Raw genomic sequence first — 72,089 nt, 5'->3', positions numbered from 1 at the left:
TATGTAAGAATCTAAGAGTGATGATACCGGTTATAACTTGAATTGAATTCGGCGATTTCAAAATCAGAATATGTAATTAGATTTTTGAATGAGTATGGTTGTTTTGATTTCTATAAAAGAATGTATATTGTTGTGAAAGTAGGGAGTATAATGGATGATTTGCTTAATCAGATTCGAAGAATGTAACATATAAATTGTGAATTTATATATCTCTCGGGTATTACCTACCCGTTAGAAAAAATGTCACAATTAATATTTTGTACAAAAGAATTTTATTACAGTCTTTATGGAAATATATGTGTATATTTCTTCAGATGTAATATAGATTTAATGAGTTAATATTAAATTAAACTCACTTGATTTATGGTTAAGGCTAGGATAGATAATTTCTAAACTTTAGAAATTACATAATCGTCGTAGAATGTTTTCCCAATGAAGTTATGAATCAATACTTCATCGTTGTGGTATTCCTTAGTATCTACAGGGCGTATGACGTCGATGCTCATGGGATAGATTGTGAAGTTGAGGTTTGCGATGCGGTTGTTGTTGGTGGTGGTAATGGTACTGCTGATGTTGTTGATGGTGGTACTGGTTATGTTGCTGGTGCTGCTGCTGGTGTTTGTAACCTTTGCACCATATTCTCCAAAGCCACTACCCGAGCGCGAAGCTCGTTGACTTCTTCTATTACACCGGGGTGATTGTCTGTTCGGACGAGCGGATAAATAAGATCTAGAATTTGGTGTAGTATATAATCATGACTAGATACTCTGGAAATGAGAGAGAAAATGGTGTTTCGAATAGGTTCGCCGGTAAGTACTTCAGGTTCATTGCCAAGAGGGCAATGTGGTGGATGGAAAGGATCGTCTTCTTCTTATCTCCAATGATTAAGGAGGCTACGAACCCATCCCCAATTCATCCAGAATAGATGATGGCTGATTGGTTGATCCATTCCAGTCACACTGCTTTCGGAACTTGAGTGGGATTCCATTTCAGAATCCGAGGAACTTGAACTGATGACGAATTCCATTTCGTACGATTTGATAAAGGATTTTTCGATACGAAATGATTTTTCGGCTATCGGGTGGTATTCTAACTACATAGAATATCTATATATAGATCAAAAGATTTCATAGATTACGGAGGAATTTACGGAATATGTCAGGCAAAGTTTACGGCAATAGATACGATAAGATATGATTTAGCAGATACGCTAAGATATGAATTTTGTCTATACACTATTCATGAAATTAATGCAGCAAGATGTGTCTAGACTAAGAATGATAAGCAGGTAATTTTCTAAGGATGGTAAGTAAATGATTTCCGACTAAAAATGATAAACTAAACTTTTGACATGCAGACACGGTCAAAGTCCAGACTCACTAATGCATCTTAACAACTATCAGTTAGACACACTAATGCAAGACCTGGTTCGCTAAGACCACCGCTCTGATACCAACTGAAAGTTAGGGACGCATCCCACTCAGTGCCTTCTCAGCTAACCGCCTGTGACCACTGAGCGTACCTCAGACACTGATTTTACGGCCCGCCTCTCGGCAGTACAGCTAATCCTAATAGGGACCGCGAGGAGTAAGAGCCAATGCTTCGTCACAGGTAACACTGTGAGAACCCCCTCTACGATTAACCCGCTAATAAACGGCATTAAACCATCTCTGATACCAACTGAAAGGACCCGTTCATATACATTATAAACGATTCACAATAGTTGATTACATCGCGAGGTATTTGACCTCTATATGATACGTTTTACAAACATTGCATTCATTTTTAAAAGACAAACTTTCTTTACATCAAAAATTGACGGCATGCATACCATTTCATATTACATCCAACTATAATTGACTTAATATTAATTTTGATGAACTCAACGACTCGAACGCAACGTCTTTCAAAGTATGTCATGAATGACTCCAGGTAATATCCTTAAAATGAGCTAATGCACAGCGGAAGATTTCTTTAATACCTGAGAATAAACATGCTTTAAAGTGTCAACCAAAAGGTTGGTGAGTTCATTAGTTTATCATAATCAATCATTTTCGTAATAGTAATAGACCACAAGATTTCAGTTTCCATAAATATCCGTACACTCGCAAGTGTTTAAAAGTATTCTATAAGTTGTAGGCACCCGGTAACAAGCCTTAACGTTCATGTTTTACCCTCTGAAGTACACCAGATCAGGTGTGTTTAAAATAACCTCGAAGTACTAAAGCATCCCATAGTCAGGATGGGGTTTGTCAGGCCCAATAGATCTATCTTTAGGATTCGCGCCTACTGTACATAGACAAGTAGTTTAATGTTATCAAGCTAAGGGTATATTTCTGGTTTAAACCCACATAGAATTAGTTTTAGTACTTGTGCCTATTTCGTAAAACATTTATAAAACAGCGCATGTATTCTCAGCCCAAAAATATATATAGAAAGGGAGTAATGAAACTCACGCATATAAATATTGTAAAACAGTTAATAAAGCATTTGCATGTATTCTCAGCCCAAAATGTATATAAAAAGGGAATAATGAAACTCACAATACTGTATTTCGTAGCAATTATGTATATGACGGCACTGAACAAGTGCAGGGTTTGTCTCGGATTCACGAACGTATCAATATTGTGATTCAATATTGCAGGAAAGTACGTAGACGTAACGAAAATGATAAACGTTAGGTTGACCTCACGAGCAATACCCTCGATCAATACCCATAACCTCCATAGCTATAACCCATAATTTCCTTAGCTCTATCCCGTTTGAAAACTTATTTTGAAATCGTCTGAGTATAACTCCGTCGTTGTATTTTATGTATACTAATAATATCTTGAAATAATACAAAGAAAATATATATATGTAATTCGATTGAGAGAGTTTAGAGAAATATATTTTCAAGTTTCTATGAAATAATGAAACCTATTGAATTCTATTTATAATAGATTTTTGAATTATTAAAGTGAATTATTAAAGTATGAATTATTAAAGTGAATTATTAAAGTATGAATTATTAAAGTAAATTATTAAAGTATGAATTATTAAAGTGAATTATTAAAGTGAATTATTAAAGTATGAATTATTAAAATGAATTATTAAAGTAAATTATTAAAGTATGAATTATTAAAGTGAATTATTAAAGTATGAATTATTAAAGTGAATTATTAAAGTATGAATTATTAGAGTTAAAGTAAAATAAAAGTAAAGTAAAGGTAAAGTTAAAGTATAGTAAAAGTATAAAACTATATACGTATAATACGCGTATAAATATATATAATATTATTTTAAATCGTTATATATATTTAATAAAATAAAATATAAATATCGTTATCTTTATCATACTGGTTAAGTAATGAGTTGTCAAAAGTAGTTCTAGATATTTATAAAAGATATATATGTTTTAATAATAAAGTTCTTTTTAAACTGAAAACGTTTTTTGTACTTTTGAAACTAAATCAAATAAATATGATAATTTTGTTTTCCAAAACTAAATATATTTAAGAATCATTTTGTTAAAAGGTTAAAATAATGGAAATCGTTATATCATAAAATATTTTAGAAAAGTAGAATTATATGTATTCATAATAGGTTTCAAGTTTTTAAATTAAAGTCTGTTGGTGAAGCATGGGATAAAGTCCAAAGGTTAAATAAACGTATGAAATCATCTTAATGAAAAATGTCGAGTTACTTAACTTGTCGATATCCAACATCTAAGTTATTTACACTCCACGTTCTTATTTTCATATTAAATAAAATGAAAGTTAACATAGTTATCTTATCAAGGTCACGAGGAAAATATTATAAAACATGCCTTGGAAATTAAACAGGAATTTCCACTAACCCTTGTCTAGTTCCCGTTAATTGACACATTTGTTCTTATTTATAAATCACTTTACCATTTTTCGAATGTTGTCAAAAAGAATAGATTTCTTAAATTACAGTGGACCTCATAACATAGGCCCGTAATCATATCATAATGTATCTGATAATTCAATCATTTGATATTATCTCTTAATTCTGTCGATAAATATATAGAAACAAATACGTTCATGTAAAGTATCATATATCTAATACTTTGTTAATGTTTTCAGTTAATATTATATATTATATATACATATCTATATACTCATAATTGTTCTTGAATCGTCGAACACGGTCAAAGGGTAATTGATTACATGAATGTAGTTCCAAACTTTTTGAGATTCAATATTACAAATTCTGCTTATCGTGTCAGAAACATATAAAGGTTAAGTTTAAATTTGGTCGAAAATTTCCGGGTCGTCAATATTACAAAAAGCTATCATTCTACAAGTTTTGAACATCAAGGTTGCCTCTTTATTGCATAAACCCAATAAAGCTTCAACTTTTGTTCTTTTTACACAAGTTTATTGTGACACAGCTTATTTTTTTTAAATACGTGGCGGAAGCATTAATATTAATTAAACCATTTCAATAACATAATCATATTTAATTACATATCCAGTGTCACGTAACATTACAACCAAATTTAGTTTTAACAGAAAAGACACATCAGAGTTTCTTCATTGACAAACATAACATCACCATGTCCTTCTGCTCCCCAAAACACGATATCTACAAAAGCTAATAACCTACAGGGAGGAGATGGAGGGGAATTAGCACGAAGCTAAGTGAGTACGACTAACTATAGGCCATAGCATACAGAAGTGTTATACTAATCATGTCACAAAGTCTAACACATAAACATCACCCAAGTGCCGTCTACAGAGACTCTGGTGGCTTGGCCAAACCATTAACCACCAGTTGATCGGACTGGGGCTTACCAGAAGTTCCTCCACCACCATGTTGTATATATATAATCCACACGCGACGGACGCGTCATTCACATATATATACAACACGATTGTCTAGGCTACCATATGAGGAACCCAACCCGCAGGTTGATCTCTCCTACCGAGGCTACCACACAATAGGGACACACTGGGCTCCAGAAGACAAGCATCAACTAACATGCAGTCATTACAACATACTAACTAACCGTAGTAGCAAGTATATCTAACAAGCATGGCAATCATAATATAACATGCTACTCTATACTATATACTCCAGTTAGTCCCACTCACCAAATACCAGCAAACGAGAAGGTATTCAACTATCTAATCACTGAACCTTCTCTTTCTCCTTTTCTCCTGAGAAAAATATATACACAAGTTAGTTTCTGACCATTAACCCCAAAACAGGACAATACAGAAATTTTGTATCAAAAAGCGTCCGCTAAAAATTTTTGCTTAACACTTATGCACTTTCAAAATTTACATCCTGAACATCAAAATACAAACGGGCAGCATAACGACTAAAAATCAACACTTTGGTAAAATATTCTGCCCTGGACACTCAGTCGGTCGACTGTATCTTACAGTCGGTCGACTGACCTTCCCAGTCGGTTGACTGACCTTCCCAGTCGGTCGACTCATTTGGTATTACATCAATCGGCCAAAGGTAAATCTCAGTCGGTCGGTTCACTCAACAGTCGGTCAGTTGTCTTCGTCAATCGGCCGGTTCAACCCTCAGTCGGTCGACTGTCGACTGACAGTCGGCCGACTGTGTTCATCTTCATCAGAAACTGAACGAAGGCTACGGACTTCACGATGAAATCCTCAAATCTCGATCTAGAGTTCGTTTTAAACACCAAAATTGACCACAACTTGTTCACTACATGTTATAGACTCAAAACCCACAACAATTTGACCATAACAACACTTAAATCACTTGTTTTGACACAAATTCAAGCTTTTTACAAAACTCACACGAAACTATGAATTTAACAACGAATTGAACACAAAACACATGTTACTTACCTTGATAGACTCAGTAAACGATAAAAAACACGATTCTAATACCAATTTGAGCTCAAAATCAATGTTTAAGGATTATGGTTTGATTGTAGGTGAAAGGGAAGGTACGGGAGTGTTTGGTGAATTTTCTAGAAATGGCAAGAACACAGCCCACTAGTCACTTAATTGTGGATAATTCCCACACTGTGTGACACACAGGTATTTATCAGTTATCTGATATCTTTCGTACATCATTTGGAGACCCAAACGAAGTTCAAATTAAATAAACAAATCTGTTCTGTGACCCTTATCACAAACTGGTCCTAACCACATCATTATTTAATAATAAATATTAAATAAAAATAAAAGCATATAATAACGCAATACAAACTTAAGGGCAAAATAGTAATCTTACAACTAGGCCCGATTGAGGATGTTACAAATCTACCCCCTTAAGAAGATTCCGTCCTCGGAATCTGATCAAGGTCAAACAAATGGGGATAGCGCACCCTCATTAACTCCTCGATTTCCCACGTCAAGTTAGAACCTAAATTGTGCCGCCACTCCACTAATACCATTGAAATCTGTTTCTTCCTTAACTTGGTGACTTTCCTGTCCACTATCCTAACCAGTTCTTCTACTAGTTTCTTATTTAAATCTACTTTCAAGTCTTTCAATGGAAGAATCTGACTTTCATCGTCTACTTTGCACTTTCTCAGATAGCACACGTTGAACGTGTTGTGAATTCCTGCTAACTCTGATGGAAGATCTAAAACAACAGTGTGATCATTCAGAATTTCTATGATTGGAAATGGCCCAATAAACCTCGGAGCTAGTTTACCACGTTTGCCAAATCTGATCACCCCTTTCCACGGTGATACCTTCAAGTATACATGATCACCTACATTAAAAATTACCGGACGCCTACGTGGATCAGCATACATCTTTTGTCGATCTCTAGCTGCTTTTAACTTCTCACGTGCAATTTCGACTTTTTCTGCAGTTATCTGAACAATTTCGGGACCTGCAAATTGTTTCTCACCTACTTCTAACCAACACGTAGGAGTTCTGCATTTTTGACCATACAACATTTCATACGGTGGCATTTCGATACTCGAATGATATGAATTGTTGTAAGCAAACTCTATCAATGGAAGATGCGAATCCCAAGAACCACCATATTCTAAGACACACACTCTCAACATGTCTTCTAACGTTTGAATCGTTCGTTCACTCTGACCGTCTATTTGTGGATGATATGTTGTATTTAAATTCACACACATACCCAGATTCTGTTGTAAACTGTTCCAAAAGTTTGATACAAACCTCGAATCTCTATCGAAAACTATTGACAACGGTACACCATGACGACTAACGATTTCTTTCAAGTACAACTCTGCCAAATCACTCAAGAAGCTGTTTCACGAGTAGCTAAAAAGTGAGCACTCTTTGTTAAACGATCCACAATCACCCAGATCATGTCGTGTCCTTTCCGGGTTCGGGGTAACTTGGTTACAAAATCCATCGTTATATGATCCCATTTCCACTGAGGAATTTCTAACTGTCTTAGAGATCCATACGGTTTCTGATGTTCTGCCTTAACTTGCGTACAAATATGACATTTTTTAACAAAATTTGCAACATCTGTCTTCATTGTCTGCCACCAATACAATGTTTTCAAGTCTCTATACATCTTTGTACTACCTGGATGCACTGATAATCTCGATTTATGCGCTTCAGTGAGGATTAAATCCCTCAAATATCCAAGCATAGGCACCCAAATTCGATCTTTATAGGTCTTTAATCCTCTAGAATCATTGCATAGGTCAAATTTTCTTTTAGTCATTTGTTTAGTCTTTAGGTTTTCGTCATTCAAAGCTACTAACTGAACGGTTTTCAATCGATCAATCAAGTCTGAAACTATTTAAATTCTCATAAATCTAATATTTTCGATGGTTTTCTTGCGACTCAGAGCATCTGCGACCACAATTGCTTTCCCCCAATGGTACTTAATCTCACAATCGTAGTCTTTAATCAATTCTAAACATCGACGTTGACGCATATTTAATTCTTTCTGCGAAAAGATATATTGAAGACTCTTATGATCTGTATAGATTTCACAATGTGTACCATACAAATAATGTCTCCAAAGCTTCAAAGCAAACACAACTGCAGTTAACTCTAAATCGTGAGTAGGGTAGTTTCGTTCATGATTCTTCAACTGTCGTGAAGCATACGCTATAACTTTATTTCTCTGCATCAAAACACAACCCAGACCTGCATGTGACGCATCACAATAAACCATAAAATCTTCTGTTCCCTCTGGTAAAGCTAAAACCGGTGCTTGACATAACAACTGTTTGAGAATCTGAAAAGCCTTTTCTTGTTCATCAGTCCATCGAAAGGCTACATCTTTTCTAGTTAACTTATTCAACGGACCTGCTATTTTAGAGAAGTCTTTGATAAATCGGCGGTAATAACCTGCTAAACCCAGAAAACTCTTAATTTCTGTCGGCGTTTTCGGTGAGTTCCAATTCATTACGGCCTCTATCTTAGACTGATCTACTTTAATACCCTGTTCACAAATCACATGACCTATAAACTGTACTTCCCGCAACCAAAATTCACACTTAGAAAACTTGGCGTACAACTACTCCTGTTTCAGAAGCTCTAACACCAACCTCAGATGCGTATCATGATCTTTCTCGGTTTTCGAATATATCAAGATATCATCTATGAAGACAATCACAAACTTATCAAGATACTGACGACACACCCTGTTCATTAAATCCATAAATACTGCTGGCGTGTTCGTTAACCCGAATGGCATAACTAAAAACTCATAATGACCATATCTTGTTCTAAACGCTATTTTCGGTATGTAGGTCTCTGCAACACGTACCTGATGATACCCTGAACGTAAATCAATCTTTGAAAAGTAAGAAGCACCCTGTAACTGATCGAATAAATCATCTATTCTCGGTAAGGGATACTTATTCTTTATTGTTCTCTTATTCAAATCACGGTAATCTATACACATACGAAGCAACCCATCTTTCTTTTTCACAAACAACACAGGAGCACCCTATGGTGAAGAACTTGGTCGAATAAACCCCTTTCTAACAATTCTTGAATCCGAGACATCATTTCTCGGATTTCTGATGGAGCTAATCTGTAAGGAGCTTTTGCAACTGTGTAGCACCCGGAACTAAATCGATTTTATACTCTACTTCACGCACTGGAGGTAACCCTGGTAAATCATCTGGAGACACTTCGGGAAATTCTGACACCAAGGGAATATCGATCACCTGCTTCTTTTCTTTCTTAACATCGATCACGTAGGCTAAGAACGAATCACACCCTTTCGATATCGCCTTCTGAGCTTTCATTAGGGAAACCATAGGAAAGTTAAATCCACTGCACTCTCCCCTAGCTATCACTCGGGATCCATCGGCTAAACGAAAAGAAATCATATTCTTATCACACTTAATATTAGCCCTATTAGCTCTTAACCAATTCATGCCTATGACTACATCAAAGCTAGGTATAGGCATCAACAAACAGGTTAAAGGAAAGGAATGGCAATCGATTTCGATGGTAATTCCAGACACAGACGATGTGCATGGAATCATTTTACCATCAGCTACTTCTATCCCCAAAGGCGCATCTAACATCCTAACAGGCAACTTCAACTTATCACAGAAGCCTAAGGATATAAAAGAACGATTTGCTCCAGAATCAAATAACACACGAGCTGGCAAGTAATTAACCAAGAACATACCGGTAATGACATCATCGGTAGCGGTTGTAGCGTCTACCGTCATCTGAAACACTCTTGCCTCTGCTGTTGGAGGATTCTTTCTCTTTTGCCCGGCAGTAGAAGCAGAAGATCCCCCAGAAGTAACTGGCCTCGCCCCAGCCCCAGCCCCAGAACCGGCTCTCGACGCAGATGGACAATTCACTGATCAATGCCCCTCTTGATGGCAACTCCAACAAACATTAGACTTAAAAGAACAAGCTGTTGATTCATGACCTAACACTCCACATTTTAAACACCTTCTGGTCATTGGAGAACACGGACCGAGATGGGTCGACTTGCAAACATTACACCACCCAGACTGACTTGAACCCGATCCACTAATACCTGTAACACCGTACTTTTTTTATAACACAGTGGTAGTCTTATTTACAAAACGTGCCCTTACGTACAAACATAAACATAATTATTACACTTCATACATAAATACATTGTTATCAAAAACTGGTGTTACGTTTAATATTCGATTTCATATAGACAACATCAGAGTTCTAGACTTGTCGAACACAACTCAACACGCCCATCTTCTCCCATGTCCATAAAAGCAAAAGACCTACAATCTGCAAGGGGGAAGGTGGAGGGGTTAGCACGAAGCTAAGTGAATGGACTAATCTAACAGCTAAAACACATAGGTATAATCACTAGAACATGCAGCAACAAATTAATCAGACAGTTAATCACATAACTACTAGAACATGCAGAAACATAGCAATCTACCATTAACATACAACATAAAAGCAATACAAATACAATATCCAACAATTAATTAAATCCAAAGACCACTAAGGCATAAACACATCTTCAGCAACGGTCAATCCAAAGCAACCGTGATAACTACAAGCAATGGTCAATCAGAAGCAACCATCTGGGTAATCCGAAGCAACCCATTGAGAGACTCGGCGGCCTGGCCGGGCCAACGACCCCAGTTGATCAGTCTAGTGTCTACCGAAAACTCATAACTCTGTATCACTAGTATAAGTCTTCCACACGCGACGGATGCGTGATTTCGACTTATATTAATCATACAACATCAATGAGCCCAACCTGATCAGAAGCAAGGTTGATCTCTCCTGACCTCATCAGAAGCAAGGTCGGTCCAATAAACGCGAGTGGTCATAGTCCACATCACACAACAACAAAGGTTCTAAGCATAGCAACTAGGTCAACGGTCTAGGTCATGTCACTATGACTTAACGGCTAGATTAACCCACTCACCGAAAACCAGCACGAGAAGTACTCAGAGGTCTTATATTTCTGAGTCTTCACTTCTCCTGATCACCTGGAAACATCAGAAACAAAGTCAGTATAGTGTTCTAATCAATAATATAATTGATAAATACTATAAACTAGGTCATATTATCATATATTCATCATATTATAAGTCTACAACAAAAACTCAGTCAATAACGACACCAAACGAATACAGAACAAGACATACACAATAAAATCCATTTTTTTGACCAAAATAAAATTTGATTTAGTTTCTTAAAACCTTATCATTGGATATTAAATTTTAAGACGAGTCCAACGATAGTTTATTCATCAAAAACGGAGTTACGGTTAGAAAGTTACCGCCTTTTCAAGTTTACCAAACACTGACCAGTGCTCACTCGCGCGGACGAGGCCTCACTCGTGCGAGTGAGTCCTCAACCGCGTGGTTGAGCCTCAAATGTGTGGTCACACATACGGGTGACCTGTCAGAAGTGTGGGAGCTGTTAGAACATTTCAACTCGCTGATTTTTGTTATTTTGGCCCAAAAACTCGATTTTTGCAAGATCTAACACCAAAACCACTCCCAAAACATCATATAAACTATATAAAACATATTTCTAACAACAATAGAACATATCAAACACTTTAGATCCAGAATCAAGAATCAAGCATCAAAACCTAACTTTTACTCAAGAACACAAAAACCCAATTTGAGCAAGAATCACTACATGAATCTAAGAGATGCTTACCTTAAAATGATCACAAAATCACAGAGAATAAGAAGATGTGAATAATTTAAGCTCTAGATCAAAGATTAGATTTTAGGGTTTTGATTAGATGAAGATGAAGGTATGGGTGTGTGTTTGGGAATAATCTGAAAAGTGAGAGAAATGGCCAGCTCTAGACACTTAATTGTGGATAATTTCCACACTGTGCAACACACGGGTATTTATCAGTTATCTGATATCTTTCGTACATCATTTGGTAATCCAAACGAAGTCCAAATTAAATAAACAAACATGTTCTGTGACCTTTGCCATGAACTGGTCTCAACCAAATAGTCAAATGACTATAAACATTCAACTAATAAAATAACAATATAAACGCACACAAGGGCAAAATGGTCATTTCATCTAGGCCCAATTATCAGGTGTTACAAATCTACCCTCCTTAAAGAGATTTCGTCCTTGGAATCTGGTCAAAGTCGTAGGTCACGACAAAAATACTATCAACTACCAGTCACACAACACATAACAACATCTAATCAAGTAGTCACCTAACCTAATTCTCGTCTTATCTTATTGAAACTTCCGCATGATCTACCAAAATGTGCTTACGTTGGCCAGACATAATACATTATCATAGATCACGTCTCCATTTCAGTTAAGAAAATCCGAGAAACCTAAATCCATCTCTATCACTACAGCTAACACTGCCTCAAATCACGTATCACTAAACAGATTACATCATCTACATAACATACTAAACACGCATTCCTAAAATCAAAAGCAACAACAAAGTTAGTCTGAACATACCAGTGTTTAAGTCTTCTGACACAACATAAGTATCTGCTACCATCTGATAAGCTCTAGCTATAGCCGTGAGAGGACCTTTTCTCTTCTGTCCTACTGATGCGGTAGATCCACCAACAGACGCCGACTGCACCCCGGACCCTGCCCCAGAACTCCCTCTACCCGCTGTCGGACACTGCGCTGACCTATGACCTTCCTTATGACAATTCCAGCATACATTGCTTCCGAAAGAACATTGTTGAACATCATGTCCCACTATACCACACCTTAGACACCTTTTCGTACCTGGAGAACACTGCCCACTGTGGTAAGATCTGCACGAGTTACACCACTCTTTCTGTACGAAACCTGACCCACTCGTACTCGAAACTTCCCTCGTACTGGACCCGGTTGACTTTCTTGATTTCGGACTGGACTGATAACTGGATTGACCTTCCGACCTCTTCCCATAAGAACCACTCCCCACTGCCGTATTCCTTGCGGCTTTAACATCACCCTCTATCACTTTAGCCATCTCAAAAGCTTGTGATAAAGAAGAATCAAATCTAACCATTGATCGATACTCTGGCTTAATAACTCTAATAAAATGCTGAATTTTATCTTTCTCATGCGGTACCCACTGTTGACAAAACCTTAACTTAGAGGTAAAGTCCAAAATAACATCATCAATCGTCATATCATCAATCATTCTCATACCCAAAAACTCAGTTTTCAATTTCTCCAGATCATATTCTGAACAATACTGCTCACGAACCTTGGCATGAAACTGCTCCCATGACACTTGACTTAGTTGTTCCTTTGATAAATGACCTATGATAGAGTCCCACCACTCCATAGCTCGCCCCTTGAACAATCGACTGGCATATAACACTCTCAACTCTGGCTCGCACTGACAAGCATCTAATGCTCTTTCCACTTCCCTGAGCCAATTTAGAGTCTCAGTTGGGTCAGTTTTACCAGTATACTCTGAAGGTTGACAATTAAGAAAGTCCTTATACTAGCACTTCTTGTTTTCAAATATCGGTGGTTGGAAGAATGGTGTCTGAAACGGGTACATCACTTGATTCGAAAGTAGTGGATTGAACTGAGATGGTATCTGGTACTGAGGTGACACATACTGTTGTTGAGAAATGTTTCCAAACTGTGGGTAAACACTTGGAGGAAAGCATTGATTTATTGTTGTGGTGTTAGAATGCGATATCACTTGTTGTTCAAGCTCTTTGATCCTATCTTGAGCATCTTTCAACTGACTCTAAAGCTCTAACACTTCTTCTGATACTTCTTCTTCTGATACATGACTGTCTTCATCAGGAGCTCTAAAGGTTCCGGAGGCATTGGGGGCAGCGTCATGATTACCTGACATATCTGCACTACCACAACATCTCACACAAATGCTTAGTAGATAACCGGTTAGTGCCTATCAACTAACACATAAAAGCTACTACATTCACTTAACCCGTCCCCTTTGTGTTATGTTCGACAAGATCCTCTCAAGGTTTGGGAACATGACATTCAAGTACAATGTTGATGCGGCCAAACCTATACTCTGATACCAAATTGTAACATCGTACTTTTTTTTATAACACAGTGGTAGTCTTATTTACAAAATGTGCCCTTACGTACAAACATAAACATAATTATTACACTTCATACATAAATACATTGTTATCAAAAATCGGTGTTCCGTTAATATTCGATTTCATATAGACAACATCAGAGTTCTAGACTTGTTGAACACAACTCAACACGCCTATCTTCTCCCATGTCCATAGAAGCAAAAGACCTACAATCTGCAAGGGGAAAGGTGGAGGGGTTAGCACGAAGCTAAGTGAATGGACTAATCTAACAGCTAAAACACATAGGTACAATCACTAGAACATGCAGCAACAAATTAATTAGACAGTTAATCACATAACTACTAGAACATGCAGAAACATAGCAATCTACCATTAACGTACAACATAAAAGCAATACAAATAAAATATCCAACAATCAATTAAATCCAAAGACCACTAAGGCATAAACACATCTTCAGCAATGGTTAATCCAAAGCAACCGTGATAACTACAAGCAATGGTCAATCAGAAGCAACCATTTGGGTAATCCGAAGCAACCCATTGAGAGACTCGACGGCCTGGCCGGGCCAACGACCCCAGTTGATCAGTCTAGTGTCTACCAAAAACTCATAACTCTGTATCACCAGTATAAGTCTTCCACATGCGACGGATGCATGATTCCGACTTATATTAATCATACAACATCAATGAACCCAACCTGATCAGAAGCAAGGTTGATCTCTCCTAACCTGATCAGAAGCAAGGTCGGTCCAATAAACGCGCGAGGTCATAGTCCACATCACACAACAACAAAGGTTCTAAGCATAACAACTAGGTCAACGGTCTAGGTCATGTCACTATGCCTTAACGGCTAGATTAACCCACTCACCGAAAACCAGCACAAGAAGTACTCAGAGGTCTTATATTTCTGAGTCTTCACTTCTCCTGATCACCTGGAAACATCAGAAACAAAGTCAGTATAGTGTTCTAATCAATAATATAATTGATAAATACTATAAACTAGGTCATATTATCATATATTCATCATATTATAAGTCTACAACAAAAACTCAGTCAATAACGACACCAAACGAATACAGAACAAGACATACACAATAAAATCCCTTTTTCTGACCAAAATAAAGTTTGATTTAGTTTCTTAAAACCTTATCATTGGATAGTAAATTTCAAGATGAGTCTAACGATACTTTATTCATCAAAAACGGAGTTATGGTTAGAAAGTTACAGCCTTTTCAAGTTTACCAAAAACTGACCAGTGCTCACTCGCGCGGACGAGGCCTCACTTGTGCGAGTGAGTCCTCAACTGCGTGGTTGAGCCTCAAATGCGTGGTCACATGTACGGGTGACCTGTCAGACATGTGGGAGCTGTTAGAACATTCCAGCTCGCTGATTTTTGCCATTTTGGCCCAAAAACTCGATTTTTGCAAGATCTAACACCAAAACCACTCTCAAAACATCATATAAACTATATAAAACATATTTCTAACAACAATAGAACATATCAAACACTTTAGATCAAGAATCAAGCATCAAAATCTAACTTTTACTCAAGAACACAGAAACCCAATTTGAGCAAGAATCACTACATGAATCTAAGAGATGCTTACCTTAAAATGATCACAAAATCACAGAGAACAAGAAGATGTGAATAATTTAAGCTCTAGATCAAAGATTAGATTTTAGGGTTTTGATTAGATGAAGATGAAGGTACGGGTGTGTGTTTGGGAATAATCTGGAAAGTGAGAGAAATGGCCAGCTCTAGACACTTAATTGTGGATAATTTCCACACTGTGCAACACACGGGTATTTATCAGTTATCTGATATCTTTCGTACATCCTTTGGCAATCCAAACGAAGTCCAAATTAAATAAACAAACCTCTTCTATGACCCTTGTCACGAACTGGTCTCAACCAAATAGTCAAATGACTATAAACATTCAACTAATAAAATAACAATATAAACGCACACAAGGGCAAAATGATCATTTCATCTAGGCCCAATTATCAGGTGTTACAATACCAGACTTACTTTTCTATTTAAACCCACCTGACTTCTTACCACGAAAACCAGATTGCTTACTCGACTGCTGATTTGATTGTCCACCCGATTGACCTTCTGTTTTACCCCCAAAAGATCCACTTCTCTAACTTTCTCTTTTTGCTGCCATTATATCACCTTCTGTTACTTTAGCCATCTCATGAGCCTGCGCCAAGGTTGTTGCAAATCTCGCAACGGTTCTGTACTCCGGCTTAATCACTCGCATAAAATGCTGAATCTTATCTTTCTCAGTTGGTACCCACTGTTGAACGAACCTTAGCTTAGATGTGAAATCTATGAAAACCTCATCAATCGTCATACTTTATGTCATCTTCATACTCAGAAACTCGATTTTCAATCTTTCCATCTCATACTCAGAACAATACTGCTCACGAACTTTAGCAGCAAATTATTCCCAGGTAATTTGACTGATCTGTTCTTTAGGTAAATATGCAGTGATAGAGTCTCACCATTCCATTGCTTCACGTTTGAGAAGCCTACTAGCAAATAACACCATGGATTCTGGCTCACAAAAACATGCTTCTAACGCCATCTCCACTTCTCTTAGCTAATTGAGGGTCATCGTAGGGTTTGTGTATCCACTGTACTCAGGAGGTTTGCAGTCCATAAACTGTTTATAGGTACACTTCCTTCTTGTATCATGGACTTGAAATGGGTACATCATTTGATTAGGAAAAGTCTGGTTAAACGGAAATGGCATTTGATAGTTTCGATAGGTATTTTGTGGAAACTGTGATTGGGAATTGCCACCGGCTTGATTATAAAAGTTAGGAGGAAAGGTTGTGTTCAACGCAGTGGTATTTGGGTTCCATTGCGCCCGTTCTTGTTCCAATTCCTTAATTTTCTCCTGAGCTTCTAGTAACCGACTTTGAAGTTCTATTACTTCTTGAGAAGTTTCTTCTTCTGAAGACACATGTCCATCTTCGTCAGGGGCTCTAAAAGTACCAGTTCCAGGGACAGTAGGGCCAGTAGCGGTTGTTTCATTATCTGCCATTACTGCACTACCACAACACTTACACCAAAGCTTAGTATAAATTCAGTTAGTACTAACAACTAACACATATCCTGTCCTAATACTCACTTAACCCATCCCCAGCATGTTATGTTTGACATGACTCTTCTAAGTTTGAGAACACGACATGTAGATCACAATGCACATGCTGCCAAACTCGGCTCTGATACCAACTTGTGACACCGCTTAATTTTTTTTAATATGTGGCAGAAGCATTAATATTAATTAAACCGTTTCAATAACATAATCATATTTAATTACTTATCCAGTGTCACGTAACATTACAACCAAATTTAGTTTTAACAGAAAAGACACATCAGAGTTTCTTCATTGTCAAACATAACATCACCATGTCCTTCTGCTCCCCAAAACACGATATCTACAAAAGCTAATAACCTGCAGGGAGGAGATGGAGGGGAATTAGCACGAAGCTAAGTGAGTACGACTAACTACAGGCCATAGCATACAGAAGTGTTATACTATTCATGTCACAAAGTCTAACACATAAACATCACCCAAGTTCCGTCTACAGAGACTCTGGCGGCTCGACCAAACCATTAACCACCAGTTGATCGGACTGGGGCTTACCAGAAGTTCCTCCAAAACCATGTTGTATATATATAATCCACACGCGACGGACGCGTCATTCACATATATATACAACACGATTGTCTAGGCTACCATATAAGGAACCCAACCCGCAGATTGATCTCTCCTACCGAGGCTACCACACAATAGGGACACACTGGGCTCCAGCAGACAAGCATCAACTAACATGCAGTCATTACAACATACTAACTAACCGTAGTAGCAAGTATATCTAACAAGCATGGAAATCATAATATAACATGCTACTCTATACTATATACTCCAGTTAGTCCCACTCACCAAATACCAGCAAACGAGAAGGTATTTAGCTATCTAATCACTGAACCTTCTTTTTCTCCTTTTCTCCTAAGAAAAACATATACACAAGTTAGTTTCTGACCATTAACCCCAAAACAGCACAATACAGAAATTTTGTATCAAAAAGCGTCCGCTAAAATATTTTGCTTAACACTTATGCACTTTCAAAATTTACATCATGAACATCAAAATACAAACGGGCAGCATAACGGCTAAAATCAACACTTTGGTAAAATATTCTGCCCTGGACACTCAGTCGGTCGACTGACTCTTACAGTCGGTCGACTGTCAACACAACCGGTCGACTGACCTTCCCAGTCGGTCGACTCATTTGGTATTACATCAATCGGTCGAAGGTAAATCTCAGTCGGTCGGTTCACTCAACAGTCGGTCGGTTGTCTTCGTCAATTGTGTTCATCTTCATCAGAAACTGAACGAAGGCTACGGACTTCACGATGAAATCCTCAAATCTCGATCTAGAGCTCGTTTTAAACACCAAAATTGACCACAACTTGTTCACTACATGTTATAGACTCAAAACCCACAACAATTTGACCATAACAACATTTAAATCACTTGTTTTGACACAAATTCAAGCTTTTTACAAAACTCACACAAAACTATGAATTTAACAACGAATTGAACACAAAAACACATGTTACTTACCTTGATAGCCTCAGTAAACGATAACAAACACGATTCTAACACCAATTTGAGCTCAAAATCAATGTTTAAGGATTAGGGTTTGATTGTAGGTGAAAGGGAAGGTACGAGAGTGTTTGGTGAATTTTCTAGAAATGGCAAGAACACAGCCCACTAGTCACTTAATTGTGGATAATTCCCACACTGTGTGACACACGGTTATTTATCAGTTATCTGATATCTTTCGTACATCATTTGGAGACCCAAACGAAGTTCAAATTAAATAAACAAACCTGTTCTGTGACCCTTGTCACAAACTGGTCCTAACCACATCATTATTTAATAATAAATATTAAATAAAAACAAAAACATATAATAACGCAATACAAACTTAAGGGCAAAATAGTAATCTTACAACTAGGCCCGATTGAGGATGTTACATTTATGCATCTTCATCATATGAGATGATGAAGACTTAATCTTTATCATCACAACAATCACAAAAAGGTTCTAAGTAAGTGAGATCTACAATAATAACTTAGATCTCAAGTATTAAGAAAACCCTAAGCTAGAAAGCTTGAATCTTTACAAGATTAATGAGACCATAAGCTAGAAAGCTAAGATCTAATGAAAGTAATGTGACCATAAGCTAAAAAGCTAAGATCTTTAACAAAATAATGAAACCCTAAGCTAGAAAGTTTGGATCTTTAATGTTCTTGAAGATCCTTAAAGCAAAAGACTAGATCTTCAAGTTATATGAAGATCATAAACACAAGTTTTGATCTTTTTAACAAAATAAAGAAATCATAAGCTAGAAAACCAAGATCTAATAAGTAAATGAAGATTCAAAGTTAGAAAGCTTGAATCTTTCATGTTCTTGAAGGATTCAAACCCAAGTTTGAATCTACAAGATATAACAAGATCAAAAAGCTAAAAAGCTAGATTCTTGCATGATGATGATGATGTCGACATTTAGAAGAGAAGAAGAAGAAGAAAATTTAAAACTTATACTTTTTAGAGTGAGACAGACTAGAGAGAGAATTAGAGAGTAAGTGTGTGTAGTTTGTGAATGAGATCAAGTGTAAAATGGGTGAGGTTTGAGTGGTATTTATATGGAAAAAGGGGTGCTTGGCCGTGGGTTTAGGGGGGGACAAGGGGGGAGACAACTTTTGCTTTTTAGTTAATGGTAGTCTAAAGTTGGTGCTTATGTTGGGATCTCATGCAACGATTGTGATAATGGTTAACAAAAATGCTAGTATGTTGGCTCTTATAAATGGGCATTTGTCCTACATATAATTGGGTCATTAACCATTAATAATTGGGCTAATTAAATAGTCCACTAGCTAGAGTAGGGTGGGCTAAAGTCCAACAAGGGAAAAAGTTCAACAAGACTAACTAGTATGTTCTAGTAAATTACTAAGCGTAATTTAGCATCCAAAAACCCAAGTAATTGTTATTATAAAATAACAATTAGTATTACGTAGTCATAATATTCCGATTATGACCAAAGTTAAACGTGTACCAAGTACATAGCTCGTTTCAAACGTCAAGTGACACCAACGGTCGTAAAAGCATTCGGGGATCAAGTTAAGTGATTACACACTTAATAGCACGTTGTAAGATATTAATGAAAGTAATGGATCATTAAATAAGATCCAGAGCATAAACTAGCTCAGTACGCACATATACACAGTTTCGTGAAAGCACAAAAGCAAGTCAAAAAATCTGGGTCGTTACATTACCCACCTGTTAAAGAAAAATTTCGTCCCGAAATTTTGAGGAGTGACCAACAATGGTACCGAATTTGAAGAAAGGGGTGCGTATCAAAGTTTCGAGAGAATCGTGGGCTCAGAAGTGAGCTACTTACCTTGAAAGGTACTTGGGCGTAAGAATAGGTATGTGCCGTTAATTAAGTCTCTTGACCTTAAGATCAACAAATTGATTTCGTTTCTTGTTAACATGAATATGTCATCCGAATATATTCCTACAAAAGAAAAGACGATGTTTTTAGCCCTACAGACATCTTCCGTAAGCTGGATGCATGAAATACATCATGAATGTTTCTTAACTCATCTAAAACATTGAGCGCTTATGTCGCAATACAAAGCTGACAGATAGAGTGGAAAACATGGCGATCACAACATACTGCGTGTGAACTTATCGTTGGATGGAATGGAAGCACAGTTCCATAAAGTAACTTTATCCTTTCAGTTACATGTTGAAGTTAGGGTTAACATTAACTAGAACAACATATAGTTGCAATCAACGAAGGAAGAAATATGTAGAGTATCCACATCAGTGTTGTAAATGTTTTAAGCAATCCCCTTCCAGGAGGATAGCAAGATTCATAGACTCTTAAGGTATCTTATATTACATTTTCGAAAGAAAATTGCACGAAAGGTGTGATCTTTGAACGAGAGTGAACTCTTCTAGCGGTTCGTTCTGAATTTATCCTTCTACTTAAGGGGATGCGCGAATGAGAAGATACGTGAACTCTTGGTCCTAAAGAATGGTTTACTTCAAGTGAAAAGAATCTCCAAAAATGATTTATTGTACCTCAATATACTGATTCATAGAGATGATGTTTATGAGGGTGTTGCGATTAGTCGTGAAACATTGAGAGTAGAAACCTAACTAGTGCCTTTCCTACAATAGGGTGACCACTGAGCGTACCTCAGAAAATTGATTTATCGGCTCGCGTTTTTGCCAAGTCTAACCTTAAAAGGAACATTTTTCGAGCACAAAGACTTCCTATCAAATTTTATAAATCTGCCATCCAAAGTGGCTCAAGAGTTTTTAATAAAGATCTTAATAGTAAACTTTATCCCTAACAGAGGGCGAGAAGAAGTGTGATCCACACATGGTGTAGTCCAATACGAAAACCTCTAATAAAGTCAACCAAAAAAGTTTTGAAAAACCTTTAAACGTTTGATGTGACAACATAAATGAAATGAAGTTCCTAGTAAATTTAGAAGTATGTACAACGTGCACCATTTTGCACAAAACTATTCGACTTAAGTTAAATAACTCGATAAAGGAGCGATTTTTAAATAATTTTGGAGGTATAACTCGGTATGTACTAACTAAAATAAGTAAGGGTAAATTTATACATATATGATTTTATAAATCGCATAAGTGACAGAAAAGTTTTTAGTACTTTCATTTGTCCATAAATCTTGTGAGGACCGCACAAATAAGCAACGTGTAAAATTTTTGATAAACATGGTTTTTCGTATTTCAGAGGTTATGAGTTGAAAAAGATTGAGTGAAGAATCTTTGAATCATCGGGTTACATGTTACTAGGTAATGAAAACTTAAGGAATTAAATGTAGTTTTGATAATTATCATGACATAAGTCTTTGGGCCAAAAATGTTCACGTGCGAAGCCGTTGCTAAAGAGTGAGGTATGAAGGATAGAGCATGATGACAAGAAGTTAATCGCTTCTTGATTTTGCAAAATGCCAAACAGGTTATGACTAATACTAAAGTCGGAATATTGATGGTGTTGATATCGCTAGATGAGAATCCCCTGGAATAAGTCAGGACTTAGAGTTACGTAAGAAAGAGCAAAGCTCCAACAGGTGTGGCAAATAGGATCCCTGGGGTAATGCAATAATTTTGAATGGTTTAAGTGTTAGTAGATGCCCGAAGGCTCTGCATGACGTGGTAGTAAGTGCCTTCATCACATACACACACACACATAGATTTCTTAATTTCGACAGTTGTAAAGTCTTCATGATGATTTGGATACGAATAAGCAACGAAAAATTTTTATATAACAAGCAACAAAAATTTTATAGAAATCGTTTAAGGTGACAATGTAAGAAAAGAAACGAAGTTCTTAGTAAACTGGAGTTATGTACAACATGTACTGTTTTAAGTAACATATCTTTTGAATAAAAGAATTGATTTATAAAAGTGAAAGTAAAATTTCATTGTGTACTAGTCAAAATAAGTAATTATTTACTTTAACATATACGGTTTCTAAAATTTATACAAATGGCAATAAAATAAATTTTTATAAAACTTTGAGAGGATCGCACAGTAAAATAGTGTGTGTAAAATTTTGGCAAACAAAATTTTCATATTTCGAAGGTTACAAGTTGAAAAAAGATTGAGTAAAAGATTTTTGAAAATTTAGGGTGACATTTGAGCATCAATGTCACGAGGTAATGAAAACTATTAAATTTAAATATGGTTGATGACTATTAGTAGGATATAAGTCCTTCGATCAAAAATGCTTAAGTGTGAAGTTGTTGCTTATAAGTGAGATACAAATGGGAGAGTATGAGGATGAGAATTAACCACCCATCGATTTTGGAAAATTTCGAACTGGTATGACTAATATCGAAGTAGGAAGGATGATTGTGTAATTATCATCGAATAAGAAATCTCTCGAGATAAGTTAGGATTCAGAGTCGCGTAAGAATGAGTATCAAATAAGATTTTTGGGTAGTCCTTAATATAGAATTTGAATCGCTGGAGTGACGGGATACAATTTCCTTTATGTATCGTTGTGCAACCTTGTCCATTGTATCGGTTTCTTTCAGGGCTAGAAGGTGAGCAGATTTGGTGAGGCGGTCAACAATAACCCAGATAGTGTCCTAACCGCCTTCTGTCTTCGGTAGCTTAGTGATGAAATCCATTGTTATTCCTTTCCATTTCCATTGTGGGATTTCGGATTGTTTTCATGCAACTAATAAGGTTCAGCTTCGGGCTACTTCTCTCCCCGTAATAGTTCACCATCCTTGTGAGGTATACGAATAATCTTTTCACTATAAATAACTTTCGCTTTTATCCTTGAAAGCCAGTCCGTTCCAACTTTTACATCAAGCTTCCTAACTTGATGAGTATTAGGTTAATCTTAAGGTCCATTCCAACCAAATCTTATTATACTGCCGTGAAAAATTCTATCAATCTTCTCAAATAACATCTGCTTGTGCGTAAGTAACTAATCCTTTCCACTACTACTTTAAAACTTCCAAGTTTTGTTGGCATGAGGTCATCTCCAAATGACCCACCTGTTAATTTTAAGGTACTACCTTAAATTATTCCTCTATCTCCGCCAGCTTACCATTAGTTTCTCCTATAGAATACTTAACTCTCAAGGTTGTTAATGGCTTATTAGTCATAACACTAAGGTTCTTAGATATAGGGTTTCTATCGCTCTAGTATTAAACAACTTCGAGACAATAAAACGTCGTGACAAATCGTACCCTAACTATAATCAGGATCCATGCGAGTCTCCATAGCTGAGATAACGATTGCTCTACCGCAAGTAAGTCCAAAGTTTTTCCTATTTGAGAACTTTTTCCTTAAGTGTCCAGGGTGTCTATATCTATAATAAATTTTCGGGTTTTCAATTCTGCAATCAAGGCCCTTCTTGTACGGTATTTGGGCTTACTGGTTATTTCTACCTCTAATAGACCATAATGCGTATACTCAAGTGGTTCCTACCAAAATTTTCTTTAAATCACTTCATATTCCTCATCTAGTAACATTGGGACTTCTGGATGATTCACTTCAATATAATCACACTGACCTGGAGTCATTATATTGTACTAAATCGTACGTTCATTCCAATATCACTCCATATGGTCAATGTAATGTGATCTCTTCAAGTTCTACTCAATTTCATCTAACGGTGCTTTATCTATGCTATCTCAAAACAAAATCTACATAATTAATCTCACGGTTTCTGGGTGTGGGTGTGTAGGTTTCGTAGGTCATGCATCAATGCCTAAATGTCCCGAAGTTTTCTTCAAAAGGTTAGGGTTCAGGTAATGTCGTTAGGTTCCTTTCTAGAAATTCAATCTGGGTCTAGTGTCGAGTTGTACGTGTAGCAAGTAGTAATACGATATGTCTTGAGACGACTCCCAAGTCTTTGGGTATGGCTGAGCATCAGTAGAAGACACTATGACCTTGTGAAAGGAGATGCCTTCCCGACTTCTCCAATGCCTAAGAGTGTTAGGGACCTAAGTCCAGAAGTGTCATTAGATCATCGAGCAGTGGTGAAGGATGAAAGAGATAGGTGACGGTCATGAAAGCGTACGAGATACGGGTCGACTTGCAGGAACTGAACAACCTTCTCATGTTCATACGTTGTACATGGCTAATCAGAGTGAGCTCGGGGTGCGGTTACTCCGATAAGTCCTCGCATATCTCCTCCTCTGAGGATCATCCTTAGTGGGCGTGTAATCCGAGGGGTATTCTTCCTAGATTGCGTAAAGTAATGTTTCGATCTCTGGAACGGTGGAACGGTAGTAACAAGTGGATTACGATACTAGTCCTTAGGGTTAGACGAGTGGGAAAGGGTTCAGAAAAACATCTGAACTAGGAAAGATAAATTCTCCAGGTTGGTACAGCGAAAAGCAGACGGGTAGCAAGCACGTAATCAGGCATAGTAACTACAGCAGCCTAGAGCGTCTACAACAGTACATAGCATGGCAGTAATAGCAGTATCAACAGAAGTATCATGCAAAAAGCAGATAGTAGCATGCAGTAGCGAGAATAAGCAGCAGCATACAGTAAGTTCACATAGCAGTGAAAGTAGGCAGTAGCATGCAACAAGTTCATATAGAAGTAAAAGTAAGCAGTAGCATGTAGCAGGTTCCGCAGAAACAAGCAAATGAGCAAGTTGTAGATTAGTCCTGTTAGTGAATCCTACTCGGCCTGGTCTAGACTCACTAATGCAACCTAATTCCCTACAACCAATGCTCTGATATCAAATGTGATGTCCCGTACAAAACCATCGTGTACGGTTCATCAACAATAGGATCATTACAAGGTAAAACACTATATGCTGTTTGAAAATCAGTTTTGTATTCATAAAAAAATAGCGTTTTACAAAAGATAACGTGCTTCCTATGAATAGAAGCGTTAACATAAGTATGTGACCCAAAGGTCGTTACAAAGCCATTGGTTTAAAATAACATAAGTTACGAATGCAAAATAAAAGTTTCATGATTGAGACATCTCTAAGTAATGCAACGGAAATCTAACACAGCAGGTCCATAACAGCAAGTCTATAACACCAAGACAGCAAGTCTAACAGAGGAAGCAACAACGTCTAAGCACCTGAGAAATACACGCTTAAAAAGTCAACACGAATGTTGGTGAGCTATAGTTTGTAATCAGTAAACTAATGTAGACCACGAGATTTCAGTGCTTCAAACAGCGTTTCAAAACAGTATGATAAAGTATATGCTTAACCGTGGCACCCGGTAACTAGACTTAACGTATGTATATCACCCCCTAAAAGTACACCTGAAAGTGCGTTTGTCCTCGAAGTATTAAACACCCGTTGTCTGCTAGCGCGACTAGTCCGAGTGGGGTTGTCAAACCCTATGGATCCATATCTAAGATTCGCGTTCACGGTTAGGAAACCAATGATTAAACGTTGCCGAGCTAAGGGGAATCTTTGTGCGTTTTGTAACCCACACATATATAAAGTTTAATTACTCGTGTCTAGTATGTAAAACGTAAAAAAGCACATGTATTCTCAGTCTCAAAAATAGTAAAAGTAGTAAAGGGATGCTATAACTCACAGTGTATAAGCAGTAAAAGTCGGTATGAAAAGTATGCAAGTAGTAAGTCGGTCCGAAAGGTCGTCAACCTAAGTCATAGGTTACTAAGTCAGTATGTTGTCTCCAAAAGTTTAAAAGTGCATAAATTAAGTTTAAGTGTCATCATCATCATCATCATCATCATCATCATTATCATCATCATCATCATCATCATCATCATCATCATCATTCATCAAAGCTAAAGTAAGTTTAACAAGAATAGAGATCGAAACAAAAGTTTGATTTTGGACAGCTGTTACGACTTCTATACAAATCGAAAAGATGCGTGGTCAGTGGCCATGGCTCCGTATGTGAGTCCTCTAACCGCTGACCAATTTTCAGAACCTAACCCTTCTTCGTTTGACCGTGGCGAAGGTTTAAGTGCGAGTAGGTCAGAATTTTTCAGCACGTCTTTACAAGGGCGTAGTGACTTTCGGAAGGCTATATATCCTAAACCGTATATCGGATTTAGCCGAGGCCTGAACGAAAAGTCATCTACTCGAAACGAACTATCTGAAAATCAATTTTACAGAAGTATATGAGTCTGATCAGATCCCGAAAAACAGCAAACAAGTGCTCCGATAGGTTTCTTGGTGCTTGATGCTCATCACGGTTCTCATCCTTGATGCGTGTAAGCTTCAAATGTACAACTCTTTGATGTTTTAGCATCACTTTGACCAATTTTCAACCATCAACACACAACTAAGAGTAAAAGCTATCATTCTACAAGTTTTGAACATCAAGGTTGCCTCTTTATTGCATAAACCCAATAAAGCTTCAACATTTGTCCTTTTTACACAAGTTTATGCATCTTAATCATATGAGATGATTAAGACTTAATCTTTATCATCACAACAATCACAAAAAGGTTCTAAGTAAGTGAGATCTACAATAATAACTTAGATCTCAAGTATTAAGAAAACCCTAAGCTAGAAAGCTTGGATCTTTACAAGATTATGAGACCATAAGCTAGAAAGCTAAGATCTAATGAAAGTAATGAGACCATAAGCTAAAAAGCTAAGATATTTAACAAAATAATGAAACCCTAAGCTAGAAAGCTTGGATCTTTAATGTTCTTGAAGATCCTTAAAGCAAAAGACTAGATCTTCAAGTTACATGAAGATCATAAACACAAGTTTTGATCTTTTTAACAAAATAAAGAAATCATAAGCTAGAAAACCTAGATCTAACAAGTAAATGAAGATTCAAAGCTAGAAAGCTTGAATCTTTCTTGTTCTTGAAGGATTCAAACTCAAGTTTGAATCTACAAGATATAACAAGATCAAAAAGCTAAAAAGCTAGATCCTTGCATGATGATGATGATGTCGACATTTAGAAGAGAAGAAAAATAAGAAGAAGAAGAAGAAGAAGAAGAAGAAGAAGAAGAAGAAGAAGAAGAAGAAAATTTAAAACTTACACTTTTTAGAGTGAGAAAAACTAGAGAGAGAATTAGAGAGTAAGTGTGTGTAGTTTGTGAATGAGATCAAGTGTAAAATGGGTGAGGTTTGAGTGGTATTTATAGGGAAAAAGGGGTGCTTGGTCGTGGGTTTAGGGGGACAAGGGGGAGACAACTTTTGCTTTTTGGTTAATGGTTGTCTAAAGTTGGTGCTTATGTTGGGATCCCATGCAACAATTGTGATAATGGTTAACAAAAATGCTAGTATGTTGGCTCTTATAAATGAGCATTTATCCTACATATAATTGGGTCATTAACCATTAATAATTGGGCTAATTAAATAGTCCACTAGCTAGAGTAGGGTGAGCTAAAGTCCAACAAGGTAGAAAGTCCAACAAGACTAACTAGTGTGTTCTAGTAAATTACTAAGCGTAATTTAGCATCCAAAAACCCAAGTAATTGTTATTATAAAACAACAATTAGTATTACGTAGTCATAATATTTCGATTATGACCAAAGTTAAACGTGTACCAAGTACATAGCTCGTTTCAAACGTCAAGTGACACCAACGGTCGTAAAAGCATTCGGGGATCAAGTTAAGTGATTACACACTTAATAGCACTTTGTAAGATATTAATGAAAGTAATTAATCATTAAATAAGATCCAGAACATAAACTAGCTCAGTACGCACATATACGCAGTTTCGTGAAAGCACAAAGCACAAAAGCAAGTCGAAAAAGCTGGGTCGTTACATAATATGTCATTCAAATACATACTAATGATGGTCATTAAAAGTCCCAACAAAAGAGTTGCTCTCCCATAACTTTTATGTATCATTTTATACATGTATTATTATGATCTAGTAAGTTGTTGATGTAGTAATCTCTAAGTAAGTTCCAGTTAGATTCAAACTAGTTCATTTGAGATGCAACAAGATTCCAAAGGACAAAATGCTTCCATTAGCAAAGTGACAAGTAATTAAGAAAGGTTGATGAAGGTTTTGGAAGATAATGCTTTGTCAAGAGACAAAATTCTGCAATTACCCTATTAAGTAATCAATGAGAAATGGTCAAAGCTTGAAGACTTATGTCCAAAATAAAAGGGGTAATGAGGATAATTTTGGAGATAATTGGCTTTTAGTTGCAGCTATTCAACAAAGGAAAATGACAATTTTTAAAGGACAAAAGCGGCTATAAGAATCAGATGTCAGAGGTACACGGTCGAACCACGGTCGACCGTGCAGTGAGCCGTATAGCTTCCAAGCAGATTTCTCTTTTCTCTAAAAGCCAAGGCTTGAAGCATTTGAAGACTCACCTCTTACACTCATATTTTCTTATACTTACTGATATCATTTTTATAATTCATTGTAATCATTTAGAGTGATTCTAGCAAGAGTACTTGTAAGCTTAAGTTGTAAGTTTACTTGTAAACTATCTTCTTAAAGGGATCTAAGAGGTAGTTGTGTTTTTCACTAGGATAGTGCATTAGGATCTTGTGGTAAGAGCTTTAGATGGTTGTGAAGTCTTCAAAGGGACGTAAGGGTTCATAAGTTGCGGCTTATCGAAGTAGTAGTGTTGTATCCGGACACTTCACCGAGTTTAGAGTATCATAGTGAAGAAAAATCTCAATTCGTAGAATTGGGGAGTGGATTAAGGAAGATTAGTTAACATCTTCCCGAACCACTATATATCGTTGTGTTTGTTCTCTCTTCCCTTATCTCTTTGAGTATATATACACTTACATATATTTTATACGTATTGTTTGAGAACAAACATTTCAAATAACACTATATCAAGTTCAAGAAAACGTAAAGAAAATTTTTAAAATCGACTAAGTAACTATTCACCCCCCTCTAGTTACTTACAAATTATAATAACATCAACAATAGCAATAATAATAATAATAATAATAATAATAATAATAATAATAATAATAATAATAATAATAATAATAATAATAATAATACTAATAATAATAATAATAACAATAATAATAATAATAATAATAATTTTGCTAAAATATGCCCCTATAGCACACGACAATAATAATTGATGAAAGTAACTATTTTCATAAATAAATTAAAATATATATAACAAACTTAAATGTTACAAAAAAAAACATATTTAATGTAATTCGTAGTATTTTTTTTACATGGAAAGTATGAAGTCGAAATTTCACTAGTAGTATTTGTTAAGGTGCATTTAATTAACTCTAAATTTCTTTATATATATATATATATATATATATATATATATATATATATATATATATATATATATATATATATATATATATATATATATATATATATATATATATATATATATATATATATATATAATTGTATTTAATACTTTTTAAATCAATCTAATAAAATCTTTTTTTATACGTACATTAATTACAAATTTTGATATTTACAAAAATTGTAAGTTCATTAAATGCACACCTTTATAGGGACATACGTTAGCAAAACCCTAATAATAATAATCATAATAATATGTAAGAGTGCAAATCAAAGTCCTACATCGGTCATGAGACAAAACAAATGTATGTATATAAGTCTAAGGGAAAGTCATTGTATCACCAATTGATTTTAGAAAAGGATGGACTCTTGGACTTATATTGCAGGACATTATGTTTGGGCTGTACAATCCTTACAACTTGTATCAGAGCTAGGCTATAGCCCCGATATGGTGGACGGCGCAATGGGCGCACCCCGATTGCATGCAACAACGTGGCGCACCCTCGGTGAAACCTAACGATGAGTGGACCCAACTATCGTTCGAGGGGACCCTGGCACGATGAGTTGATCATGGAAGCCGTCGCCTGGATCCGGACTATCATTGGAGGGGAGACCCAGATGGACTTGGGTTTGAGGGGAGGTTTGTAAGAGTGTAAACCAAAGTCCCACATCGGTCATAGGATGGACTCTTGGACTTATATTATAGGACATTGTGTTTGTGTTATATGATCCTTACATAATAATAATAATAATAATAATAATAATAATAATAATAATAATAATAATAATAATAATAATAATAACAATAATAATAATTAAGGATTGTGATATTCTTTAATAATTTCTAACTTGATAGGTCAAGTTATATAGCTTCTAAAAGGAAAATATAGGGGAATACTTATTTATTATTTTTATTTATATTATATTTTTCACTTGTTACATTCTAAGTAGCATACTAACATGATTCGACAAAGGTAACATTGTAAGCTGAGATAGTAATCAATAAAAGTTAATGCATTAACAAATATGTAACATAATAAGATTCAAAAACATCAAATCTAAATGGATTCTTACGAGCAGCAAATCTAATAGCTTTAAAATAATATCTTTGAATCCTCAAAACTTTGTTGATAACGCTAATCAGTCAAATAAATAGATTGAACTTATCAAATGTTGTATTAAATAAAATAAATAAATAACATCAAAATTAATTACTTGATATATATATCATGGGTTTGTTGGAAAATCATGTGTACTTTTACCAATTTCAGATTAACGCAGCGGATAGTTAAAATAATAATATTATATTATTTCATAAAAACATTTACAAGATTATATATTCATATATTTAATGAAACATGCACACGATTAATTTATTCCAATGATCCAATTACACCACTAATAATTGTCATGAATATAAAATAAAAGAGGAGTTAACGATATACCTTTCTTGGAGAAATTGATGAGACGGAGAGAAACCTACGATCAAAAATATGACAGTCTCTTAGGATAGTCCACACTACACTTCAAACGACCGTCAATGGATGCTAGTCCAAACCCAAGTAACAAATTAATCAACCCTTGATTAATTGTGTGAAACAATTAAAAAGTAATGCTCCTCATACGATTTCACTTTGCATTTTCTTTTACTTTTTGTTATGCTCTCAAAGCTAGTTTTGAGATAGATATTAGATGTACGTACTTATGAAACTCTCTGCAACTCTTTGTTGTATGTGTGTGTTTTTATCATTGTGATCATCAAATCAATATATAGAAAAAAGTTTGTAATAATAGAGTTGAGTTGTAGTGGTTGAGTTTCACATGTCACGGGAGTTCAAAACAAAATATCTTTTCATTAGTCAATAAAATCATATTTCGTTTGACTTGGTTTTAAAAAGTCGTATTTCTCAAATACTTTAGGGGTATGTTATGTAACTTATATAAAATAATTTCTATCATGTCACTTTCATGTGAATAGTAAATTAATTAATTTCGTTTCATTTACTATTCATATGAATAGTAAATGAATTAATTTCGATTTACTATTTTGTTACTTGAGTAATATATATACATCATATATATATTTTATTTGACGTCTCGGTGTATATGTGTGTGACTCCGAAGGCTCAAATGAAGTTGGTCATATAGTTATATGTTGTACCTTGCACATTAATCCTACAGACTCCTACTTGTGCATGGTACAACACCAAGTAACTATACAAACAATGGTAAGTGTCTAGCAACACGTCATTGTCCCCAAATTCACGTGAGGGTAATTTCTCGAAATTATTTATGGTAAGTGTTAAATGTCATTCGACCTTTTGTTTCAAATACTTTAGTTAAACTTAAGATATGGATCATCGGTCATTCTCATTTGTTTAACAATTTTGTTTCTCGATCTTAGAACTGAATTAGATCACCAAATTAATTAAGTATCATCTTAATAACATCTGGGTGCGGCCACACAAATATCTTATTCATTCATCGAGGAGCTCAAAAAGTATCTAACTCCAAATATTTTAGAGGAACAAATCCTATATTGCATACACGTGTCTATCACGAGCTTTACATTATACCCAATAATGACCTTTATAACAGCCTTATTCAGGACAGCGTTTAACCATATCAAAGTACAATGCTACACTCATCAAGACGGGCGTGCATCTCAAGTCTAAGAACACAAAGACATAATCACTAAAAGATTCACTACTGACTACGATCCATGTAGTGACATCTCATGGTTGGGTCATTCCAATATTCATCATCAATGAATACATATGAATTTTGGTCTCAACAAGTTAACTATTCATCATCAATGAATATGACCAAAATTTTACATTAATCTTAATTCATGTTATTCCCATAGCATGACCGATTATGGAGATTTTGAATAATCAACAATTATTCATGGATTAAACATGCTAATATAGAACACAGTGATATAAATGAAAACAACCATATCAATTATGTCAATTCATTAATATAAAACTGCTTAATGTTCCAAAAATATCCAAATATTAAATTACAAATGAAAAAGATCAGCAGCATAACGAAGTCCAATACTACTAGCATGATCATCATGCTTGTTGTGCATCATGGGCTTCGTGAACGGGTCAGCCACATTATCATTTGTATGAACCTTTAAGAATACTAATATCATTCCTCTTAATGACTTAATGAATGTAGTCAAACTTTTGAAGAATATGCCAGATACTTTTATGTACATGTGATTCTTTCAAAAGTATATTAACACTCGAACTATCACAGTGCATATTATAGAAGATTAAATGTTGTGTACTACTCTAAGTATAACAACAAACTTCCTTATCCAGACAGCTTTCTGAGCAGCTTCTCAGTCAACAATGTATTCTGCTTTTGTTGTAGATTGTTCAATAGTGCTCTGCCTAGAGCTCTTTCAATCAAATGTCTTGCCCATCATGACAAAGAAACAACATGACTGGATCGAGAATCATTTTGATCACTTTGGAAACTAGAATCAGTATAAAACTTAATACTTAACTCTTCTTCCAAACTACCTTAAATCAAGAACATATCATTAGTACTCTGCAAATACTAAAGAATATTTTTAACAACAATCCAATATACTTCACCTAGATTATGTTGACAATGACTCGTCAAACTCAAAACTAATTAAACATCGAGTATAGTGCATAGCATGGCATACATAATGGATCATATAGCCGAAGCATATGTGATACATTTCATTTGTCTCATCTCATCTGCTGTGATAGGACTTTTGAGACTTTCTCACGGTTATGCCTTTTTGCATTGGCAAAGCTCCATGCTTGGAGTTTTGCGTGCTAAATCTCTGCAAGATAATGTATGTATTTTGATTCAAACTAATAAGCCAATTGGATTTATTGTATAGATCCTCATTCCAATAATATAAGTAGCTTCATCAAGATCCTTTATGGAAATACATTCTCCAAGCCAAGATTTGACATCTAGCAAGTTGGAATGTTATTTCTAATAAGTAATATGTCATCAACATATAAGATCAAGAAGACTACTCTGCTCCCACTAGCTCTAATGTAAACTCAGGGCTTATCTTTGTTTTGAGAAAAATTAAACACTTTGATTTTCTCATTAAACTTAAGATTCTAGCTCCTGGATGCTTGCTTTTATCCATAAATAGATTTTAGAAGCTTGCATTCTTTATTAGGATGCTTAGGATTCATAAACCCTTCCGGCTGAACCATATATACGTCCTCGCTTAGGTCGCCATTTAGGAAAGCGGTTTTGACATCCATTAGCCATATTTTATTGTCATGAAAAGTAACCATGGCAATAAGTATCCTAATTGTTTTAAGGCTCGCGACTGGTGAAAAACTTTCATCATAACCTTTTGTAACCAATCGAGCTTTAAAAGTATTTACATTACCGTCCATATCAGTCTTCCTTTGAAGACCCATTTTTACCTCATTGTCTTACAATTGGGTAGAAGATCAATCAAGTCTCATACTTGATTATCCTTCATGGACTGCATATATGTATTCATAGAATCTAGTCATTTTCAGATTTAGGATCTGATATGGCCTCATGTAGCTAGAGGGTTCATCATAATCCCTTAGTTGAGGTTTATCTGAATTAAGCAGATAATTAAACCTCATAAGCCGATGAGTTCTACTAGATCTATAAAGTGCAGGTGTAACACGTTCTGGCTCACCAACAGTGCACTCAGTTTCAACGTGTGAATTGCTAGTGCTTACTGAAGGTATGTTACTTTAAAGTACTTGAATTTCTTCAAGATCTACTTTACTCCCACTGACTTCTTGTAAGAGAAGATCTCTTTTTAAGAATTCAGCAGACTGAGCAGAAAACACGTTGTCTTCAGCTTGGTAGTATAAGTAGTAACCTATTGTTTCCTTTATGTATCGTACAAAGTAACATTAGATAGTTCTGGGTTCTAATTTGTTTTGAAGTGTCATGCTTCACGTACGCTTTACAACTCCAGACTTTCAGATAAGACAACTTGGGATTCTTCCCATGCCATAACTCATATGGTGTCTTTTCTACCTTCATAGTTGGAATCACAGTGAGTATGCCTGCAGCAAACTCTCATGCATATCCCTAAAAGACGGTAGTATAGAAATCAGACTCATCATAAATCAAACTATATCAAGTAAAGTTCGATTCCTCTTACTCAGACACACCGTCGTGTTGTGGTGTGTAAGGTAGAGTGAACTATGAGACAATCTCACAATTCTTTAGGTGGTCCAAAAAAACTCTTTACTCATAAACTTACTTACTCCATCGGAGCGAAGTGCTTTAATGGTCTTTCCAAGCTGATTATCTACTTCATTTTGGAATACTTTTGAATGTTAAAATAGCTTTATGTTTATGTTTCAACAAGTGAACATAATCATAGCTACTGTACTCATCAGTAAATGTAATGAAGTAAAATTAACTAAATCTATACATTGTTCTTAAAGGGCTACATACAACAGTATGTATTAGTCCTAAAAGATCTTTAGCTCTTTTACCTAAATCGAAGAAAGAAGCATTTGTCATCTTTTCACATAAACATGACTCGCATACATCAAATGACTCAGAGTCAATTGATTCCAAAAGTCCATTAGATTGGAGTTTTAAAATGCATTGTTTGTTTATATGACCAATATGACAATGTCATAGATAGGTCTTATTCAAGTCTTGCTTGAAGACTTTGGCGATGTATGTATACACAGAATTCTCATTTGAAATTACATTATGCATATCAATTTCAAAAATACCATCACGTGGATAGGTATTAAGATAAATATATTATCCTTAGAAACTGAAATACCTAAGTGTGTAAATGCAAGTTCAAAACTAGCATCTTTCAAACTATGTCGCTCGCAGTATTGAGAGCATAATGCTATTGTTCCAACAAAACAATAAGACCACTTAGAGAAGTAAGTTCAGAGGTACCAATAGCTTTAACAAAATCTTGATCCCCCTTGCCTACTTGCAAATTCAGTGTGTCTTTCTTCAGTCTATTACTTCTTCTCATTCCCTTCATATTGTTACAGGTATGAAGGCCACAACCAGTTAACAAAGATCTAGGAATCAATAGAAGAAGTATATAACTATATATGAAATATACCTGATTTGCTAGTCTCACCAGCGTTGCCTATTCTCAGCTCAGATTGGAAGATAGGACAACTTTCTTCTTCAATTGCCAACCTTTCCACAATGGAAACATTCGACGTCTTTTGTTGGGCTTTCCTTCTTGGAAGGTGGAATATTTTTCCTAGCAAATGATTTGTCATTTTCCTTCCACAAAGTATTCGACTTATTCTTTTTCATCCTTCAATCCTGTTTCTTCCCGATCATCGAACAACATTCGATAATCATTTTGCTGAGCAGCAGCAACTGCCACAACAGGAAGAAAGGATATGGGTTCTAAAATTTATTCAACTTCCAATTATGCTTGAGAAGAATTCTCAGGTTGCAGTGCTGGTCTAGGAAGTTTGAACATTGAGTTTATCCTTCTCCAACAAAGAAGGAAGTGTGTTTTGGTTTACGTTTTGATAATTTGACATCTACAACAGATATAAGATTCAATTTAGTATTTTCGATATTGAGCTTTAATAAGTTAACTACCCAAGTTTTTATAATATTTTTAAAAAATAATTAATTTACGAAAGCCTAAGATCCATATAGAGGTTCCATAGCCACATCTGTAGATCAGCTAGCAGTTATGGAGTCTATTGGTAGGTAGCGGGTACCAATTGCATTACAAGTACAACTCTTAGATCTTTATGGGACCTAGAGATATATGTAGTCCAACAAACCACTATTATCTAATGGCATGTTTGTCCCATCCTTGCCTCGAACTCAGGTCTCACCGTGAATACGATTAAGTCGTCCAATTTGGAAACAGTGAAAATTCACGCTAGTCTCACTAGATCGAAAAATCCACCTCGTGGCTATAATTCAGCCTAGTCTCACTAGATCAGAAAAATAACGAGGAGTGTTTGCAAGCTCATTGGATGGCATGACTTAAATTTGACGGGTATTTTAGAAAACGTTCGTGTCAACGAATAATGCATGAACACAAGATTCGCTACACTATTAGTTAAAAAAACATTTTAACCAATTATATATATGTCAATCATGTTTATGCGTCTAGTTTGTTATTTTATTTTATATATAAAAATAACAAATACACATTGTGTATCGTTTTAAAATAATTTTAAAAGATGTCGCCCATATATATTATTTGAGTTTCAAAAGACATTTAACTTTAAACTCGTTAGAGTTTAACTTTTTAAAATCATCAATTTTAATCTTGAAACTCGTTACCGGTTTTATTTGATGTTTTCATCAAAAACATTTAGCATATATTATAATCAATAATTAAATATAAATGCATAAAATAAAACACAACCATGCATCACACACACATAGCCTAGCCCAAAAATTCTATGCTTGATCCCATGAGCCGACATGGGATTAAGAGGTCAAACTAAGGGTAATATCGTAGATCCCACTTAATTCAAGAATCAAGTAAAAATTTGACAAACGCCATCGTTGTCAACTTGACCTGTTCGCCATCTTCTTAGTCAAACTCCATGTTGCATCTTTATCTTTAATCTTCATCTTATTACATTTATTTAAAATTGAAAAATAAAACTAATCTAATACTTTTACAATTTAGAATAAACTTAAATACAATACTATGAAAATGAAAAATAAACATAATACAACTTTGGCTTCAAAATGGCCTTTCTTATAAAAATAAATAAATAATCAATATGACTTAATATTGCCGTAATCAACAATCACAACAATCATACATAGGTCGGGGCATTATGGGCTATGTATGCAATCATAATTTTAATAACTACATTATTAAAACTTAAATATGGCTTGTCCATGGTTACAATGCATGTGTATAACCATGGAATAAAATAATCAACAATTATAATAAATATTCAAGCCATAACAATTAAATCTACAATTTAAAATAGTAATATATTTTTCAATCATATTTGTGCGTCATGAGGTTAAGTCTAGATCAACCGAGTTGACTTTAAAAATCAAAAAGGTTTCGACTTTCACCAATATACCACAAAGCTAAATCTAAAGAATAGTCACACGACAATTAAGTTGGTGTAAAAGCGGCTCGGATACCACTGTTGGAAAATCGTGTGTACTTTTACCAATTTCAGATTAACGCAGCGGATAGTTAAAATAATAATCTTTTATTATTTCATAAAAACATTCACAAGATTATATATTCATATATTTAATGAAACATGCACACGATTAATTTATTCCAATGATCCAATTACACCACTAATAATTGTCATGAATATAAAACAAAAGAGGAGTTAACGATATACCTTTCTTGGAGAAATTGATGAGACGGAGAGAAATCTACGATAAAAAATATGACCGTCTCTTAGGATAGTCCACACTACACTTCAAACGACCGTCAATGGATGTTAGTCCAAACCCAAGTAACAAATTAATCAACCCTTGATTAATTGCGTGAAACAATTAAAAAGTAATACTCCTCATACGATTTCACTTTGCATTTTATTTTACTTTTTGTTATGCTCTCAAAGCTAGTTTTGAGATGGATATAAGATGTACGTACTTATGAAACTCTCTCCAACTCTTTGTTCTATGTGTGTGTTTTTATCATTGTGATCATCAAATTAATATATAGAAAAAAGTTTGTAATAATAGAGTTGAGTTGTAGTGGTTGAGTTTCACATGTCACGGGAGTTCAAAATAAAATATCTTTTCATTAGTCAATAAAATCATATTTCCTTTGATTTGGTTTTAAAAAATCGTATTTCTCAAATACTTTAGGGGTATGTTATGTAACTTATAATTAATAATTTCTATCATGTTTCATGTGAATAGTAAATTAATTAATTTCGTTTCATTTACTATTCATATGAATAGTAAATGAATTAATTTCGATTTACTATTTTGTTACTTGAGTAATATATATACATCATATATATATTTTATTTGATGTCTCGGTGTATATGTGTGTGACCCCGAAGGCTCAAATGAAGTTGGTCATATAGTTATATGTTGTACCTTGCACATTAATCCTACAGGGTTTAGGTGTTTAAAATGGATTGATGTGATATTTTTTTTGTTTAAGCGGATAAATATGTGATTATAAGTTTAACGGGAGGATACATGTTAAAAATACTTTTTCGATAACCATCATGTTAGAAGCAAGGGCGGACCTACTTGTTGGTCAGTGGTAGCACAGGCTACCACTGAAATACGCGATATAGTGGAAATTTTTTTGGACTTTTAACTAGTGATATTACTGGATAGAGTAAATACTTTTGTGTGATCCAACTGAATAGTGTATATTTTTTTGAATTTTTAACTAGTGACACCACTAACTAAGAATTCTAGATCCGCCACTGGTTAGAAGTGATCAATAACTGAGTAACGATAACCAGTGGTGTTTAGTAAAATCAATGCATAATGTTAGAAATTTAATCTAATAAGTTGAAAAGGAAACATAACGGCTTAAGTTGACGTGGTAAATTGATCATAGCTACCACCACAACCGAACGCATAAAAGTAGTGGAGTAGTAAATACCTAAAACTAAATAATTAATTTTACCTTTTAAAAAAAATACGTAATAGCTAGGTTGTGGGTTGTTAACTTAAACGTTCAATGCATACAATAATAAATACGGAGTATATCCTTAAACATTTTACCATACAAATTAATCAATTGTTTTCCCTGTTCGTTTGATTCAACCGGTTGTTGCAGTAAATTGTGGACCTTCGAATGCAGGTGAGATGATACAGCGCACATTCATGTTCGAGATAAAGTTGGAGTAAGTACGATGTAATTAAGACATGAAGTGGATCGATATATAAAAGAACGTACGTGTTTGCTTAATTGTTACTATATCAAACGAAATCATTGTAACTAGTTGAATTACATTTGTATTGCTATATTTAAGCTAGCTAGAGACACAATTTATTGGATTGGTTATTGGATGTCGACCAGAAAAGTTCATGAAATACATGTTTTATGCTTATATTTAGGTTATAGAAGCTATATGCTACTTTTGTTTTACAAGTAAAATGAAAGTGAAAAGTAAATCAAAGAATCAAAAGTACAAGATATTCTATAATACAGTAGTAATAGAAATAGTAATAACTAATAATTTAATAATAAAATAAAATACTAAGATGTATATATTGCACCACTTGCATAAACAGTTTAACTTTCTAAACAGTTTAATTTTATGCATACAATAAAAATAAATTATTGATCAACTCTTTAATTTTCCACCCTTCTTCTTCATATAATTAATTTATCAACCACACGAGTGATTAATTAGGATGAATGGTGGTTCTTCGTATGCGGGTGAGTTGTCGAGCATTCATGGTGACGATGGAGAAATCTGGCATGATGATAAGACTGAACCGCGACTGCATAATTCAAAATTAGCAAACGGTCTACTTGAAATTACAGATGATGATCATGTTAAGTTCTTGCGGAGATTAAGAGAAACAACTGATAGGTAATTATTTAAATCTTTTTTTTTGTGTGTGTAATTATTTAAATCTTTTGTTTCCTGTAAATGTAGTCAAGTGTAATTGTGCATGTAAAAGTGTCGTTAAGGTGAGAAAGATGACTGGTTAAAAGTGAAAATTCAGTCATAAATCGATCAATCAAGATAAAATGTAAAAGTTTCTCTTCTACATAATTCGATGTTATTAACGAATTCGTTTAACTAATGTGTAGTATTGGGAGTGAGACACCAAAAATTGAAGTAAGATATGAGAATTTATCAGTTGAAGGAGATGTTTATGTTGGTGATAGAGCTCTTTCTTCTCTTTACAATGCCACATTAAACTCACTTGAGGTATACTTAGATCTCCTTATTTATACATTTCTTTTTATATTTTTATTATGTACCTCATCTTTAAATATATATAAAACAAATTTGTAGAACATCCTACAATTGATTGGGCTGACTCCTTCCAAGAAAAGAAAATTGAACATACTTCGAAATATTAGTGGGATTATTAAGCCATCAAGGTATCACACTTTTATAAGTTTATAAATCTTTTTAAAAAATTTTGTAGTCCATAGTTCTAACTTACATTCTTTTGTTAAAAAAAATCATAATAATTATACAGGATGACATTACTTCTAGGTGCACCTGGTGCAGGAAAAACTACATTACTATTAGCACTTGCTGGCAAGCTTAATCATGAACTCAAAGTAATAAAAAATCGTTCTCTTTCGATATCTCATACGACTTCTTCATAATCACATTCCGCTTATTGAGTGTTTTGATTTTGATTTTTATAAAAAGGTGTATGGAAATGTCACATATAGTGGCCACAAACTATCTGAATTCGTCCCACAAAGAACATGTGCATATATAAGTCCAGATAATCTTCATATCGGGGAGATGACGGTGAGGGAGATACTTGAGTTTTCTGGACGATGTTTAGGTATTGGCCCAAGATACAAACTACTTGCAGAAATTTTGAAAATGGAGAAAGAAGCAGGAACCATACCTAATCTTGACATCGATGCATTCATAAACGCCACTACACATCCAGATATCGAAATACATTTGATCACTACTTATGTTCTCAAGGTTTGGTCTATCAACTTAATCAATTGTTCTAAAATAACAGATTATAGAGTGTTAAGTATGTTTGTGTTTCAAGATAGTCTAGTTCCTTAACTTAATATCCTTAGTACTTAGTACGCTTATATACGAGATCTCGAAAAAAGGGTCCGAACCTGAATAATACGGAGTAATATATCTTGGAGTATTCAGAAAAAATGATTAGAAATAATCACGGAGTAATCAATAAAATCATGTACATCTCAATAAAAATACTCAATTTCCCAACTAGCCTTAACATTAAATAAGACATATTTCATTTATTTTATCCAGTTTTGATACGGAAATGGTTCAAATAGATATACAAAACAATGAAACATTATTGTAGACGATGCAACAACTATATCCAATAAACTTGCGAGCATAGTCCAACGGTTTACCCATGTACTTTGTGTCATGGGATAGGGAGATGTCATGGGTTCGATCCTTATGGATGACATGATTTTCTTTAAACCAATTGAACACCAATAATGGTGGTATATATTGACCCTATAGGGAGGCTTTACCGGATTCGTTCACGGACCTCTACCCGGACCATTGCCCGAATGGATGTGCTCCCCGGGTGCCGTCGATCGGGTTCGGGTTTCCGCCCGAACGTGTGTGTTACGTGCAAATGATGAGGGTCGTTGAAATAAATGATTTACTGATGCCAAAAAAAAAAAAAAAAAAAAAAAAACTATATCCAATAATTATAATAGCGATGAATGACTACGCTTTCTAATTTTTTCATTAGGTCCACCACATAAGAAAGTAAAGCCATCCCGCTAGAGATAAGACATTCTCTTGTCGAAACACAAAACAAGGTAAACCAAAAAAGCTACTATACAACTAAAACACACTCGTCTATAAACATAAACAAAAAACTATACGGCCAGTACCAAACCAATTAGTCCGATAGCCCTACACGTCAATCGCACCATTCGTAAACGAACCGAGCTTCTCTATGATCAAACTTACTTTTTTACCCTTCTAACCGGACTCAATAAGCTTCATCATATTCACCATTTCGGGCGGACGGATAATATAAATATTAATTTTTGACAGCAGTGAAGTGAACGTGGGACCCTCAACGAATTTGAATATATAAAAAACTCGACCCGTAAATTCTCTTTCGTTACACTTGTTTGAAATTAGGGTTTTCTCTCAGCTCGTACGTAATTTAATTGTCGTTTTATATAATTCGAATTGAATTTAGGGATTATATAATCCATGATGATACTTTCGATTTTAATAGTATCGATCAAAATGCTACAGTATATAGGTTATTGACTATGTGCAACTTATTTTATGAACTCGTAGTATTATATCGTGCCAAACACTTTCCTAATGTATAAATTCGCTTTCAATCGTCATGTAAAGTTTCTTCAACATGTAACTGTCCAGCGTAAAGACAATAACTTCATAAGATTAAAATTGTCACTATAACTCATTCAGTTGTTCATTTGGTAAAAAAAAAAAAAAAAACAACAACAACAAATACTTATTCACTACTTTTTGAGCATGTGAATTGTATGTTTTAGCTTTGCATGTCACGTATGACTTAGCTGTGTGTCTTATACCATGGAGCTGGTTCTAAGTTTTATTTGTGTATGATCATTGAAAATAACTAGTTTAAACAAGGAAAGTATCCAAGGACAGAGTACTCTGCTAAATTCTTAAGATATATTATTTGTTAAACTTTTAGTAAAGTCAGATTTTATGTATCATGTCCTTTAGACATTACTGTTGGATATTATGTGAGTTGTATACAAGGAATTTAGATGGTATGTGTAATCATATTTATTAAAAAATTTATACATCTAGTGACCATCTTTCAAAGAAAGTAAAAATGTATTGTTATTTTGATCAATTTTTCTCTATTTTTTGGTTTAAACTTATTTTTTATCTAATAGATACTTGGGCTGGAAACTTGTGCCAATACTATGTTCGGTGATGAAATGAGAAGAGGTATCTCTGGTGGAGAAAAGAAACGTGTCACTATTGGTACGTTCTACCACATTTTATAATTTTACATTATTTCTTTACCTCTTTTTTTGGGTAAATGGGTTTTCACCCGGTAAATATATATCATTAAGATAAAAGCAGCATACAGACACGACGGATTACAAGCGGTTACACCAACGAACCAGGCGATAATCACCTAACTTAAGGCCTACTAGCCATACAAAGAACAACCTACGTAACACAAAGCTAATACAAAAACTTAGAGATTCCATCTAGCTTTTAAATTACGGACATGGAGCGAGTCCTTAAACTTTAAGGACATTAACTTGAGCCTCGTAGACGAGAATATAATCTTGAAAATCTGATCTGGACTCCTTGTTTCTGACTTGAACAACCTTGCATTCCTTTCCTGCCATAAGAAATAAACTGAAGCGGACAACAGGAGTTTCGAAACAACCACTCGAGCCACTTGTCTATCAGCCACTTCGCTTAACAGATCCATAATTTCACGCCACTTATAGCTCAAAATCTGCAATGGAATATTTTGTTGAACTCGGCTCCAGACCTGCATAGAAAACGGGCATTCGAAGAATAAATGATCATGGGAATCCTGCTGAGTTTTGCATAATGCACATGAATCATTCAAATGCCTCGACGACCCAACATCCCAAGCTTTTAGCTTATCCTGAGTCTTCAACTTTTCTTTAACAAGAAGCCACATGATGAAAGCCTGACGAGGAACTCCTTGGGGAAACCAAATAAGAGAAAACCATGAAACCAACGGGGCTTTGGGGCGTAAAGATTCCCATGCCACCTGAGAAGAAAACTGAATCAAATCTCCATGATTGTCTCTCCAAAACACAGAATCCTCTTTATTCATATCAGGCGGACGGATATTCATTAGCATCGGGAAACGACTGGTCCAAGAAGTTGGCCAATTCCAACCATTTGACACCCACAAATCCGCAACAGTAGACAACCTCAGTAGACAACCTCTGGAAACCTGCTTGATGAATTTCTCTATAAGAAAACAACCCACTTAGGTGACCAAAGTCACTCCAAATATCATGCCAAGCATAAGTACAATCCCCTCTACCAATCTTATGAATGATAAAAGGACGGATCACCTCTCTCAGACCCAAAATTTTCTTCCACCCGTAACTAGCTGTTGTTGGAACATCGACCTCCCAAAAACTCTGGTTTGAAAGCCTATATGAGTGGATCCAACGAACCCACAAAGATTGTTTATGTGTGATTACACACCACACATGATACGAAATAAGCGCAATATTCCAAACTTTCAAATTTTTTAGACCCAAACCTCCTTCCTTCTTTGGGAGACAAACATCTTTCCATCTAACCTTAGCCTTACCCTTTTTCATCTCTCCTTGACACCACAAAAAACCACGCATAAGCTTTTCGATATCCTTTATAATGGCATCCGGTAACATAAAAACAGAGGACCAGTAACCTTGCATGGAGGACAACACCGACGAAATCAACTGAACTCTTCCGGCGAAAGATAAGTATTTATTCTTCCAGTCACTAATCTTAGCTCTTACCCGATCGACCAAGGATTTACAATCATTATAATATAACCGAGAAGAGATCAACGGCACACCTAGGTATCTGACCGGAAGAGAACCTTCAATAAATGGCATCAAATCAAGCACATCATTCTTTACCCCTGAAGTAACATTAGCAAAGTAGGCTGTACTCTTGGGAAGACTCGGAACCAAACCAGAGCATCTTTTAAATTCATCCAAGGCTTCTGAGATAACCTTCACCGAACCTGTACTAGCATGAGCCAATAAAAATAAATCATCAGCAAAGCACACATTCACAATCTCCTGTTGATCACACATAGGGTGGTATTTGAAAGAATCGGCTTCACGAATATTTCTCTTTATCATCAGAGTCAGACATTCCATCACCAATGTAAACAAATAAGGGGACATTGGGTCTCCCTGCCGCAACCCTCTCCTCCCTTTGAAGAATCCATGGATCTCCCCATTAATACTAATAGAAAACGAAGTAGTGGACACACATTTCATTATCCATTTTATCATGGTCTTATGAAAACCATAACAATGTAGAATATGTTTCAGAAATCCCCAGTCCACCGTATCATACGCTTTCTGGATATCCACCTTGAAGGCGCACCGGGGCACTCCTCTATTAAGGTGATAATTTTTCACAATCTCCTGAGTAATTAAAATATTATCAGTGATACGACGACCCGGGACAAAAGCTGCTTGGTTGTCGCTCACAATACAATCCAAACACCCCTTTATCCTTGTTGTAATGATCTTACTGATACACTTATAAAGCACATTACAGCATGAGATTGGGCGGTAATCATTAACCAATCTTGGAGTTTCAACCTTTGGAAGCAAAGCTAAAATGGTATGATTTATTTCAGTAAGTAAGTGACCATTCTTAAAGAAGTCTTTAACCGCTTTGCATATATCGTGACCCACAATATCCCATGATTTTTTGAAAAATACAGAACTATACCCATCCGGACCAGGAGCTTTGTCATCTCCTATATCAAACATAGCAGCTTTCACTTCCTCATCTGTAACTTGACGAATCATATGAAGCGCTTGCTCACTCGAAAGTTTATTCACAAAAATGGACTGTGAATTTACAATCTGATCACAGGGTTGCGAAGCACCTAGAAACTCCATATAGTGCTGAACAAAAACTTCAGCAACAGCAGCTCCCTCAACTACAACCCCATCATTATTCGTAATAGCATTTATTCGGCTTCTGTTGGCTTTACATTTAATCACTTTGTGAAAATATTTAGAGTTGCTGTCACCAACCTTTAACCATTGCACCTTAGCTTTTTGTTTTAAAAAACGTTCCTCGTCCCATAAAGCATCATTAAATTCTTTCAGCTTATTTGCTTCTGCTTCTCGAATAGGTAACGAAAAAGGGTCACGATCCAACTCGATTTGTAATTTGTCTAACTCCTCTCGAAGCCTGCAAACGGTTGCATGAATATTCCCTTTCGTCCACATAAGTTTTCTAATGGTTTTTTTCATGTATCTCAAACGCTTAACCACTTGAAACATTGCGTGGCCCTCCACAATAACACCCCAACCATCCACAACACATTGTTTAAATCCCTCCTGATCCGCTACATAATTGCTAAATCGAAACATTTTTGGTTTAACAGGCAACAAGGAAGGAATTTTCAATATTGAAGGACTATGATCCGATTTTCTATATGGCTGAAATATAGCATAAGCATTAGGGTAAATAGAAAGAAACCCATCGTTGACTAAAACACGGTCAATTTTCTTCAAAATACCCGTTGTAGCATTAGGTTTTTGATTCCACGTAAATTGCATGCCCATGTTATTCACATCATCAACTTGAATGTTATCTAAGCATTCTTTGAACTCACGCATAGCTAGAGTCATACACGAGCCACTCGCAGTTGATTCATCAATACTAACTGAAGCATTAAAGTCTCCAAGAATAACCCAAGGATTATCATTAACAAACCCATGATGCATCTGAAGATCCCGCCATAACTTTCGCCTTTGCACGTAATAATTATCCGCATAAACAAACGAAGCAAACACGTGACTCCCATTATGAACCATACGGATCTGGCAATGAATAACCTGATCCGTCATAGCCAAAACCATAAGCTGAACTAACAACGGATTCCACCCTAAAATAATGCGAGTGCCACCAGAACATTTGTTAGCATTCGACGTCCAATCCCACGTATTACAAACATTATTACATATCGACTGCAGTTTATGCGATGCTGCACGGGACTCCAAGACAGCACAAATACACAAATTATTACTAGTAATGACCTCACGAACCTCTTTTTGTTTGGGGGCGACATTCAAACCCCTTATGTTCCAAGAAGCTATACTAAACATTGGAAACCTCCGCAACGGGTGTGCTTGCACCCTCAGATCGCTTCTTATAGGCGTTTGTTTCCTCTTCTACATCACTCTCCTCATCGACTAGAGTTCCCACAACCTGGCCATTACGTTTCGCTTTTACATGGGGTATATTCAGGTCATATTCCTCATTTGGGTCCAAATCATTTAGAGCACCAAACATATTATTGACTACTTTTTTAGTACCACTTGTGCTTGCCTTCTGCTTCTCTCCTTCCTTCTGACTATTACTTTCTTTACGAACAGGACGATATACCAGCTTGGGTTTATTAAAACCCATTACACTACCATTACTTCTCTTCTTGCCGATAATCACTCCCTTATTGTAACGTTTATTCACCTGCACGAAACCATCCTCATCTTGTTTTTGCGGTTCTTTAACAGGAATAGCTTTAGGGCAGCCTGCTTTAGTATGACCAAATACCTCACAATATGGACATCTCGGTGGCTTCCATTCATACTCAACCTTAACTACATCCTTCGTAGTCCCTTTCGTTATACCATCCTCCATTAGACTAGGAGTCGCAACTACAAGAGTTTCTTTCATCTCCTTGTTAGCTTGGATCTCAATTAACGCCCTCGCATAGTTAGGTCGCCCCCAAGATTCCATACACATGGTACTCGTATATGAATCCAACATTAATGGTTGACCAATACTAGACGCTATGCAACTCAACCCATCTTCCGTGAACCCCGATAAAGGCACATCATGCATCTTTACCCACACCGGGACTCTTGTAAGATCCTCCTTTGTAAGCGATACCGAAGGTGTCCATTGGTTCAAAATAATTGGAATTGTCCGAATAATCCATGGACCATTCTCCATAACATCCATCATTCCTTGTTTACTAGAAAACTTGAAAAAGAAAAAACCTTTCGAATTCATCATTATTTTCTCAATTCCATACTTCCTCCAAACGTTCATGACATAGTTGTGAACAACCGGGAATGCAACCCTTTTTCCCAAGAAATAACCATATAAAGTATGGCTATACCTTTCTGTCGCTTCCCGAACAGAAGATAACGGAATAGCAACATCAACTCCATCATCTAAGTTGCTAATAGGTTCAATAAATCGAAAATTAACTTTTCTAGGGACCTTAGCATCAGAAACAATATCACTATACAATACCTTCTTTGCTTGTTCCTTTGGTTGTTCTTGTGTTTGTTCCTGTGTAGCAGGTACCTTTATGTTACTCCCATGTACCGCCTTGACAGGAGACGCAGCACAGTCATGACTCGCATCCCTGCCATACTTCTCATCCCATGAATCCTCAGAGTGAACACTAACTATGTCCTCATCAATATTTTCCTCAGCAACAGTATTATCTTTGGAAGAATCATGATTCGCAGGCATATCCCTTTCCTCCTTAGGATTAGAGCTATCCTCAAGAGGTACTGGATCGTCCCTTAATCCGATCAGACTTCCATCGTTCCCCTTAGATCCGTCATTCTTCTTCGACGTTGCTGCATCACAATCGCTAGAGTCAGTCGATTCACTCTCTACTACTTTCTCATCAACGCCCACGGTACGATTCCTCAAAACCTTAGATGTGGTTTGTTGTGATTTCTTAGGATTCTTTCCAGCAGAACTCTTTCCCATGATACGAAGTCCAGGAAACACGATCAAGAGGAATGATTTACGTTAAGGATCAATAATCGAACACACAATCGTAAGAAAAAATTAGATCATCTAGGGTTCGGCTGAAATTGGGAATTTGGGCGTTTTTTAATTGATGTTTAAATGTGAACGTATGTTGATGTTGATTAATTTATCATCATACAGGATCAATCATAACATGTAATCACTTTACCTCTTTGATTACAATTAATGCAATAAACCTCTTTAAGATATTTTTTTTAAATGATCTTTTTGCAATCGTATTCTACACAAGGATATTTGAAAAACTATAGAAATATTTAGACAAAAAGTGTTTCGGGCTATTCGCTTAACCCAATATAATAGTATCTGTTTGGCCTATACAAAAAGTACCTGTTTAGCGTTAACCTGTTGGAAACTTGGAACCAATACCCAACTATCCCAGCCCCTTTTGCCACCTTTAAAATGATGCCTTTATGCGGATGTTCATTGTTGACAAATATCTTGATACAGGAGAGATGTTAGTGGGGCCTGCAAATGTCTTTTTCATGGATGAAACATCGAATGGACTGGACAGCGCCACCACATTTCGTATCACAAAGTTCTTAAGTGATCTGGTTCATATAATGGATTTAACAATGGTCGTCTCTCTTTTGCAACCTGACCCCGAGACGTTCAAACTTTTCGATGATGTCATCTTCATGTCAGACGGTCAAATTGTCTATCAAGGTCCTCGTGAAGACGTCCTTCAGTTTTTTGAGCATATGGGATTTAAATGCCCTGAAAGGAAAGGGGTAGCTGACTTTCTTCAAGAAGCAACTTCAGTCAAAGATCAAGAACAATACTGGTTTAAGGAAGACCAATCTTATAGATATATTACAGTCCCCGAATTTTCACAAGCGTTTAAGTCATTTCATGTTGGACAAAAACTTGAAAAAGATATTCATATTCCTTATGATAAATTCAAAGCACCCGAAGATGCCTTGTTCAAAGAAAAATATGGAATATCAAGCTTTGAACTTTTGAAAGTATGCTTCCATAGGGAGTGGTTATTATCAAAGCGTAATTCATTGCTATATGTATTTAAGATATTTCAGTTGGCATTTATGTCATTACTAGGCATGGCTATGTTTTTCAGAACTGAAATGCATTATGGAAATTTGGAAGATGGGGGGAAGTTTTTTGGTGCACTTTTTTTTGGTCTAATTATAGTAATGTTTAATGGGATGTCTGAGTTGGCATTAACAGTGATGAGGCTACCAGTTTTTTTCAAACAAAGAGATTCATTTTTGTATCCACCTTGGGCTTTTGCTCTTCCTATTTGGATACTTAGAATTCCGTTATCTTTGGTGGAATCTGGAATTTGGGTTGTTCTTACATATTATACTATTGGATTTGCTCCAAATGTGGCAAGGTAAAATAGCTAAAACATCTGAATTTTTTCATCTTTTGGTAACTTTAATCTTTAATAGTGTTTGTGTTCAGATTCGGTCAACAGTTCTTGACGTTCTTTGCTATACATCAAATGGCTCTTTCCCTTTTTCGATTGCTTGCTGTTGTAGGAAGAACAGAAGTACTTTCATACACTTTAGGTTCCTTCACACTCATGATGATAGTCACCCTTGGAGGATTTGTGGTTGCCAAGGGTACAATTTCTTCTTTTAATTTCTTTTGCATAATGGGCAGTGGCGGAATATAGTGTACCCCAAAGGGGTATCCGCCCCACCTGGATTTAACGGGAAAAAAATTTTACACTATAAAAATTGTTTTTAAAAAAATCTCTACTAAAAAATAAGGTTTTTTTTCCAGTGTTTACCCCCTGACAATGAAAAATTTATTAAATTTTTATACACGCCCCATCTGTATCCGGGTTCAAATTCCGCCACTGATAACGGGTGAGTTGGGTACACGGGCGGAAAATAGTGCATTTACCGGGGGGGTATCCGCCCCAAATCGTATAAAACAAACAAAATTTTACCCTATAAATTAAGGTTTTTTTTTAGGGTTTACCCCCTTTTACTAGTTTCTCCCCATCTCAGGTCGGGTTCAAGTTCCGCCACTTGTACTTGGGTAACCGGTTGTTTATATAGGTTGAGTTAAGCTGCCAACACATTTTTGTCTCTTTTTTGTAGTTTTTATTAGAATTACTTAAAATTCTAATAGGGAATCTTTGAATAAATATCTTGGTAGGTTGTAACCCAAATATTTTAGTTTTAGCTAAAATCACTGAAACATTAACCAAAAAGACTGATTTCACATAAATAACTTACTAAGTGACCCCTCTAATCTATTCTATATTTCGGTTTATGGTTTTAAGTGTCTGATACGGAGTACGTACATAGCATATTTTGTTATCAATAGCAATTTTTTTTGATAAATTTAATGTTATAATTGCAGATGATAGTAAGCCATGGATGTCATGGGGATTTTATGTCTCTCCTTTAATGTATGCTCATAATGCGTTGGTTATAAATGAGTTTCTTGACAAAAGATGGAGCAGTGTAAGCTCTCTTGATTACTGTTTAACCATGGATAATTGTTCTTAAAGGATTATATGTAGCTTCTGATAGCAATATAATTGAAAACTTTTCTGTGCAGCGGAATATCGATCCACGAATTAATGCATCAACAGTTGGGGAAGCCCTTCTCAAATCAAAAAATTTTTATACAGAGGACCATTGGTTCTGGATATCGCTAGGAGTACTTATTGGGTTTTCGATTGTCTTCAACATATTATTTATCGCAGCCCTTACTTTCTTCAATCGTAGGTTATATCTACCATTATGCTGGTGTTTAAATGAACTTTTTGAAGCAGATTATGTGATCATTGTGACTCGCGGTTGCAATATTCAGTACTTAATAATTGGTTCAACCAATTACTTTTTGAATACTATCTAATTATCTAGATGTCAAATGATCAATTTGAAATATTAGATTCATATCATAATCATAATACTGCAATAAAACAAAAATCATATTATTACATGTTAAACGTGCATCCAGACACCTGGTAATCGTTGTTCTTATATTTGGACTTGGATTACAACTCTATTGGGTTTTCAATTTCAGCTCATGTTGATGCTAAGCCTGTGATCAGAGAGGAAAATGATATTAATGATTCAATTTGTGATAAAAGAAAAGAGGTTTATGAAGGTTAGTCTTTGCTATCATGATTCTTTTCCTTGAAAAAAAACTTAGAGCTGTATTTAATGGAAAACAGTTGTGCATACGAGGATATAAATCAAAAGGTGTCAAGTTAATTTGACTTGTTGTAAATGTTAATGTAGGAACTGATATGAAAGTGAGAAGTATTTCAGGACGAAACAATTCGACTATGGGCAAAAGAGGAATGGTTTTGCCATTTCAGCCACTTTCACTTGCTTTTAACCATGTCAATTACTACATTGATACACCTTTTGTAAGTCCATTCTTTCTTACAACCGTTTATCCTCTGCATTATGTAAGGGAAATTATTCTTCAATTCAAAATAAAGTTGTGAGCATGCAGGACAGAAACTTATGTGATACATTCAGCTAATAATAGCCTTTTTAATAATTTTGTACAGTTTAGTTTCAAATGTACTATCTCAACCCGTACAAGTATTACCCGTTTTGTCACGTTATGCAACTTGCCTATTGTGTCAACTCTAATCATGATATATTATCACTATTACATGACCAGGAAATGAAGGCTAGAGGATTTAAAGAGAGGCGAATGCAATTGCTTAAGGATGTTAGTGGTGCTTTTAAGCCAGGAATATTGACTGCACTTGTAGGCGTTAGTGGTGCTGGAAAAACAACCTTGATGGATGTGTTATCTGGTCGTAAAACGGGTGGATACACTGAAGGAAATATCTTTATTTCAGGATATCCGAAAAATCAATCTACATTTGCTCGTGTTAGTGGTTATTGTGAACAAAATGATATTCATTCTCCAAACGTCACTGTTTATGAATCTCTTCAATATTCTGCTTGGCTTCGTCTATCTTCAGATATTAACACAATAACACGCAAGGTATTTACTTATTACCCAAAGTATTCATTATATTATATTATATTATAGACTATACTAAAAGGAAAAATGCCATGGCACCATCCAGTGACGAATTTACTTAGAGTCAAGTGGGGTCCTTTGACCCCATTAATTAAATTTTTTTCTGTATATGTATTACTACTAAAATTGTATAGGCCACCAGTAAATTCATAGATAGGACCCCATATATTTTTGAAATTAGTGGTTTTTATGCAAGCAGTGATGGATTTATGTGAAATTTTTGGATTTTTTGACTTTGCCCCCGGTAGATTATTTTTTTTTTCTCCAAAACCTATATATTTTGCCCCAAAACCTTCAAATTTTACCCAAAATTCTCCAAATTTTGCCCCAAAACTTTCAAATTTTGCTCACAAACCTTCAAATTTTGCCCCAAAACCTCCATATTTAGCTCAAAAAAATTACTACGGTTTTAGAATTTTTTTTCCCCAGTGAAAAAAATTCCTGCATCCGCCACTGTATGCAAGTATAAAGCCATTCTTTAGAAAAAATTTTGCAAACTACCACTCAAATATTATTAGACCCCATTGAGTTTTGATCCTAAAATCGTCATTGGAACCATCTGATTGGATGATAGGAAAGTGAACACTAGCGGATTGATGATGTCACTCATCCACTAATTTTTTTTCCTTCTTACTTTTCATTTTTTTGTAAAAAATATATATATGTACCCCCGCATCAACGCGCGGGCTTCCTACCTTGTTGACACTCAATTCCCATTTATTTCAATTTTTTTTTTTTTTTTTAACATCTATTGATGATTGATGATTGCATTTAACTGTAGGCATTCATTGATGAATTGATGGAATTAGTTGAGCTTCATCCATTAAGGAATGCAATGGTTGGTCTACCAGGAGTAGATGGTCTGACAATAGAACAACGAAAGAGACTGACAATAGCTGTTGAGTTGGTGGCTAACCCATCCATCATCTTCATGGATGAACCGACATCAGGTCTCGATGCTAGATCTGCAGCCATGGTCATGCGTACAGTAAGAAACACGGTTGATACTGGGAGGACTGTCGTATGCACGATTCACCAGCCAAGCATATACATCTTTGAATCATTTGATGAGGTTTGGCAGTTAAACTTGGTTGCAATATGTCAGGTTGGGAATGGTTCAAAAGAATTTTGGGTTAAAGCATGTCATTTATAGGGCATGTTAAAACGGGTCGGATATGGTTGACTAGTAAACACTTTTCTTTTCAATTACTATTATTATAAGATAAATAAATATGATGACAAAATTTTGTTAAAAATAATTCGAATCCTTCGGTATAAGGCTTTAGGAAGTTTTATGCATTGAAAATATCGTGGCACAATCATTTGAATTTTTATCGCAAATCTGAAATATTTGTAAATAAAAAAATGTGAGAGATAAATAAGGTGCAGGTTAATTTGTCTGCTTAGCTCATTAAGCATGGGCTAATTCATAGATCATTGAGCTTTTAATTATACTTGGGCGATTAACAAGCCGTTTCACACATTCCCCTTGCAGCTGGGTTTTAATTATCCTTTTAAAAAAATATGGGAACTCACACATTTGACCCGTTTTTGATAGCTTCTTAGTATGCAAATGAGTTGAAGTAGCCACCACTAGTAAAAATATAATTTCTATTACCTTATTCTGACTTTCGTATATCCATAATCGTGCAGTTACTTTTAATGAAGACAGGAGGCCAAATTATCTACTCAGGTCCTTTGGGACACCAGTCTCACAAGCTTGTGGAGTATTTTCAAGTGAGTATCTTATATAATTAAAAGTTTTAGACTCTGTCGTCAATGAAACTGATCTGTTCTGCTAATATCAGCCATAGTCTAGCATTACAACTAATGCATGAAAGTCACACGGTTTAAGCAAACATGTTAACACAATGAATTTTTCCACATTTGTGAGTTCATAATTATATTTTAGTTTATTTATGTTATAAATTATTAAAAAGGTTTGCATTAAAAAGCTTATAGAAAGTATAAAAGAACTTGACACTTATATATGTGTAAAAGAATAATATAAATCTTGAAAAGTTTTACATTCAAAATTGAAAATTAGAAACTTTAAGATTTTATCCGTATGTCCTACTTCAAAACGTTAAAAATTTGGGCAATTCAATGGCCCCCTTCAAAGTGGGAGTTCTGACTGCAGAGGGACTACTACACATCTCAAAATGTGAAGTTACTTGTGACAACATTCATTTTTTAAGTGTGTGAATAAGCCCCAAAAAGTTCATAAAGTTGAGAGATATGTAATGCATGGTACGCCTTGTCTAGTTCTAATTAAAAGCTATTTCCTGTAGGCTATTTCAGGTGTGCCAAAGATCAGGAACGGTTATAATCCTGCTACGTGGGTGTTAGAAGTGACTTCTTCTTCAGCTGAAATTCAACTCAATGTCGATTATGCTCAGATTTATGCCAACTCTACTCTTTATCGGTACATTCTAAATCTTGATTTCTCGTGTTATCATTTTCTTCTATATTTCAATTATATATGTTTTGTGTCATTTTCAGGGACAACCAAGAACAAATTCGAATGCTTAGTGCCCCTCCAATTGATTCAAATGATCTCTGTTTTAAAACCCGGTACGCGCAATCGCTTATCATACAGTTCAAAGCTTGTTTGTGGAAACAACATTGGTCGTATTGGAGGAACTCACAGTATAATGGCGTTCGCTTCATCATCACTATCGTTATGGCTGCTTTATTTTCTGCTATTTTCTACGGAAAGGGTACAAAGATGTAAGACTTTTACCTTTGCATTAATTTAACTGTTATTTATGCAGTAATTTAACTGTTATTTTTGTGTATACAGACAACAACTACAGGATCTTATAGATTTTTCGGGATCTTTGTATGCTGCTGTTCTCTTCCTTGGATCCATCAACGAAACTACTGTGCAACCTATCGTTGCGGTGGAGAGAACGGTTTTCTATCGTGAAAGGGCTGCCGGCATGTATTCATTTGTACCTTACACCCTAGCTCAGGTAACCACTCAACCATATAATATACTGTACTGATCTATCATAGTATACCTTTAACAGTTACATATGTATATATATGTATATATTTATATATGAATATGATCAAGCATATATTGTCAGATACACTTTAATGAACTTTTACAAGTTCCATCAAACTTCAGTTTTCCAAATTGACTTGTATATCCTAATTCAGACACTTGTTTAGATACTGTCAAAATTAACATCTCTGAGTTTAAGTTGATGAGAAATATTTACATGTGCAGGTGACCATGGAGTCTATATATACTGCAATACAGACTATTATTTACGCCTTCATTTTGTACCCGATGATGGGCTTCGAGTGGACTGCTACAAAGTTTTTGTCCTTCTACTATTATTTGTTTATGAGCTTCATCTGCTTCACTTTATGTGGCATGATGACAATGGCATTGACACCAACATCTCAAATATCTGCTGTTTTGGTCTACTTTTTCACCTGCCTTTGGAACTTGTTTTCAGGTTTCATCGTGCCAAGACCGGTATGTCATTCTCGATGCCCATCTATTTTTAACACAAATGAATGAAAACTTATAACAATTTTTTGTGTATACTGCAGCAAATACCAATATGGGGCAGGTGGTATTATTGGGCGAACCCGCTCAGCTGGACACTGTATGGTCTGGTAACTAGCCAAATTGGTCAGGATATTGAGACGCTTGAGGTTCTTGGAGCTGGTAACATGACGGTGAAAGGATTTATTGAAGAGAGTTTTGGGTATAGATATGATTTCCTTCCTGTCGTGGCAATAGCACATGTTGGTTGGACCCTTATATTTTTCTTGGCCTTCATGTACGCCATCAAGTTCCTTAATTTCCAGCATCGATGAAATATGGGACTTTATTTATTAAAAGGTAAAATCAAATTATTTGCACCTACATGGCTACATGTACTATAGAAGTTCGAGTATGTAATTAAGTCGATTATACCCCAATGGGGTAGCTTGGATATATATCTTCAGGAAAAAAAAGACGCATGTTCAAGTTGAATATGATGTATTTGTAATTTTCTGTAATATAAAGTTTTACGTTTAGCATTTTGTTACAACATGTTATAGCACAAAAATGTACACAGAAGCTAATTAGTAACAATGAAAATAAAAAGGCACAGATACAAACACCTAAGATTGTAAACATGAACCTATCAGGTTTTCATTAAATAATACAGATATAACTCAACACTTGCTAATGCTTTTTCTTGCCTCAAAGCGTACACTTTTCACTCTAAAAACTTGAGAACTAACTGTTAGTGCAGCTGATGCATCCTCGTATGACGTTATGTATAGTTTGTGTATACAGAAAACAACTACAGGATCTTATAGATTTATCGGGATCTTTATATGCTGTTGTACTCTTTCTTGGATCCATCAACGAAACTACCGTGCAACCTATTGTTGCGGTGGAGAGAACTGTTTTCCATTATCAAAGAGTTGGGTTTGAAGAAGTTAAACGAAAAACAGTTGCTGCAGTAACAGATCTCGTGCGAGATGTAATGCCAAAACGCGACCAAGTTGGCAGGAATGAACTTTTGTGAAAACTGGAAATCCCGCGTTTTGAAGATGATGTTCGCGTTTGAGAAGGCCTCGCGAAATGCGAGCCTGGTCGTGGTCAGCAAGTTATTTGATTTTGGAAAGGATTCGTTTTTTGCCCTATATATTGTAACCCTATTCGCTTACCCGTTGTTGTTTAGCCTTTTTATAGGTTTCAGATTGGGCAAGTGAAAGGGTACGATAGTTGATTAGTCTACTTGTGCATGTTATGCTTTTGGAACGCGGAATTGCTTGCTCGTAATGTTTGCTAGATGCCTCATTAGATGCTTTTGGGTGGGGATATTCAACTCCAAAATGACCATGCTATGTTACTAGTGTCGCTTTTGTTGTTTTGTCAATATGGGTCATAATTACCACTTGTTGTGAGTTATGGGTCGATTGAAACTTAGTGGGTTGTATGTAAATGATTAAACATGTTTGATGTGTTGGTTTGACGTAAAATTTAAAGATAAAACAATATATGATTGTATTGGTGCGCTTGAGGTTCCAACACGGAGATCGTCGCTTGGTCTAGATCCGAAGGCACCCCAGGGAAAAAAGACCCGGCTAAACAAAACTACGACAACCTCCAACCACCCAAAGAATGTAAGCAACTTTTTGTATCCATAGCATGTCTCTATCAGAGTCAAGGATCTTGCAAAAGCCCAATATTATTTATATTACACACTCCTATTTAACAAATATAATATTAATATATAATAATAATAATAATAATAAACCAAAAAGCTTGGATTTCGCTTCTTGAAAAGAGGATTACAGAAACTAACATATGAACTAGGAAGGGGTTATTATTGTTACAGTAGTAGCTTGATAACCGAACAAGTTTAAACTATGTAATGTGTAGGCACGCTATTTATTTAAATTATATTATAATATAATATAATATAATATTAGAGATAAATAGATAAATAATAATACTAAAGTTAACGAAACAAGTTGTAACGGTTGCTGTTATGGTCTGGGTGAAGAAACTTGACCATGATCTATGGAGCGCCTTATGAACCTAGATTCGAGTCTGTCACTTCCATGTCTTATACTTAATTATTGTTTGCTGCAAATAATTAAAAGACGACATATTATACCAAAAATTAGTAGCGACTAAATAAACAGAAGAGCAAAAACAAGAATTTTTTATTTTTATTTTTAAATAAAAAAATACAACTTACTTTAGTAAGAATCATTCCGATAAAGCGAGAAGGGTCGTCGGTGACGGTGAGAACCACGATTTGTGACGGTAACTTTATGACTCCAAACTGCACAAGTAGAGACGGAGTATTTATTACAAGTTGTGAGAGCCTCATTATAACTTAGAGCGAAGCTGCAGAAATAATCATATTATACTTGTGAATCTTGGGACCCACTAATAATTTATTTATTTATATGGATAATATTATTTATATAAGAGAATAAAATAATGATAGTACTGTAGTTACTAGTTCAGTTAAGTGCCTAAATGATTTTGTCTTACATGTTTGTGTTTTTGCAGTTTTCCGAGGACTTCATGAGAGTCAATAGCCCGGAAAAGAACAAAACAAGACGTTTCAGCGTATTTCCTGAAAGAAAGGGAAAAAAAAAATTGACAAATTGGTATAGCTCGTGGAGGCACAAAAAACAAGACAAGATGCATGAATGTAGAAATCTGATCGATCATACTTTTGCAAGCTTTCGATTTTGTTGGTCCAAGAATAGAGATCGATTTCAATCGACGATGGCCAATCTTTAACACTGAAAGAGAGAGCATTAGAAAATACACTAGTAATAATGAATTAATATTTTTTTTTTTTTATTCGTTTGTTGTTGGAAATGGTTGTTTCATCATGCAAAGTAAATAAAATACACTTACAGCTTAGAGGCTGACGAATGCAGGTAAGCCTGTCAAGGAAAAAAAAAAAAAGAAGGCTTGAGCTTAAACTTTGGAAAGTTCAAATAAGTTTAAGTGGAGGATGGTTGTTGTATATATATATATATATATATATATATATATATATATATATATATATATATATATATATATATATATATGAGAAGATTTTAAGGGGCATACATGTAATCTGGCAAGTAACAAATGCTTGCCTTGTATCACACCACACAAGTCTCCCTGCATCGCGCACACACACACACACTACTTAGTAAATGAATATATTTTATTTTACAGAAGATAATTAAAAAACAAAAAAAATGCCATTTCGCTAATTATTACCTCCCATTCTTTGACATAGTTTACATCAGCTAGTGTCCTCCTGATATTTGGTTTCGCATTGAGACTCGTATTATCTGTAACAACAGTTTCAACGCCAGCAACAATTGAAGGATTAATGTGTTTACACTGTAGTCATCAAATTAAGCACGAGATTAATATGTATTGTACTAGTTATAGTTATAGTTATTGATTGAAGGTGATATTTTCTAATTTATTGATTAATAATAATTACCGCTTTGCAAATTGCTCCAAGATTTGGAAGCTTCCATGGATATAGAACGGATAGAGAAACATTTGACTGTTTAAAATAAAAAAATAAAACATTTTTTATTGTCATCAATTTTTTATTTAAAATAAAAAAACAAATCCACCAACCAATTGTCGATTTAGATACCTGTGGAAAAAGGTTGGCAACTTTCTTCACATCAGGAGTAGGAGGATCTATATTACTTGCAGCGACAAGGATGCAATGCCTTTCAACAAGACTCTCATTTTGACTTTGGCTTTCATTTGATGAACGAAACATCTGATGATGATTGTCATTCATTCATTCATTCATTCATTATAAAACTAGGTTGCAAAAATGAATGACACACAAATTCAAAAAAGAGATACAAAACAATGCATACTGTTAGAGCTTGAGCAAGTCCTTGAGCAGTTGCAGCATCAGTATCAGAACTGAAATCAATAGCTGATAGCGACTTCATTAAATAATTCAAATCGTTTGTCCACTTTGACTGATGTAACATCCAAATAGCTACAATTAAAAAAAAAAAAAAAAAACATAATATTAGGCCGCCACATTGAAAGAAAGAAAGAAAGACAAAAAAACAAATGAATAAGTAAGTAAACACACGTACAGCTGGAAGATTCACAAGTAGTATTGAATACGACACAAGCAAACTCAACATTGTATTCTGCATCCTCCTCCTCCTCATAATATGATCTGCAAATAAAGCAAACAAATATCGCATGTCAACAACACATAATAAATAAGCTCAAGGCAGAGTTTACCTAAATACAAGTATGCATCAATTAATTTAATTAGATAGATGTTGTAACAAATATGCATCAATTATAAACTTATAACATTAAAATAACAAATTCATATAATTTTGTCACATCAATAATATAATATAGTTAGGTAAAAAAGGGTGGGTCCTTTTTGTATCAAAATTGATCCAGAACTTGATTTCAAATAATTTAAAAGCAAATTAAGGAAGAGTGATAAACCAATCACCTGATAAGATCGTTGAGATGATCGTGGAGAATGGTAGGCCAATAAGGACGTAATGCTGCAGTGCCTTCAATCACCAACACCATTTGAAGCTTCTCACAATCCACCATATTATACCTATATCTAAATGGTATAGTGGAAATGAATAGTCCTATTCATTTCTCCACTTTCAACAAACTTAACCCCTTAACTTTTAATTAAAATACAAATCGAACCCTCACTTTATACGTTTATTTTTCCCCAAATTTCACAAACTTAACCCCCCACCTTTTATTAAAATACAAATCGAACCCCCACTTTACTAACTTTTTTTTTTTTTTACTAATATTCAATTTTCACAAACTTAACCCCCTAACTTTTATTAAAATACAAATCGAACCCCCACTTTATACGTAAAGTTTTTTCAAATTTCACAAACTTAACCCACTAACTTTTATTAAAATACAAATCGAACCCCCACTTTACTAACTTTTTCTTTTTAAAATAAAACCCGAACGCTAAAAGAAGCAACTTTCACAAAAGGAACAACCCTTCAATGTTATGTCGAAAAAAATTCTTTTTTACAAAATAGATCAAGACTTTTTTTAACTCGCATTCAAAACGGAGCCCCCGGCGCGAAGCGAGGGCTCCACAACTAGTATATATCTAAAAGGTAAAGTTGAAATGCATAATACTATTCATTTCTCCACTTTTCGCAAACTTAACCCCCTAACTTTCATTAAAATACAAATCGAACCCCCCACTTTATACGTATATTTTTCCCCAAATTTCACAAGCTTAACCCCCTAACTTTTAATAAAATACAAATCGAACCCCCACTTTACTAACTTTTTTTTTTTACTAATATTCAATTTTCACAAACTTAACCCCCTAACTTTTATTAAAATACAAATCAAACCCCCACTTTATACGTAAAGTTTTTTCAAATTTCACAAACTTAACCCACTAACTTTTATTAAAATACAAATCGAACCCCCACTTTACTAACTTTTTTTTTTTAAAATAAAACCCGAACGCTAAAAGAATCAACTTTCACAAAAGGAACAACCCTTCAATGTTATGTCGAAAAAAATTCTTTTTTACAAAATAGATCAAGACTTTTTTTTTAACTCGCATTCAAAACGGAGCCCCCGGCGCGAAGCGAGGGCTCCACAACTAGTTTAATTTAATTGAATCCAAAACCAAACAGTTGCTTTTCCGTACGCTAATTTAAACTTAATTGGTGACAAAACCCTAACTTTTTTAGTTTCAGAATAAAAATAAAAATCTCATCTCATAAAAATTCCGATTCCAATTTCAATATATAAATCGTCAATTCGAAGTCGAAGTATATATATTTGGGTTTAGATTAATTTCGGATAGAAAGAGAAAGGGTTTTGAGAGAGAAAGGAAGTTTTTTTTTTTTTTTTTTAGAAATTTCCAGTTGTACGTACCTCTCTAAACTCGGATGTCGTTTAGTTGATTGGGTTAGTAAAATTCAAATGTCGTTTTATCTTATTTTATATTATAAATTAATGACAAAATTGTCAAATTGGTCCCTGTGTTATTCGATTTTCTTTCTTTTCATCCCTCTCAAAATCTTCCTGCAATTTTAGCCCCCAATGGCATTTTTCAATCTCAATTTCATCCCTGTGTTAAATGAGGGATCCCCATAGTATGCTGAAGTTTCACAGAGAGTCGTAGAAATAATTGTGCCGTTGGTTCCTTCATTTTATCTCAAAAAGCTAACAGCGTCCCTCAAGTTTTTTTTTTGGCTCACAGCGTCCTTTCATTATCACATTTTAAGATACCGAGTCCCTCCGTCAACTTTCTGTTAAAAAAATTCGTTAAGTCATGCCATCTTTTACTCTCTCCCCCTTTCTCTTTGACCTTTCAGATCTGCTATCTGCTACTCATCTCCAAATCAAAACCTATATTCAAATACCTAATCAAAACTTAAAATCAAAACCTAAAATCAAATCAAATCAAATATCAAATTAAAACTCAAAAATTAAAAAATTAAAACCCAAAATCAAACCCAAACTCAAGGTACAACATACAATTGCGGTACATCATATCTAAGAATCCACCTTCATTCGTGTATTCAAATCGAATATGGCCAGACATTGTTACAGATGGAACCACATCTCCATTCAGCATATCGCTGCAAGTTGAAAAAAAGATAAATACTCTACTTTGAATTAAAAAGGTTTGGTGCACAATTAGTTACTTACGAGTCCTTTAGGCTGACCATTACCTTCTTTGTTTTAGCTTTAGTTGCTTCAAACTTTGAAGAAGGTTGTGGCTGCAATTTCAACATATAGGAAATACAAAACGAATTGAAGAAGGTTGTCTCTTGACCCGTTTTTCCCAATCGAGTCTGCCCCAAAAATTGTAGGTAACAAACTTGAAATTCATTCAAATTCGAACATATATGTGACCGACTATTTTCGATCTGTAAATCTTCGCTGGATTTGAACGTTGCCGGAGAATACAACCGAAATTTTCATTTCAGATCTGATAATTTCAGTTAAGTTTATATGATTTATTTTATACTGATGCCTCTATCATGACTCATTGACTCATGATCTACAATATATAAGTTTGTATGAAAAACCCACCATTGAAATGAAACATAGGATCACGGTGGTTTGATGAATGCTTATGGGTTTGATAGATATATACTACGTATCTTTCAAGATTCTTGAACCCATCTATTTTATACAGTATATTTTAATTTTATATATTTATTAATTTAGTTCCTTTTCTCTTCTTTTTAAATTAGGTTTTGTAATTTTGAGGAAGAACGAGTTAAGCAAACCTTAGATTCAGATGAAGAATATGGATAAAAAGACGAATTTACCCTCACATACAAGGTACATGACATGACTTAACGGACTTTTTTAACAGAAAGTTGACGGAGGGACGCGGTATCTTAAAATGTGATAATGAAAGGACACTGTGAGCAAAAAAAACTTGAGGGACGCTGTTAGTTTTTTGAGGTAAAATGGAGGGACCAACGGCACAATTATTTCAGAGTCGTAATTATTAACGGTCACTAAAAATTTCGTTAAAATTCGTCACCTCATGTCCCCAAACTCCAAATCTCATCAGAGGAACAAATCTAAGCACCACATTAAAATCTTATTTCTACTACACAATTTCAAAATCTATTAAATCTACAAAATGGGATAGTTAACTGCATTTACTGACGTCAGCAGGGACCAATTTCAGCAGCTACATGAAAAGCACATAAATGTATCCTTTTGGTCAAACTTCTATCCACTTTCATCTCTATCTAATCACTAAAATACGTGGTTTCAAAATCATCTATTAAACTGTTTATCCAGATTTTAAAGTGAACATCATATTTTGATCCAATAAATCTAAATGGATCAAATAATTGTTCGATTCGGTAGTCCTGCAAACGGAAATGGAGTTCCATTCAGTAATCAAGATAAAATCCTAAAGAATAATCCTAGGTTTGAAAATAATTGTTCAATTAACAATCCAGTGAATAATTTAGAGGTATACAGTTTGATTCTGTATCTATAACCAAATCCTCATCGCCGGTAGTTAGTACGGATGTGCAAAACGATGGACTGCGTGAAGATTGTGATCTATCAGATGCAATATAGGGGTTTATCAGGTGCTTTTGTAAGATGATATGGAAGATAAAACTTGTATGCTTTACGAGTCTTTAGATCTTAAAGCTGTAGAGAAATTATTTTATGATGTCAATGGAAAAAAGTATCCTCCTTTACCATTATCTTCTCCATCTTATGATGAAAGTCTTTTTTCTGTTGATCAATTTTTAAATAGCCTGAATGATAGTTGTTCATTTTTAGAGCATAGTAATACTGTAGTAATACATATACTTATGTTAATAGTAATCGTGATTTAAATGCATCATATACATCCTTAAGTTCGTCTAGTAGTGGAAATAATGTAATTAATAGATCTGAGATTTGTGATGAGAATCAAATGATGATGAACTTTAAGAATGGTGTTGAAATGTGAGTATTAACATATGATGAATTCATGTTGAATTTGTTGAAATGTGTTACGGAGATAAAAAAAAAAAAAAAGTACATGAGTTTAGTTTGTTTTTGGTTCTTATAAACTTATTGTATGATGAATTTTTGTTGTATAAAGATCGATGAATTCATGAAAGATTAAAATGAAGAAGAAACTTCTCAATTTAGGGATATGGGATGACGAATTTTAACAAAAATTTTAGTGTCCGTTAATAATTAGGACTCTTTGTGAAACTTTGGCATACTATGGGGATCCCTCACTTAACACACGGATGAAATTGAAACTGAAAAATGCCATTAGGAACTAAAATTGCAGGAATATTTTGAGAGGGATGAAAAGAAAGAAAATCGAATAACAAAGGACCAATTTGGCAATTTTGTCTAAATTAATTAATTAATTTCTTTACTAAAAACGAATAAATTAACCCATTTTCTTTTAAAAATTAGGATGATCGTCCCTATATTTTGATAAATGCACGACATGAGTCATTTAGCTAACATTTATTGAATGCATCCGTTAGATAATTACATGCGGTTGGAGAACTATTAACAACCATGAATCAAACAAAGAACGAGCCTTTAAATTCATGTTTTACCTATAAGAGTCTAAGGGTTTGTTTATTTTTCACTTAATGATAATTTTGGTACATCTATTAATCCAATACGTAAAATTGTTTATATATTTGTCACTTAATCTAAAAATTGCTCATTTTTAGAAGACTACCTTTCATAAACGGAGGCATATGGAAACAAAACCCTAAGACCATCTTTATCCCTGAAGGGCATTTTGGCGTGTTGCTGGGTGGGGGTGGGGTGCTTGATGAGCGTGCTGTCAGACGGGTGTGTAATGGGGTGGAGTGTTAAGTGGCGTGTTGGGTGATGTGTTAAAATCTGATTAAAAGTTGGGTGAAATAGTGGATAAAAAATAATAAATAAATAAAAACTAACCAATTAAAAACAAGCAAAAATGGAACACGCTGGTTTCCTTCCCGTGCACTTGGCACGCACGCCACTAGCACACACCCCAAGACGCCTCATTATCCAAGTGTTGGAGGCGTGTTGGAGCACACATACCTCAATACGGTACCGTTAAAGGTGGTCTAAGTGCATCTTACTACAATGATATTATTCAATTCAATTAAGTCCCTAAAGTAAATATTCAAGATAAGTGATCTTATAAATACGTATCTTACTAACATGTTGTACAAGTGAATATTGGTATAAAGTTAACATTGTACAAGTGAATACTTGTACAAATTATGGGTGACCTGCCCAAATTAATAAGTTGGACAACTGTTGAAATTGTATATAGTCAAAATATTTTCGTGCCACTTTGGCATTGTTTCTAAAAATCTGAATATTCGTGCGACTTCGACATTGTTACTAACACGTTTGAGCATAAAGCATCAATATTATCTATATATTCAATTTGAAAAAGTAATGTCCTCCGGTGGCGAAAACAGGAATTTTTTTCACCTGGAGCGAAATTTTTTTTAAAGCGTATCAACTTTTTTTGGTAAAATATGGAGGTTTTGGGGAAAAATATGGTATTTTTGAGCAAAATGTGGAGGTTTTTAGGCAAAATATGAAGGTTTTGGGGCAAAATACGGAGGTTTTGGGGCAAAATATGGAGGGGCAAAGTCGAAAAACCCAAAATTTTTACACTAAAAATTGCAAATCGACTGCGGGCATCTGCCCCCCTTGCCCCATGCTATTTCCGCCACTGATGTCCTCCCCATATAGCTAAATCTTTTCCACCATTACCCTTCACTCTTTATTTCTCTCTTTTCAATTGATGACGTAGGGTTTTATTAATTAGGGCCTACGATTGACTTAGCGCACAAGTTATCTAAACCCTAATTCCCAACTATAAATATGGGGCAAAAACATACATCAAGGACACTCCACCCATCGCATACGGCTCTCTCCATCTCATGCTAAATGCCTCTTTATGGCGACTACACGATCTAGGGTTTTTTCCTACGGATCTCGTAGGGTTTTTCTCCATCTGGCCGTCGATAGATCCCGACTATTTACCGACGGGTAATTCGTTAGCCACCCTCCCGAGATCATCATCTCGGGTACGGGTTATCACTGTAGCCGGACCGGAGGTTAAAAACGTTGACGCCTAAAAAACCCATCTCATATTGTTGTTTGTGGATATATTTTACCTCGGAAAATATATATGCATGAACAAATGGTGATTTCATTGAGAGACGCAACGTGACGTCTCGTACTCTCGCAATCACGCGGGTATTAAAGGTTTGTCTATCTTATTGAGCTTTTAATTTGTTATGTGTGGTTCAGGTGCAGGTATCTTTCGCGCAACCATTCGCGCGTTTGCGCAACTGTGCGTGCGCTCTCTTTTCGCGTGTTTTTCGCATAGTTGTCCGCAGTTCTACGCTCACCACGCATGCGGTTTTGCGCACATCTGTTCGGGGGTTTATGCGCAGTTGCCTGCGCGTGCTCTTGTAAACTTGTTTTCCGCAGCCTGACGAGAAGTTCGATACGATACTTGACAAAAATATCATACCGAACTTGGGGGACTTGATGACGTAGGGTTTTATTAATTAGGGCCTACGATTGACTTACCGCACAAGTTATCTAAACCCTAATTCCCAACTATAAATATGGGGCAAAAACCTACATCAAGGACACTCCTCCCATCGCATACGGCTCTCTCCATCTCATGCTAAATGCCTCTTTACGGCGACTACACGATCTAGGGTTTTTTCCTACGGATCTCGTAGGGTTTTTCTCCCTCTGGTCGTCGATAGATACCGACTATCGACCGACGGGTAATTCGTTAGCCACCCTCCCGAGATCATCATCTCGGGTACGGATTATCACGGTAGCCGGACCGGAGGTTAACAACGTTGACGCCTAAAAAAACCCATCTCATATTGTTGTTTGTGGATATATTTTACCTCGGAAAATATATGCATGAACATCAATATTTTCTTTCTTAACAAACATTTGATTTTCATATAATATATATATATATATATATATTACTGACTCGAAGGTTAATTTGCAAATACTTTTTCTAAGAAGTGAAGAAATTAGTCGCCGGTGGCCGGTTGCCGATAACGCCATTAACGAAGTGATGACTTTCTTTGTAGACTACTGGATTTTGTTGATCGTATTTCTCAAATGGCCTCACATCAGTAACCGTAATCTTCGCCAAATGTGCATCTCGAAATCCATCCATGTTAATCAGGCCACTGTTGCAAAATGTAGATCTGGAAAGTCATCATCAATGTTTTTCTGTTTGGGAATGGTCGACTATTTGCAATATTGTAGGTGAAAATGAGATGAGTGGATGAAAATTTGGTGGTGGGTATTGAAGGTTGTCTTTTACTCCGTAGTTTGTTTAGAAAGAAGACATAACCTATTTTCTTTATTGACAATTTTTTCTTTTTGTTAAAAGGTACTCAAAGTTTTAAAATATATATATATATGTTACAAAATATACATATTAATTAAAAAATCATTTGTTCTCATTCAGTCAATTATTAGCATGAAAATCCAAAGTTTGGACATGTTGGTTGGACCCTTATATTTTTCTTGGCCTTCATGTACGCCATCAAGTTCTTGAATTTCCAGCATCGATGAAATATTTGGGACTTTCTTTATTAAAAGGTAATCAAATTATTTGTACTGGTGTGTACTATAAAAGTTCAAGTGTATAATCAAGTCGAATGTACCCCACTGGGGTAGCTTGGCCCCATAGTCTACAACATTAAAGCCTTGCCTTAAAAAAAGACGCATAATCAAGTCAAATATGATGTATATGTAATTCTCTGTAACATAAAGTTTTACATTTAGCATTTTGTTACAACATGTCATAGCACAAAAATATACACAGAATCAAATTAGTAATAACGATAAAAAAAAAAAAAAAAAAAAAAAAACATATACACCTGAGAATCTTAGGCTGAGATTGTAAGCATGACCCTATCAAGTTTTCGCAAAATAATACATATAGAGAACCTCATAAGAGAACAACATTGCATTATAAACTTTTGAGTGTCATTTTCTGCTTGCGGATTCACAAGATACATCAATGAAGGCTGTCTACAGAGCGTGGGTTGGAATACCCATATTAAAATAATGAAAACCAATAATAATGCAGCCGAGTAACATTTGACTTTTTCAAGAAAACTATGTCCTTGAAAGCTATTAGAAAGGCTTAAAAATCAACAAGTGCAAAACATTACAAACGTGGTATGAAAGATATCGATGACTGATATAACGAACTACTCCGTTCAAAATAAGAACACAGAAACCATTGGAAAATATTGACAATCAAATATGCAAAACAGAGATCAAGTCAATCAATATACAGATCAATCAATGATACCTCAGCAGACATGAGACATGTCTACACGTGTCAACCTACAAAACATATTTTGACCATAGTATCTACATGTTAAAAACCAAGCCTTGAATTCAGTCTATCTCTCTCTCTGTAGATGTCATGCCTCTTGGTACCATGTTTAGACCAGTGGTTCTTTAAGTCAACTGGTTTACTAAAGTTGTACCCTTCGGAATCAAGTTTATCTAAAACTCTTTTGAATGTACCTGGCCTCATCTTCCTCCCTTTTATCTTGTTTGGAAGCGGATGCATGGAAAAGGCGCTGGTGTAACATGTTGATTGCCAGCCGCCAGCCCATCGATAACACCTTTTAGCAGAATTAGTACACGAACAAACAGAATTCGGTATAGTATTTATATCATATCCAACTGTTCCCGCACTAGTTGAGGCACCACTGTGACCAGCAACAACAGCAACGCCATCTTCTAAATTCATATCATCGGTATCCTCCTCCAATTGTTGTTGTTGTTATTGTTGATCAAGTTGCGAAAAGTTTACAAGAGACATATCATCATCTTCCATAGTTTGAGCTGGAACTGGAATTGTTTCTGGCATAAAAACATCACAATCTGGTAGTTTATCAACAATAATGTCATCATGGTTAGCTGCATAGTTAGTGGACCATGACTGCTTGAGGCGCCACCACCACCACTATTATGACCACCAACAACAACAATTGCATTGTCTTGCATACTCATCTCGGTATCCTCCTCTACTTGTTGCTGATCAAGTGGCGAAAAATTTAGATCCGCGAGTTCGTCTACAGTTAAAAAGGGACCGGGATAACCCGACAGCAAATCAAGCCACTCGTCTAGACTGTAATCACTTGTCTGGACCGGACCACAACTACTTGGATCAGAAACCCCCCTTCCAATGGAATCTTCAAGTGCTCCACATGTAAAGACCCGTTCTAATCTATAAGAACGAATACAATAACATATGATTACATTGCGAGGTATTTGACCTCTATATGATACATTTTACAAACATTGCATTCGTTTTAAAAGACAAACTTTCACTACATTGAAAGTTGACAGGCATGCATACCATTTCATAATATCCAACTATAAATGATCTAATCTGTCATTTACTTAATCATAATCTTTACTGAACTCAACGACTTGAATGCAACGTCTTTTGAAATATGCCATGAATGACTCCAAGTAATATCTTTAAATTGAGCAAATGCACAGCGAAAGATTTCTTTCAATCCTGAGAATAAACATGCTTTAAAGTATCAACCAAAAGGTTGGTGAGTTCATTAGTTTATCATAATCGATCATTTCCATAATTTTAATAGACCACAAGATTTTCATAATTATAAACAGAACCTCTCGTCTGCATAAAGATAAAATCATTCATATGAATTGAACACCTGGTAACCGACATTAACTTTAATGCATAGAATATCCCCAAACATACAGAACCTCTCGTCTGTATATACAGAACCTCTCGTCTGTATAAAAATCGAAGTACTAAAGCATCCATAACCTGGATGGGGGTTGTTAGGCCCAATAGATCTACCTTTAGGATTCACGTCAATTAGGAACAGAACCTCTCGTCTGCCTAATTCTTAGGTTACCAAGCTAAAAGGGGTGATGTAACATCCTCAATCGGGCCTAGCTGTAACATTACTATTTTTGCCCTTAAGTTAGTTTAGTGTTATTATATGCTTTTATTTTTATTTAATGTTTATTATTATTTAATGATGTGGTTAGGACCAATTTGTGACAAGGGTCACAGAACAGGTTTGTTTATTTAATTTGGACTTCGCTTGGGTTGCCAAATGATGTACGAAAGATATCAGATAACTGATAAATACCCGTGTGTTGTACAGTGTGGGAATTAAACCCACTTTTGATGTCTAGAGCTGGTCATTTCTTGCATTTTCCAGATTCTTCCCAAACCACCCCGTTCTTCATTTTCTCCAACTACCAAAACCCTAATCTTTAATTCTTGTTTTAGAGCTCAAATCGTTCATATCTTTGTGTTCTCTACGATTTACTGATTCTTTTAAGGTAAGAATCATAGCTTTTCATGCTCTAATCTTTGAGAAAATTGAGTTTTTGTGTAAAGTTTTTATAAAGTGTGTATTTTGGGTCAAAGTGGTTAGATTTGATGTTGTTTGAGTCCAAATCTTGTGGGTTTATGTTTCTTAATGTATAGTGTCTTCGATTTGGTCAGTTTTGAGGTCATAAACGAGCTCTAGAGCAAGAATTGGTCGATTTTGGGTGAAACCCGTCACTTTGTCTTCAGCTTCTGCAGATGAACACGGTCGGCCGAGTGTCTCCTGACACTCGACCGACTGACTCGACCATCGACCGAGTGTGTATGACCTACGGCCGAGTGTGTCTGCGAGGGACCATCGACCGAGTGACTAGACACACGGTCGAGTGAGTGTAGACAGTCGGCCGACTGTCTTGGGCAGTGAATATTTTACCAAGTGTTGATTTCTAGTCGTTATGCTGCCCGTTTGTATTTTGATGGTCAGGATGTAAATTTTGAAAGTGCATAAGTGTTAGCCAAAAAATTTTAGCGGATACTTTTTCTGACAAAAATTTATATATTGTGTTATTTGATGTTAACGAACAGAAACTAACTTGTGTATATGTTTTCTCAGGAGAAAAGGAGAAAGAGAAGGTTCAGTGATTAGATAGCTGAATACCTTCTCGTTTGCTGGTATTTGGTGAGTGGGACTAACTGGAGAATATAGTATATAGAAGCATGTTATATTATGATTGCCATGCTTG

The 72,089-nt window shown here is 35.3% G+C and overlaps 2 protein-coding genes across 4 annotated transcripts; one reads left to right on the top strand and one right to left on the bottom strand.

The window, feature by feature from the left end:
- The first annotated feature begins 40,115 nt into the window (after positions 1-40,115).
- LOC139869999 (ABC transporter G family member 39-like) lies at positions 40,116-56,992 on the top strand. Its single transcript, XM_071857873.1, has 20 exons — positions 40,116-40,297; positions 40,522-40,642; positions 40,730-40,818; positions 40,920-41,004; positions 41,099-41,389; positions 43,315-43,405; positions 49,412-50,312; positions 50,384-50,544; positions 51,296-51,399; positions 51,497-51,662; positions 51,968-52,051; positions 52,186-52,316; positions 52,580-52,912; positions 53,733-54,023; positions 54,605-54,688; positions 55,243-55,376; positions 55,454-55,681; positions 55,755-55,926; positions 56,187-56,441; positions 56,519-56,992. Exons 1-20 carry the CDS (start codon positions 40,116-40,118, stop codon positions 56,786-56,788), a joined length of 4,173 nt encoding a protein of 1,390 aa, XP_071713974.1. The 3' UTR covers positions 56,789-56,992.
- Positions 56,993-58,048: 1,056 nt separating this feature from the next.
- Positions 58,049-62,706, bottom strand: LOC139859877 (mediator of RNA polymerase II transcription subunit 25-like). 3 transcript variants are annotated; one of them, XM_071848653.1, is made up of 13 exons: positions 62,379-62,706; positions 60,949-61,037; positions 60,569-60,654; positions 60,338-60,465; positions 60,103-60,234; positions 59,941-60,006; positions 59,709-59,834; positions 59,553-59,606; positions 59,352-59,380; positions 59,162-59,233; positions 58,977-59,061; positions 58,675-58,761; positions 58,049-58,559 (listed from the first exon to the last, which is right to left on the bottom strand). In XM_071848653.1, exons 2-13 carry the CDS (start codon positions 61,029-61,031, stop codon positions 58,527-58,529), a joined length of 981 nt encoding a protein of 326 aa, XP_071704754.1. In that variant the 5' UTR covers positions 61,032-61,037; positions 62,379-62,706; the 3' UTR covers positions 58,049-58,526. The 3 variants fall into 3 exon arrangements, 2 of the variants coding, with proteins under 2 accessions (XP_071704754.1, XP_071704751.1); XM_071848650.1 differs by lacking the exon at positions 62,379-62,706 and adding an exon at positions 62,107-62,369 and having other exon boundaries at positions 60,949-61,058; XR_011763189.1 differs by lacking the exons at positions 59,352-59,380; positions 62,379-62,706 and adding an exon at positions 62,107-62,369 and having other exon boundaries at positions 59,582-59,606; positions 60,949-61,058.
- Between the last annotated feature and the right edge of the window lie 9,383 nt (positions 62,707-72,089).

The sequence above is a fragment of the Rutidosis leptorrhynchoides genome, chromosome 1 (assembly GCF_046630445.1).
Source record: "Rutidosis leptorrhynchoides isolate AG116_Rl617_1_P2 chromosome 1, CSIRO_AGI_Rlap_v1, whole genome shotgun sequence".
Taxonomy (NCBI): domain Eukaryota; kingdom Viridiplantae; phylum Streptophyta; class Magnoliopsida; order Asterales; family Asteraceae; genus Rutidosis; species Rutidosis leptorrhynchoides.
The sequence above is the reverse complement of the archived record's forward strand: the minus strand, read 5'-3'. Positions and strand labels throughout refer to the sequence as shown.

Excerpts from the sequence above, each read along its gene's own strand:
- LOC139869999 (XM_071857873.1), top strand. The coding sequence starts at position 40,116 with ATGAATGGTGGTTCTTCGTATGCGGGTGAGTTGTCGAGCATTCATGGT. Across the intron at positions 55,377-55,453 it reads GCCAACTCTACTCTTTATCG|GGACAACCAAGAACAAATTC; the intron begins GTACATTCTAAA and ends TGTCATTTTCAG. Across the intron at positions 55,927-56,186 it reads TACCTTACACCCTAGCTCAG|GTGACCATGGAGTCTATATA; the intron begins GTAACCACTCAA and ends TTACATGTGCAG.
- LOC139859877 (XM_071848650.1), bottom strand. The coding sequence starts at position 61,055 with ATGGTGGATTGTGAGAAGCTTCAAATGGTGTTGGTGATTGAAGGCACT. Across the intron at positions 59,835-59,940 it reads TTGGAGCAATTTGCAAAGCG|TGTAAACACATTAATCCTTC; the intron begins GTAATTATTATT and ends TGATGACTACAG. Across the intron at positions 59,381-59,552 it reads TGTTACTTGCCAGATTACAT|GCTTACCTGCATTCGTCAGC; the intron begins GTATGCCCCTTA and ends TTTCCTTGACAG.